The following is a 72089-nucleotide window of genomic DNA, read 5'->3' as shown; positions in this document are numbered from 1 at the left end:
TGAACCATGGTTCCACGATATCAAGGAGTATATCAGAATGAGGATATATCCCGCACAAGCCACAGGAGATCAAAAGAGGACCATTAGGCGATTGGCAAATGGATTCTTCTTAAGCGGAGGAGTTTTGTATAAAAGAACACCAGATCTTGGGTTATTGAGATGCATAGATTCCAGACAAGCTGCAGCTGCCATGTCTGAAGTACATTCAGGAGTTTGCGGACCCCACATGAGTGGATATGTGTTGGCAAAGAAAATCCTCCGAGCCGGTTACTATTGGCTTACCATGGAGCGAGATTGTATCAGTTTTGTGCGCAAGTGTCATCTATGCCAAATACACGGAGATTTGATTCATTCTCCACCATCCGAGTTGCACACAATGTCGGCACCATGGCCCTTCGTTGCCTGGGGCATGGATGTGATTGGACCAATTGAGCCGGCAGCATCCAATGGGCACAGGTTCATTCTGGTAGCTATCGATTATTTTACCAAATGGGTTGAGGCCAAGACATTCAAATCAGTGACCAAGAAAGCTGTGGTCGATTTTGTCCATTCAAATATCATATGTCGATTCAGAATCCCGAAGGTGATCATCACAGATAACGGTGCTAATCTTAGCAGCAACTTAATGAAGGAAGTATGTCAACAGTTTAAGATTACACATCGTAACTCTACCCCATATCGGCCCAAGGCGAATGGAGCAGTAGAAGCAGCCAACAAAAACATAAAGAAGATACTTCGGAAAATGATAGAAGGTTCAAAACAATGGCATGAAAAATTACCATTTGCATTATTGGGATACCGCACTACTGTTCGCACTTCAGTAGGAGCAACTCCTTATTTGTTGGTATATGGCACTGAAGCAGTAATTCCTGCAGAAGTTGAGATTCCTTCCCTTCGGATCATCGCCGAAGCAAAGATTGATGATGATGAATGGGTCAAAACCCGTCTGGAACAGTTAAACTTGATTGATGAAAAATGATTGACCATAGTATGCCATGGTCAATTATATCAAAGAAGAATAGAAAGAGCATACAACAAAAAGGTGCATCCTCGGAAGTTTGAAGTAGGTCAGCATGTGCTGAAACGTATTCTTCCACATCAGGTTGAAGCAAAAGGAAAATTTTCCCCGAATTGGCAAGGACCATTCATTGTGACCAGAGTATTATCAAATGGTGCACTATGCTTAACAGACATTGAAGGCAAATGCATAGATATGGCGATCAATTCTGACGCGGTAAAGAGATATTATGCATAACTTTTTGAGTGTTTGTATTTAGCATTATTTCAAAGATTGGAATGACAAAGGCAATTTATTCTGCTATCCAAACACTATACCATTTGCTTCCCCTTTGGGCCATACTGGTTTCTTTCCTACCCTCTCTTGGAATCAATAAAAAATCAAGTATGAAATAAGTAATAAAAAAAATCACTATTATTTAGTGAACTACGTTTGACCTGATTCCTCAAAGAAGGATACGTAGGCGCCTCACGGCTCGGTCATAAGGTGCACAATATACATGATGTGCACAAAAAGAAACATCAGGTGACCCCAATCAAGAAACTGGGGCAAGAATTGTATAAAAGAAAAAGATTCCAAGAGTTGTAATTCTAAAAACATACCAAAACTGTTTAGCTTTTAATACCTTTTCCATTTCTAACCCCATACCAGAAAGACCTTTCGACCAATCTTAGAAAAATATTGAGTCAAGCAAATGAAGATGGTTCATAACACTCTGATACAAACAAGAAAAGAAAGTGAAAATGAGAGAGTCTTATAGGTGAAAACCCACACGGGCACCATAAGGCGAAAAGGAAGTGAGAAATAAACAAATGAGGAAGGTTTATCGGTGAAAACTCTTTGATATATTGCAAGTCCAACAGGTCTGTGAAATGAAAAATGAAGTTGGATTACGGAAATTTTGGGGAAAACCAAAATGAGACAATTGAAAAGAAATTGATTAAAAGACTGGGTTGATTAATCCAAAATGCATACCCTGATCATTGGTGCCGGTAATCCCAATCAGATAAGTCCTTTATTCCTTTTCCAACAGTCATCCAAAACTTGGATATTTATTTTCATTCTAAAATTGTCGAAATCAGCGTATTTCGTCACTAATAATCTTACTTTTCTAAAAGCTTTGAGATAAGTTTATTTCCAAACAAATAAGAAGGAATGTCAAGGTATACTACCAAGATTCAAGGTTACAAAATACAACCACGAAAGGTGGGAGATAGAGGATATGGGTGTAAAAAAAAGGGTGAAATCAAAAGTGGATCAGCAAAGTCAGAAGGAACATATGATTACAGTTAAAAGGGTTTGAAGGAAAACATACAGAGGGGAATCCTATAGTCAAGGAACAATTACAAGGACAAAACAGTCTTTTCAACCATTCCAAGGCAATAAAGAGAGACGAAGAGAAGCCTCACCATCGGCAAGAATACCCCAGTTAACCACCCTGCTTTAAACTAACGAAGTTTTCTTTGATTTAAAACAGGGGCAAATACAACATTTGTGTCAGGAAATACCTGGTAAAGTAAAGAAGAAATCAGGCGTCCACCTGGAGAATGAGGATGAAAATCGAAGAAGTCAGGCGTCCACCTGGAGAATGGGGATGAGAATTAAAGAAATCAGGCGTCCACCTGGAGAATGAGGATGAAAATCAAAGAAGTCAGGTGTCCACCTGGAGAATGAGGATAAGAAAAGAAGAAGTCAGGCGTCCACCTGGATAATGAGGATGAGAATTAAAGAAGTCAGGCGTCCACCTGGAGAATGAGGACAAAGAATTAAAGAAGTCAGGCGTCCACCTGGAGAATGAGGATGAGAATTAAAGAAATCAGGCGTCCACCTGGAGAATGAGGATGAAGAATTGAAGAAGTCAGGCGTCCACCTGGAGAATGAGGATGAAGAAGTTAAAAAGAAGTCAGGCGTCCACCTGGAGAATGAGGATGACGAATTGAAGAAGTCAGGCATCCACATGGAGAATGAGGATGAAGAATTGAAGAAGTCAGGCGTCCACCTGGAGAATGAGGATGAGAAAAGAAGAAGTCAGGCGTCCACCTGAAGAATGAGGATGAGAAAAGAAGAAGTCAGGCGTCCACCTGAAGAATGAGGATGAAGAATTGAAGAAGTCAGGCGTCCACCTGGAGAATGAGGATGAAGAATTGAAGAAGTCAGGCGTCCACCTGGAGAATGAGGATGAAGAATTGAAGAAGTCAGGCGTCCACCTGGAGAATGAGGATGAAGAATTGAAGAAGTCAGGCGTCCACCTGGAGAATGAGGATGAGAATTAAAGAAGTCAGGCGTCCACCTGGAGAATGAGGATGAAGAAAAGAAGAAGTCAGGCATCCACCTGGAGAATGAGGATGAAGAAAAGAAGAAGTCAGGCGTCCACCTGGAGAATGAGGATGAGAAAAAGAAGTCAGGCGTCCACCTGGAGAATGAGGATGAAGAAAAAAAAGAAGCAGTCAAGGCACCCACCTGAAGAACGAGGGAATGCAATTGAAGTGATCAAAAGCCCGATCGTATGATAGAGGAGCATGTTTAGAATCAATAAAACAGAGGAGCCCAACAAAATCCCCAGCAAGAAACAACAAGAGTTCCAAAAGGAATACGGAATAAGCCAAATGCCCAAGAGTCACCAAGATATCAAGACAACAAGAAACGCAAGGGCATGATCTAGATAAGATTTTTATAATTCATGTACCATAGTCTAGTTTAGCTTTTTGTATTTCCTTTAAAGTAAGGTGTAATAAGGAGGTCAGCAAGCAGTAAAAACAGCACGAAGCAGCAGTAACATCACAGTCCCACGGTAGTCCCAGCTACCCAAAATTCCCGAACTACATTGACCTAATTCCTTTATAGCCAAGGATATGTAGGAAACCTTTGAAGCAGAGGTTCGGTCAAATCTTTCTAAAAATGCTTCCCACGGAGTATTCGAACGGGCAAAAATCGCTTGTATCCGCTCACTTTATCTTTGCACGAAAACTCTTCGAGTTTCCGCACAAAGAGGGGCAGCTGTGAGCACGTGATTTTTGCCTTACGAAAAACTACTCCAAAATAAATCAAAAAATAAAATAAATTTCTTTTACTGTGTAATTTTTGAATTTGCGTGGTGTTAAATACTTGTGTTATGTCCGTAAGTGTTTACATTGCCATAATAAAATGAAAAAATAAAATAAAATACATATTGCATGCATATATGATTTAATGATACATTTAAAAGATAATTTAAATAAAATCACAAAAATATGCAATAGTTCTATTTTAAATATTCCACTGTGTGATTGATGTTTTGTCTATGTATTAAATAATTGTTATAAAATAATTAATATATTTTGTGAATTTAAAATCGTTTTACAATTAAAATTAGAAATTTAAATTAGAAAAAATGAAAAAAATGTATATATATGCAAAATCGGACCTGGATTAAAATCCAGGCCCAAATGAATTAATTCCCCCCCCACAGCCCAATCCAGATGACCCTGTCCGGCCCAATTCAAAGCCAAAACCAAACGACGACGTTTGGTCACCTCCCATCAAGGGCCGTTGGATCAAATCCAACCAACGGTCAAGATCTCAACCCCTTTACCCGTAACCCGTAACCCGTTCCAGTGACCCGACTCAGCCGACCCTGGCATTAAACCAAACGACATCGTTTGGTTTAATGAATTGATCCTGGCCCTTCATTCTATCTAATCCAACGGACAATATCAATCCACCCCACCCCTATATAAGTCCCAGGCCCCTACCCCGGCCCCAAACTAAACACCCCCCCTCCTACACTGTTCATCATCGTCCCCCAAACCCCCACTCCTAACCCTAGCCGCCCTAGGATCCCACCGCCTGAAACCCGGCGGCATCAACGCCGCCGGTCACTACCTTAACAACCTAGAATCCCCTGAACATCCTCTATCCAGTTATGCTAGCCACTTGGCTCGAATCTGCTTGAAGGTTCTCGAATCTTCATTTGAAGATTCGAGCCGAGTTTAAATCTAAACCTAACAGCCCCAAATCGACACCATAGCTTCCCCTAGCCACCCTGAGTATGGATCTATTGTTTGTTTGGCTCGAATCAGTTCCGAGCTTCTCGAATCTTCTTTTGAAGATTCGGACCAAACAAGAACAAACTCAGATCCGTTTTAAGCTGACACCAAATGACCCCTAGGCTACCCTCACCCTTGTATCATATTTGGTTCTCCTCGAATCTGACCAGAAATGGTTAAATCCCAAATCGAACTTTCAAGAACCCTAAAAATACCAAACTTTTGGATTCTGTTCAGATTGAGTAAAGATTGAGGTTTAATCGACCTTAGTCGAAGTATTTTCAGTGGAAAATACTTCGACTAAGGTCTGTTTGATTTCAAACAAAATCCGAAGCCGAGTTGAGTTCGAGTCTGATTAAAATTCAGAGGTACTTTTCTATTTCTGTTTGTGTATTCTGTATGTATTTTCGTTTGTTTAATAACTTGTTAATTTTTCATATTTTGTTTTGATTAATTCTGTCATTTCTGTCTCCTACCTATCTACTTGATCCGAATGTGAATTGTTTCTGTTGGTTGTGACTAATTACAATGTGTGTAATCGACTCGATTAAGTTCGTCGGTTAGTTATATTACGAATTTTGATTTCTGAAAATGCTGACTGAAACAGTCTGCTTCTATTGTTTTAGACTGATTATGGACAAATGTCGTAAATAGTCAACTGATTAATACTCGTCAATTAAATCATGTTTGTTTGTGAATCAATGAATTCAAATGTATGCTGTATATGTTGTTTTCTGAACAGGGCATTGTCAGTATATTGACAATGCTCCTATGTATGTTTGATCTTAGTTCAATTTGAAGATCAGTTTGAATTATTATGCTGAACTCAGTGTAATATTGTTGTAATGTCAAGTTTGAATTCAAGTTTACAAATGTTGATTGGATATAATTGTGTTAGGGGGTTACATTCTTAGTCAGGATTCAGTACAAACTTTAGGATTGGTTTGTAGCTGTTGTAAATCAGATTAATAATCGGGCTTATACAGATTTTAAAATCTGTATTGTTAAGATGCTGAATTTAAGGCAGTAATACCAGTAGAAAACAATAAATCTGGACATTTCTGGGATAAAACAATGAGGATAATATGTTAATAGCAATGTGCTGAAAGTGAAAAGTTAGTGGCTATTATTTAAAGTGATAATGGGAAACAAAGAGTAATGGGGCTGCTGAAAAACAGGATAAAAAGCACTCAATAGGATTTAAAGTATTCAAAAGTAGTTTTAATAGAACTTTTCTGATTATTTAAAAAAAAGAGAAAGGGTCCAGGCAGCATTTAAGAGAGCTGGACAGACCTGTATAAGATAGAGGGGAATGAGGACTGAATTAAGGGGGTGATCAGTTAGACAGAGAAGAGAGTTTAGAGAGACTTCATAACAGATTTTGAAAGAGAATTTAAGAAAAATACACCTAGAGTGAGATAAAAGAGAAAAATCTAGCAGAAAAATCAGATTCTTCTTGGAATCTGAAGAGGAAGAGGAAAAAGAAAAACAGAAACAGATATAGAAACAGAAAAGAAAATCAGAAACATACTTTTCTTTGGATCTGTCCAGGTCTATTTGTTTGATATTACTTGGATTAAATCTGAAAGTTTTCCCAAAAATCCTGTTACTGTGCATCTGGGTTCCTCGGATCCTATTCTTGTTCAAACTTGCTGTGTTATCGGTACATTCTACTGATTTTGTTATTGCTGCTACTGCTGAAATTTACTCCTTCTACCTTCATTTTCAGGTACATGTTTTTTTAAATTTTATGTTGGAAAGAGATTCAACATGACTAATCAATGAAGTTCGAATTGTAATTCTGTTTTCCATTTGTCCACGATCATCAGTTTAAATTTCATTTTTTGTTTCATGTTAGTTAATTAGTAGTGAATTCAATTTGATAGCTATTAGTTAATTGTCTTACTTTGAAATTCGTATAAAGCTTTGTAATAATGTTAGCCCTTCATCTCATTAGTTTAGTCATGTTTGAACTGTCAAGGTAGGAAACATGACATAAAGATTGGGCATTAACTAGGCCTTGTGACGTTGTTAGTTGAATAAAGAATAGCGTGAAAATGTCAAAACCATATAGCTAGTTTATTCTGATAATCTGATTTAGTTGTGGAAGGAATGATATAAGTTGTACGTTCTTATGTGGCGTTATAACAGGTATCTATAGAACCATTAGTGGATGGTAAGTGGAGTTGTTATGGCTCATTATGATGTTAAAGTGTTATGAATGTTTTAGACACATAAACTATGTCACATGTAAGGCAATATTATTAATCGATTTATAATTTCCTTTCTTATCAATTTGATGCCTATTTACCATCTTAAATAAGTAATTAGGCCTATTAGATTAAAGCGAGTATATGAGAATGAAACGAGATGTACAAGCATAAATTGCCATGCTTTATATCAATGGTAATTAGAAATAGAATTCGCACTAAGTAAATAATGAAAATTCTTGGAAAATATTTCCTTCCTTTATGAATCATTCCTTTTCAGTTTCATATGCAATTTATTCTTTGGCATATATATATATGTCATATTTGTTAAAAAAATATAGTATTAATCATATTTTTATTCTGTTCTTTGAATTTGAATAGTTGGAATGAATATAATTTATACTCGGAAATTATAATCGACGGGCAACCTTTAATAGATTGCGAATTCTTTTCAAAGAATTTATAGACCTCTAAAATGGGAGTTTTTCATGATTTTCACATAAAAATATATATATGAATATATTAAACAATTTGTGGAAAGTCCCTAATACCATTACAAATATTTTGTGCAATTAGGGATGCGTTCGCGTACCCTGATTATATTTTAAAAGCAAATTCGGATTATGCGTACGCGCAATTTCGAGCGAATATTTAAGAAAAGGATTTTTCTAAAGGCGTTAAATTAATTTCATAAAAACCCGAGATGTGCTGTTCATTATTTAAGAAAAACAAAAATTCTTGATTCGACACAATTTCGAAAAAATGATTGTTTAACAAATATATTATCAAAAGTTATTGTGCACACGTGCGCGTGACACAACTCCGCATGTTTTAAAATATAATTTATAACACGAATATACGTACGCGTAATTCGATTCAAAGAAGGGTCCTTAATCACAATAAGTAAAAGCGGAAGAAAATCATGTAACAAAAAGTATTTAATAAAAATCAAGATAATTAAGCCAATAATAAAAACAGTTGAGCGACCGTGCTAGAACCACGGAATTCGGAAATGCCTAACACCTTCTTCCGGATTAACAGAATTCCTTACTCAGGATTTCTGGTTCGCAGAATAATAAACAGAGTCATATTCTCCTCGATTCAGGGATTAAAATTGGTGACTTGGGACGCCTTAAAATTCCCAGGTGGCGACTCTGAAACAAATAAACAAATTCCGTTTCGACTGTCCTTCAATTGGAGAAAACTCCCCACGCGCCCCGCGGGCGCGGAAAAAGGAGGTGTGACAGTGAGCACGTGATTTTTGCCCTACGAGAACTACTCCCAAAAATTCAAAATAAAATAGTTTTGTGTTGTTTGTGATTTATTTGTATTTTGTCTGTGCATGTTTATTTCTACTTTAATTAAGAAAAATACAAAAATATGTGTTGCATGTGCATTTAAGATTTAATTTTACAATTAGGAATTAATTAAACAATATTTGGATTTGCGAGAATGAAAATCACAAAAATATGTACTTGGCATTTTTTTTGGCGTTTAATGTTAAATTGTGTGATTTTATTTTAATTGTTATTTAATTGTGTGTGATGATTGTTATCAGGAATTATTTGGTATTTTTAATTTGGTTTATAGTTAAAGTTAGGATTTTAGTTTTGAAAAATAAATTAAAAAAAGGAAATAAAGGAAAAGAGGAAAAATGAAAAAAAAGGGAAAAGAAATCGACCAGGCCTAAAAACCAGCCCAATTCGACACCCTTGTACCCGGTCAAGTTGATCTGGCAAACGACCGCCCAAACGATGTCGTTTCTGTCACGCTCAGTCTGGACCGTTGATCTCAATCCATCAACAGCCAAGATCATCTCTCCCTTACCCGCCCCGATCCCGTTACTACTAAACGACCCTGTTTGGCTTAAGTGAATTAATCTGGACCGTTGGTTCCCATCATCCAATGGCCCAGATTAATCAACTAATTTTTGATATACTAAACACCCCCCACTCGTCTCTTCAGAGACCAAAACACACACCACCCCTACCACCTGCTCTGCCCACCGGAAATCGCCTCACGGCGGTTCCAGTGGTCCAAACAACCCCAAAATTACACCATAGCCTCCCCACGACGCCCTCTTTCCAAATCCTGAATCAGTTTTCTTCGAATCAGTACCATACGCTTCGAATCTTCAATCGATGATCAGTTCCAAAACCCTAGTTCGTCCGTTTGACCCCAAAGTTACACCACTGAACCACCTAGCTACCCTCGTCCCAAATCCCACCCCAGTTCTGTTTGAATCTTGTTAGAGCCTTTCGAATTTCAAATCGAAGGCAAGCCCTAAAAGAACCAAACTTCAGACTGTGTACGAAGTTAAAAATTTGAGGTTTTAACCGACTTTAGTCGAGTGTTCTCAGTCGAGAACACTCGATTAAGGTCCATTTTGGCTTCAAAATTTCAAGACGAAGTGTCGACTGAAACGGATTGAGTTTGGTCTGAAATTTTAAGGTATTTATTTTGTTTTCCTTTTTCTTTTGTTGTTGTTTTATTTTGACTGATTAATTCGTCATTTTTGTCAAGTAGTTCTTCCTCCTCTTTCGGACCTTTTTCTTGGTCCAGTTTTCTTCTGTTGATTAACATATGTTATAAATAGTTTCGTCGATTAATCCGTTCATGTTTGTAGTTTAGTAGTTCTCGTCAAGTTGTTTGGTGTCGATTGTTTTGTACTCAGCCTCAGGGCTCCATTTAGTATATCCTCAGTGTTCCTACATTTTGTGTTTAAGGTTAATTTAGAACTATAAGTGTTTGTTGTTATTATTGGTTCGAATTGCTTCATTTTGTGTGATGTTTTGTTCTTTTTTCTTTGTTGTTCATCATTTTTGCATATGAGTTCAGTTTGTTTGTCGATTCAATGCGTTTACAGTGATCATTCATTTTGCCTAAGTTTAATTTAGAATTGTGAATATAGTTAGTCATTCCCATGTATCTGTGTCAATCATTGGTCTTTATTTTTTATGCTATTTGATCTGATCTGAGTTCTAGCTTGAACTGCTGATTGAATTTGATGAGTTGAATTAGTTATAGATGTTGGGGTTGGTACCGATTGAAGGGGGAATTGGTATAGGATAGTAATTTCAGGGATATCAGGAGGGTAATGTGGGGGGTTTAAAAGTTTGGCAAATGGTCTTGCTAGTGGGCTGTCAGTAAAGTACTTAATTAACCATTAATCTAATGTGTTAGTGGGGAACAAAACATAATGGTATGTGGAGGCTTAAAAGGAATTGATTAAAATATAGCATGCCCATACCAATTGAATTAAATAATGACAAGGAACATATAATAGTGGGGAATGAACTTGCTGATTTTAGGGACTGAAATAGGCATTAATGATTAAAATAAAAGCACTAGGGTAATGGGGGTAAATAAAGAATTGAAAAGATAAGATGTTAGTGGATTGAGCACTAATGTTATGCCTATTAAAAGAACTATGAATCAGTCATTGAGGGAGGGGAGTGTTAGAGAAATAGAGAGAGTTCTTGGGAGTTTTACCAGTCCTGAAGAAATCGGTTGGTGAAAAAACATTTTAAGCCAGTTCTTCTTTAAGCAATCGGAGAAGTTTGAAAACACTTAAAATACTGGAGAGTCAGTCAGTTTCTGAGGGATCAGTTTGGAGAGTTTTAAGCTTGAAAAGAACAGAGAGAAATACTGAGAAGTCTCACTGTGTCATTGAAATTCTTTTCCTGCTTCAGTGATTTCATTTTCCTAATTCAAATACACTAGACTGATCTTGAGTGACTTTGAGTCCAGCTGAAGTGGTTTCTGATTGAACTTTAGCCTATTGAAAGTTTCAAGTGGTTCTGGTCGTCTCTTTGAGTTCATTTGGTTTGTTTGGGTACTACTGTGGGTCAATCTTTTGGTTTCTGTTTGGTTTTTGGGTCATTGAATCATTCCTGGGTTGAAGAATGGCTGTGTTGTGGCTTTGTGAAATTCCTATGCTGAGCTAACTGCTTCTACTTCCTGTTGATTTCTGATTTCCAGGTACACAATTTGAACTCACCTTGATGTAACTGTAGATTTGAATGAAATGAAACCATATTTCAAGATCCATGCTCGTTTGGAATGCATATGGCTGTATTTGATCATCTGTTGAGTAGTATACATATTTAATTCATCTAATTTGTATTGTATTAAGGACTGTATAATTAGAACCATTTCTGAATTGTTTAGACCAGCTGATTCATACTGGACCGTATTTGGACTGTGAGTATTTGGTTTTCTCAGACTTGTATGAATACTCTTAGCTAAGCATTCAGTTATACTTATATTTAGTAGAGCAAAGTCTTAACTAGCTAAGGAATTCCGGTGGTCATTTCAGGTTGCTTCATGAAGTTATTCTAGTAAGTAATATAGTTGCAATAAAGTCATTTTAAGAAGCTATTTCAGTAGTAGTTAAGTTTGATTAAAATACCAGCTGAGTGTGCTAGGGAACATAAAGGATGTAAATAGCCAAACTATGTAATCAGGGTGGTAGTTCGTATACTTGAGGTTACCTCATGAGCAGTATACTCAATCTAGTCTTTGCGTTTAATCTTGTCTGGGATACGAATTATTAAAAGTGGAAAACTAAAATTTCAGCAAGTGTTTAGTCTTGTTTAAATTGGAGTTGTGGTTCATTTTGTCGAAAAGGGGATGAGAGCTTATATTTAGGCGGTTTGGGCTTCAACGTGTGAACAAGGTGGCCTAGGTCCTGTTTCACATTACATTCGTTTGGACCTGGGCCCGGGCCTGTGAATGGCCTGCCCTTGTGCTTATTTGGGTCTTAATTGTTTTTAAAACGGGTTTCTTAAGTCATGTTAATTAATTAGACCCTTTTCTTTATTTCAGAGAGACAAGTAAAAAAAATAAAAAAAAAATCACTGTAGCTTTTAGGTTTGCCTTTTGAATGATAAAAATGAGATGAGCCTCGCTAAACAAACAGATAAATTACGGGGCCCTCATTAAATGTATATATAATAATACTTAGATTTCGGGACGGGCCGTTTAGCGAATCTCACGGTTTTTCCCTAAAATAATAACGCGTTAGTCTCTTTAGGCGCGTATTTTAATAATGTTACCTTCCTAAACTAGGGTGCACATTTATGTGACCTAAATCCGAATCTCAACGATGTTAAAATATGTCAAAAACCATGGGTGCATTTATGTGACGTGGTTCAAGATTTGTTTTAATGACGTTGCAATTTTCCTTAAAAAATAAATAAAAAGCGGTTGAAGTTAAAATTTGCACATAGATTCAACATGTATTAAAGCCGAATATGACAGTTGAGCGACCGTGCTAGAACCACGGAACTCGGGAATGCCTAACACCTTCTCCCGGGTTAACAGAATTCCTTATCCAGATTTCTGGTTCGCAGACTGTAATACAGAGTCAATTTTTTCCTCGATTCGGGATTCAACCGGTGACTTGGGACCCCATAAATCTCCCAAGTGGCGACTCTGAATTAAATAAATAAATCCCGTTTCGATTGTCCATTAATTGGAAAAACTCCCTCTACGCCTCTTTACGGAGACGCATGTAAAAAGGGAGGTATGACAAAGCTTACATGTTGTTCTACGTGTAGATTATTTAAATGCATAACAAGTTGTAACGATCCGGTCAGTTGTTTTAAGTATTTTAGCCCTGATCCCCTAATTTATACTTCCTCTATATTATATTGTGGTTACTTGATTTGCCGGAGTGTTTGGCTTTGATTCAGGTGAGTTTTGGAGTAAAATGAGACACATAGTCCCTAAGTTGGGAGGTTAAAGTCGTGGAAGTTGATCGTAGTTTGACTTGTGTGAATACGACTCCGGAATGGAATTTTGATGGTTCCAATACTCCGTATGGTGATTTTAGTTGTAGGAGCGCGTCCGGTTGTTTATTTGGAGGTTCGCAGGTCGTTTCGGTATGATTTTGGCGAAAGTTGGATATTGGAGGAATTTGGGAAGTTTGACCGGGAATGCACTTTTTTGATATCGGGACGGATCCCGATTCCGGATGTTGGAATACGTTCGTAATGTTAATTATGACTTGTGTGCCAAATTTAAGGTCAATCAGAGTTGTTTTGGTATGAATCGACGTTGGTTTCAAAATTCGAAAGTTCATAAGTTCTTAGGCTTGAATCGATGTGCGATTCATGATTCTAATATTGTTTGATGTGATTTGACGCTTCGAACGTGTTCATATGATGTTTTAGACTTGTTGATATGCTTGGTTGAGGTCCCGGGAGCCTTAAGTGTGATTCGGACAATGTTAGGCGCATTTCAAATCATTGAGGAATTACTGAAGTTCTGGTTCTCTTCAATTCTGGTTTCCTCTTACGCGATCACGAATAAGGAGCCACAATCGCGAAGCTTTGAGATTGGCAGGTGTGGATTTGTTCTATGCGATTGCGTGAAGGTATACGTGATCACGGAGCTTGAGAGATCAGTAAATCGCGAACGCATGGCCGTTGTCGCATTCGTAGTGAAGGAAGGGAGGATCTGGACAGGTGCATGCTTTGCTCTATGCGGTAGCGAAGGTGTGCACGCGATCACGTAGCTTTGGAAAAGTTATCACTGCATTTGCAAAAGAAATTTTGCTATCGCGATGTATAAATAACTGGGCATCAAAACTTAATAGCAAAGAGTTCCATCACACTGTAATATAAAAGTAAGAGACTACGAGCAATGGTTCCACATCATGATCATGCGTGGTGCAAAATAGAAAAGTGACTATCAAAGTTATCATTATTATTTATTATTAAGAAATTTTAATATAGAATAGGAAATGGATCACATGCACTTAATATTAGAAAACATATTCTTTGTCTTCACTTGCACACATACAGCAGAGTAGGAGGTATCAATCGCCAAATCATTACCAAGTTGACCTTCAAAGGAAACTGTATATGTTCAATGAACCCATAAATAAAGAAATAAAGGGGAAATATCAACTTTACTACATAAATAATTTGGACGAGCTAAGTTCGAAGAAAAAGATAGTTGCGTCTAGGGATGTCAAATTTGGCCGAACCCAACTGACCCGCTCAACCCGTTCAAGGTTGAGCTGGTTATTGACCCACCAATTTATTAAACTTAACTTATCTTGATCAAACTCATCTCAACCCATTTAAAGTTGAGATAATTTTTAGTCCAAATTGATCCATAAATAACTTTGCCAATTTTTCTTAGAAATAATTTTTTTGTTGATATGTTATATATTACCGTAACAAAAGAAAAAAGTCTTATTTAATAATTATACAATTCATAAGAAAATAACATATATTAAGTAAAGCTTGATAAGAGTTGGGCGGATTGGATATGATCCAAATTTTAGCCCATATTTGTCCAACTAACTTTTGAGCAGGTCATTTGACCCGTCCAATTATTAACTTAACTTATTTTGATCCGCCTAAAATCGATCCAACTCGTTCATTTGACATCCTTAATTGCTTCCATCAGTACATGTGGTCTTGAGTAAAAACATTAATTATATAACAGAAGAACTAATTTTGTAATAATGCCAAGGAGCAATGGCCGGTGCTTCAAAATCGAGAATGGTATCTAACTTGTACAATGGAGCATCACTACTAGTCTACTATGCATTTGGTCTTGGAACTTGTTTAACAATATGGAAAACATAATTAAATATTTGAATTCATTTTTTAAAAATATTTTCTGGTCCAAGTACTTTTATTGGTTTAGGAATTGTGGAAAAGGGAGCCCACGAGCTATTTATCGAAGAGGAATAAAATAAAATTAAAGGTTTGTTTCTTTATGCACTAAGTGAAGGTTAGCAACGGGAGTCTTGTGTGACAAGAAAGTGTCATCGTTACTAAAAGGTAAGTTTTACAGAGCAGTGGTTAAGCTTGCTATGTTGTATGGGACCGAGTGTTGGCCGGTTAAAAATTCACACATCCAAAAGATGAAAGTAGCAGAGATGAGGATGTTGAGGTGGATGTGCGGGTATACAAGGATGGACAGGATTAGGAATGAAGTTATTCGAGATAAGGTGGGCGTGACCCCCATGAAGGACAAGATGCGGGAAGCAAGACTCAGATGGTTCGGACAGATTCAGAGGAGGAGCACTGATGCGCCAGTGAGGAGATGTGAGCGACTGGCTGTGGTGGGCATGAGGAGAGGTAGAGGGAGACCTAAGAAGTATTGGGGGGAGGTGATTAGGCAGGACCTAGCACGACTTAGGATTTCTGAGGACATGGCCCTTGACAGGAAATTGTGGAGGTCGAGCATTAAGGTTGTAGGTTAGGGGGAAGTCTGTGAGTATTACTACAGCGCACCAGAGTAACACTAGCCATTTAGGAGTTAGTCTTAGGAGGCTACTGATCGGCTACGGATGTAGGGCTTGTGTCGGTTGGATATTAGTATACCTTACATCCTTTTCTCCACCCTTTTTCGTATTTTCTATATTTCTTATATTGTTGTTATTATGTTATTTTATATTATGTATTTTATGTTATTTATTATGACTCTATTGATAGTACTAATATATTGTCTCTTTGTTACTCTCTTGAGCCGAGGGTCTCCTAGAAACAGCCTCTCTGCCCTTCGGGATAGGGGTAAGGTCTGCGTACATACTACCCTCCCCAAACCCCACTGGTGAGATTATACTGGGATGTTGTTGTTGTTGTTGTTGTTCTTTATGCACTAACATTGAAGATCTAATTTACAAAATAAAGATTATTTTTGTCTCATACTAAGAAAGTAACGTAGCTCACGAGTACTGGTGATAATCACGAAGTGGATAAGTGAAACATATAGATGTTCATAACACGCAGCGGAAGATAATAATAATCTTAGTCAGGTCTTTTCGTATTTAAAATTTATTTACATGTCAAAGATCGAATTCAAGATGTTCCTGGAAAAGAGAGTCTCATTTCAAAAAAAAATTTCGATAGTATAAAGACTCTATGCGTATCCACACCGAGACCGATCCTTGCTATCAACACTTTGATAAATGAAACCCGCAAACAAAATTGAACGAAATATTGTGTTGAAATTTTTCTCAAAAATCTCAACTCAATATTAGAAGAACATGAAACACTTTTCTTGTAATTATATTTTCTCTCTTGATTTTGTATTGCACTCTTACTTTTACAAAGTGTTATTCTTTTCAAGAATTAATGTGACGAGGAAAAGTTTTTCCTTTCCAGGAATAATACTCTCTCACGTTTTCGGCAGCCTAACACCCTTTTTATATCATCAAATAGTAACGTTTTTCCTATTTTGTTAAAATAATGGTTAAGGCGTTGATTTTCCTTTTGGAGTACAAGTTTAATTTCTAAAATTAAACTTTATATAATTTTCCTTCTTTAAAACCGAATTCATTCCAAAAAGGAATTGCCGACACGTCCTGGACTAAAGTTAGTCCAATTCTAAATTGGATCTAATAAGTTAGTCATCATTAATATTTATGTAAAATATAACATTTATCAATTAATTGTGCTAAATATATATCACATATATATTTTCAAGAGATATAATTTAATTTTCTATTCCAAATAGAAAATTTTAATTTGTTTGCAATATTAATTATATCCTTTGTTCTAGCAAAGAATATAATAATATTTCATTTGGACTAAAAACTCAATTTGACTAATTAAATTCTTTAATTTAATTATCAAATAATAAAGTGTAACGACCCGACTGGTCGTTTTGAGCAATTGCGTCCAATTCGGTAGTTTGAGGTCTCGAGCAGCTTCACATTATGTATATTGACTTGTGTGCATGGTTGGATTCAGTTTCCGGATGAATCGCAGTTGAATTGGAAGAAAGAAACTAGTTTTGGAAGTTTAAACGGTGAAATTTTGACCGAAATTGGACTTTTGGGTAACCAGCCCCGGAATGGGTCGTGGATGATCTCAATAGCTTCGTATGGTGATTTTGGACTTAGACACGCGTCCGGATTCGGAGGTTCGTTGGGTAAATTGAGGCATTTCGGGGAAAGTTGAAAAAGTTAAAGTTTGGAAAATGGAGAAGTTTGACCCATAGTTGACTTTTGTGATATCGGGGTCGGAATGCGATTCCGAGAGTTGGAGCAGCTTCTTTATGTCATTTTGGATTTGTTTGCAAAATTTGGCGTTATTCCGAGTTGAATTGATAGGTTTCGGCGTGAGATTTGATATTTGAAGATTTGGAAATTCATAAGTTTGATTTTTGATTTGATTCGTTGTTTTGGTGTTGTTTTATGTGATTTGAAACCTCGAGCGAGTCCATGTTAGGTTATATGACTTGTTTGTGTGATTAGACAGGATCCCGGGAGCCTCGGGTGTGTTTCGGATGGGCTACAGGTCATTTTTCCCTATGTTTGAATTGCTGTTATGTTATTTGGTATTTCCTTCTATGCGATCGCATAGTACAATGTTAACCTGTCATATTTTCGTTTTATGCGATTGCATTGATTTGTCCGCGATAGCATAACACAAATTTGTACAACAACATTTTTCTTCTATGCAATTGCATTGGTTTGTCCGCGATAACATAGTGTCTACCAATTTTACTCTTCGCGATTACATCCTTCTTTACGCGATCGCATAGAACATTTTGGGCCAGTAGCTATTTTTCTTCTACGCGATCGCATCACTTTTCCCGCGATCGCGATGAACAAACACCTGGGCAGACAAAATATATTCCAAAATCGAGGGTTACACCATTTTCATCATATTTTAACTTCTAGAGCTCGGTTTTTGGCGATGTTTGGTGGGTTTTCCACGAAATTCGATTGGGTAAGTGTTCTTCAACTAGAATTAATATATTCCATGAATTTGCCTTTATTTTTATCATTTAAATTGTGTTTTGGGTTGGGGAAAGAGTTGGGTTTTGAAGAAATATTTCAAAATGAAAAATCATGATTTGAGGGACCAAATGATATCGGAATTGGATAAATTTTATATGGTTAAACTCATGTTAGAATGGGTGATCGAATTTTGTAAAATTTGATGGGTTTTGAGGTGCGGGCCCGAGGGTCAAATTTTGGGTCGATTTTTATATTTTTGTAAAGATTGAAACTTTATTATTCGGAATAGTTCCTTATTCGATTTATGTGTGTTTTGGAGTTGTTATAGTTGGATTTGAGCTGTCCAGAGGTCTTTTCGCGTGAGAAGTCCATTTTAGAGTACCGAGTTGTCATCTTTGTGGTAAGTATCTTGCCTAACCTTGTGGGGGGAGGGAGGGGGGGGCGACTTCCCCTTAGGAATTGAGTCTTTTATGCTAATTGTAGTCCAGGCATGCAAGGTGACGAGTGTGTGCTCGGACTTATTTGTGGAAAATTTGCCTCCAGAGTTCTTAGGTCCTTATGTGAAAAGTATCATGTTATGATTGGGTTTCCTAGCTGCTTAAATTGCCTCTATATTGCTCCATATGACGTTGTTAGCTTTCCTCTAATTCTTACGTGTTACATTGACCCTAAATTGCCTTAATTGAAGTGATTGCCTTCCTTATTGTTCTGATACTTCTTGGTTGTGAGTTTCTCTATGACTTCGTGCAAATAAGTTATATGTCCAATTGATGTGGTTGCCGGTGTAGTTATCACGTGCATATTATGTCTTGTTGTGTAGTTGAGGTTTCATTGTGAAGTTAATTGTTGGTACAAGTTTGGTTATAGCTGATTCCCTTGCCAGGACTTATTTAATTCTTACTATTGGTTCCCTTGCCGGGACGTGTTTATTCTTTTTGTTGACTCCCTTGCCTGGATATTGTTGTTTCCTTATTATTCCCTTGTCAGGATTCTTTCGTGAATGGTGTTGATTTGTATATTGGTATCGGGTTGCACGCCGCAAAAATATTATATGGATCGAGTTGCACGCCGCAACAATATTATATGGATCGGGTTGCACGCCACGACAATATTATATGGATCGGGTTGAACGCCGAAACAATATTATATGGATCGGGTTGCACGCCGCAACATCATTATATGATTTGGATCGGGTTGCACGCCGCAACAATATTATATGTTTTGGATCGGGTTGCACGTCGCAACAATAATATATGATTGAGATATGGTTGCACGCCGTAAAAAGAAAGAATAAAAATGAATATTGATTTTTATGGTGAGAACGAGAGTAAAAGCAAGAAGGGTGATGCCGTGCACTTTCTGCAGCTGTGTTTATTTGTTGTTATCAATTCAAATGTTTAAACTATTTAATTCCTTTATTGCTGTGATCCTTTGTGTTAGAACCCACAATATTTTTCAATAGCTCACCATATTATATATATATATATATATATATATATATATATATATATATATATATATATATATATATATATATATATATATTTTTATTTATACATTCCAATACTTCAAACTTCAATAATTGTTACATCTTTAATTCAATTAGTTTCTCAATTACATCTCCTTAAACAACCTGAGGTTGTATTTTTTCTTAAAAAGAAATTTCTACTAAGTTTTAAGTTATCAACGCCCCTGTTAAAGGTAATAATTCTTCCGATATTGTATTTTAAATTGAAAGGGGTACTTTCTTACTCGAATGATTTCTAAAAACAACTTCATCTTTTCTCACTGATTTTCCAAATTTATTTAGAAATTGTAATTTAATTTATATTATGTAAATAGGACTTCTTGAACATCTTAAGAGCATTTGTAAGGACATTTTGTATTGTATATCATATGGAATTTTTTGTTAAGAGTGAGACAGAAAATATGTGGGCACGAGGTGCCATATGTGCTGAAAGTTCGAAAGTTGAGATTATGATATGAGCAATCGAGGATTGAAATGATCGGGATGGTATATTAAACATGATGTGATTGATTGAGTTGACATTGTTTTCTTTAATTGGATACATTCTTACTTGTCTCCGTCTCTGTTATGTCGGTGTTGAATTGCTTGGGTTATCTGATTTACTTGGTTTTCGTTCGTTACTATCCGTGTTCTCCCTTATTGTTTATACTGTTTGTACTTGGATTTTCTCTCCGCAGTTGATATTTCTTTGTTATCTTTATCTTGATGTTTTATTATCATATCATGTTCATTTCATTTAACTAGTAGGTGTCCTGACTGTTCCTCGTCACTACCCCACCGAGGTTAGTCTTGATACTTATTGGGCACCGCGGTGGTGTGCTCATACTACACTTTTGTACATTTTTGTGTAAAGATCTAGGTGGATTGATAGTAGCTGTGCGGGTCGTCGCGGTGGAGACTCAAGGTGAACCTGCTACAGCGTTCGCAGGTCTCGGAGTGACATTCAGTTGTATTTATTTCCATTTGCTCCGTTGTTTCGGGGCAGTGATGTATTATTTTATGTTATTACTCTTAGATAGGCTTGTGACTTGTACCACCGGTTTTGGGAATTTTGATTTATTTAAAGTTAGTAAGCATCAATGTTATTTCAGTTCATGTTAGGCTTACCTAGTTTAGAGACTAGGTGCCATCACGACTCCTTCGGAGGGATTTTTGGGTCGTGACAAGTTGGTATCATAGCTCTAGGTTCATGGGTGCTACGAGTCACAAGCAGGTTTAGTAGAGTCTTGCGGATCGGTACGGAGACGTCTGTACTTATCTTCGAGAGGCTACAGAACTGTTTAGGAAATTCCTTTTTTTAATTCCTTATCGTGCGATATTGATTCAGCTCAAAGTATATAACTTATGTTCCTTTACATCCACTCATGTATAATATTACTCTCTCAGGGTTCGCCATACGCCAGTGGTTTGTGATGCTACAAACGGACTACGAAGGAGTCAGGGATGCTCAGACATTGTCTCAACATGTTGTTCAGACTAAAGACCCAGAGGTATTGAGAGACTATTCCGTTGTTTGTATGGAGGCGCAACAGTTTCCGACATCTGGTTGATGAGTGCGAGCTGGGAAGGTTTAATTGGTTGACTGGTTGATGAGTTCGCAATTTTTGGCAAGGCCACGAGGTGGGTGTTGATTGGGAGTAGTTGGCGGTATTAGAGTACCTTGTGATTTGTGTTGTGCGAGCTATAAAGAGTAGTTTTGTGGATTATCAGACGTTGTTTCCCTTGGCTTTGCGCCAAGTGGAGGAGTCCAATAGTGGTATTCAGATTGCAGAGTCAGACTTATATCAGTTTGTGCTGGAGACATGTATATATGTAATATTGGTGGATTTCTGGGTTTTGCATTTGACCAAGGATCGATATTTTGCATGAGATGATATTGGGGCTTGCAATATTTCTACGTCAATAATGGATCTACATTTCAGCATCAAGGGGAGTCAGAGGAAAAACTTCAGATTCATAGAAGGTCTATTCAGCGTAGGTGTCGTGGTCTATTCAGAGGAAATGCAGTGGTTTATGAGCTTCTGGCTACGTGGTTCGTTTTGGGATTATCTGTATTTGGGACTTTGATTGGGATTATTGCATATTGACTATCTGAAGAAATGAGTCAGTTCAGTAGTGTTGGGTCAGCATAGCAATGGAAGTAAATGGTCCTTTTGAATTGGAATTTTCTACTGGCATTGTGGCAGCACACTTGGATTGGATGGTTTGTGTGACTCGGTTGAGTTGGAGAGGTGCAATTCTGATGGCTTAGTTGCGTGCAGGCGGATCTCGATGGTTTGACTACGACTTGAGTTGGGTGTCTACTATGGGCATAAAGAATTGTGGTACATTGCGGTTTCTCCTGAATCGGTATCTGAAGCTAATAGAGTGTTGGCGTCGTTGGCTACCATATGTGAAAAGTGTGCATTTTTGGAAAGGACCTTGAGTTTTTGTTTGCAGTGCGTGGCTGGTAGCGTGGTGATTACTGGGTTCTAAGGCTTTCGAGGTTCATGTTTTGTTGCGCGGACGGAATCTTATATGGGTGCTTAGACAAGATGATGGAAGGTGAGTGATGTATCAGCCATTTGATCTGCATAGTTATGGAATTTTTAGTATTCCTGGGGTTTTGGGACTGGGTGTCCCCGTATGTGGGATATTTCTTGTTAGTTGTGATGACCCGACCGGTCGTCTTAAGAATTAACGCTCTGATCCCCTATTAACCATTTTCCCCAAGTTTATTTATGCTATTTTGATTTGCCGGGATGTTCGGTTTTGAGTTTCGGAGAGTTTTGGGACACTTAGTCCCTAAATGAGAGCTTAAGTGTTGGAGAGTTGGCCGTAGCCAGATCAGTGTAAAGACGGCCTCGGAATGGAAATCCGATGGTTCCGTTAGCTCCGTTGGGTGATTTCGGGCTTAGGGGCATGTTCGGATTGTGTTTTGGAGATCCGTAGCTAATTTAGGCTTGAAATGCCAAAAGATGAATTTTTGAAGTTTCCGGTCTGATAGTGAGATTTTGATCCGAGGGTCGAAATGAAATTCCGAAAGTTGGATTTGAAGTTTCCGGTCCGATAGTGAGATTTTGATCCGAGGGTCGGAATGGAATTCCGAAAGCTGAAGTAGCTCCGTAGTGTTGAATGTGACGTGTGTGCAAAATTTCGGGTCTTTTGAACGAGGTTTGATAGACTTTCTGATCGAAAGCATGTTTTAGAGTTTTTGGAATTCTTAGGCTTGAATCCGACAAAAAATAGGTGTTTTATGTTATTTTGAGCATTCCAAAGGTTGGAACAAGTTTGAATGATGTTTTAGGATTGGTTGGCAGGTTTGGTTGAGGTCTCGGGGGCCTCGGGTGTCTTCCGGATACTCAACGGACCATTTTTGGACTTGGAAAGATTGTAGATTTTCTATTGTTGTGTTGCAGAGAAAACCTTCATCGCGTTCGCGAGGGGGTCTCGCGTTTGCGTAGAGAAACTGGGTGAAGCAGCTGAAATGTGCTTCGCGTTTGCGATGATGTCCCGCGTTCGCGAAGGTAAGGACCCGTTGGTCTTCGCGTTCGCGACATGGTCCTCGTGTTTCCGTAGGGTTTGCCCGTGTAAGCTACGCGTTCGCGAGTGGACCTCGCTTTCGCGAAAGAGGAATTTGGCCTGCAGGACTTTTGTGCATCGCGTTCGTGATAGTAGCCTCGCATTCGCGAAGAAGAAATTACTTGGGCAGATATAAGATTTCAAAATCGATGGCTTAGCCATTTTTATCTAAACTTAAGCTTGGGAGCTCGGATTTGAGCAAGATTTTGAGGTATTTTCAAAGATATCGATTGGGTAACGATTCTAGACTCCTTTTTGCTTGTAACCAATTAATCTAAACATGAATTCATCCTTTAATTTCGAAATTTATATGAAAATTGGGAAAAAGTTCTTAGACCAAGAAATTGAGTTTTGATTGGGGATTTGACATCGGATTTGGATAATTTTGGTATAGTTAGACTCGTGAAAGTTTGTGGATTCTGAAACTATAAATTTTACCCGATTCCGAGATGTGGGCCTAAGGGGAATTTTGGTCATTTTACATAATTTCGTGTATTAGATTAGACTTTAATTGTAGAATCAGTTACTTGAAGTGTTATTTACATTATGAAATTGAATTGAATAGATTTGGGCCATTTGGAGTCGAGTACTCGTGGCAAGTGCGTGATTTTAGATTGAATTTTTAAGCCTGTTCGAGCTAAGTCGCTTGTCTAACCTTGTGTGTGGGACCTTCCCCTTAGGATTGGTATATTTGGTAATTTATATGCCTTGTACGTGAGGTTACGAGTGCGTACTTGTGCTAATTGTTGGAAATTCGGTTTTCATTAAGTAATCACTAGTATGTTTCCTTTTCTATTTTTATTACTTGCACTACTAAGTCTGTTGTTAGCTTAGGAAAGCATGTCTAAGTGACTTAATTGCTCTATTTGTTCAACCTGCCTTACCTGAATTCTGTGCAGCATGCTAGGCTAGAATCACTTGTTGCCTTAATATGAAATTTTGCCATTTTTGTATATTTTCCTGTTGCTGCTGTGTATTTATTTTGGGACTACGAATGTGGGATTCCGGTAGATCCCCTTTGTCTGTTTATTTGGGACTATGGATGTGGGATTCCGGTAGATTCCCCTTGTCAATTTATTTGGGACTACGGATGTGGGATTCCGGTAGATCCCCCTGCACGGTTATATGGAACTACAGGACTGCTCCCGGTAGATTCCCCCAGTGTTGGGTATTTACATTTGGGGACTACAGATGGGATTCCGGTAGATCTCTGATGCATTATGAGTTGGACTACTGGACGACACCCGGGAGATCTATTGGACATTTACATTTGGGGGCTACAGGACGGTATCCTGGTAGATCCCCGGTTGCTATCTCTATTTTGAGCTATGTTCCCTCGGCGACTTGTTGCCTCTATTCTAGTTGTTGTTGATCTTTTTATTCTATGTTATTTCTTACTGTTGCACTTAATTATACTGTCTTTATCTAAACTATTATATCTTGTATTTTATTTAACCTCAGTAGGGCCTTGACCTTCCTTGTCACTACCCGACTGAGGTTAGACTTGACACTTACTGAGTACCGCTGTGGTGTACTCATACCCTTTCTGCGCATGTTTTTCATGTGCAGATCCAAGTATTTTCACTTGATCTTATCATCTTGAGACGAGGAGCTTCTGTAGAGACTTCGAGATATATCTGCTGCGTCCGCAGACCGAGGAGTCCCTTTCTATCTTTCTGTAATAGTATAGCCCTTCAGTACTTCCCTTTTGTTAGACATTTCTGGAGTTAGAGCTTCTTATGTATCTCTTAGCTTGTGATTCTTGGGTTTCCGGGTTTTGGGATAGTGTACTTGGTTTCAGAGCGGCATTATAACTATTGTTTCCATTCAGTTATTTTGGTTTTGATATTTCTTCCGCAAGTTTCATTTATGTTCCGCATTTGTTAGGCTTACCTAGTCGTAGAGACTAGGTGCCGTCACGACAGTTCACGGAGGGCGAACTGGGGTCCTGACAAGTTGGTATCAGAGCTCTAGGTTCATAGGGGTCATGAATCACAAGCCGGGTTATTAGAGTCTTGCTGATCGGTACGGAGACGTTTGTACTTATCTACGAGAGGCTATGTAACCATTAGGAAAGTTCCACTTCATTTGATTTCCCTGTTGTGCGAGATTTTTAACATCACAATTCTAAATCTTTGTCTTCCATTCTCTCACATATGGTGAGGCCACGTGCTACCAGAGATGATCAGACACTTGCGCCCCTTACGAGAGCCGTCAAAGGTTGAGGCGGGTTAGAAGCCAAGGACGTGCACGCGGTGCAGCCAGATCACCCATGCGAGCTGCCACCGAGGAGCCACCAGCAGTTCCAGCCAGAGCCCAGGCACCGGAGGCGCTTACTACTACTACTACTACTCCAGCACTTCAGGAGACATTAGCATAGTTCCTAAGCATATTTTGTACGTTAGTTCAGGCGGGGTTGATTCAGGTTGTACCAACTACTTCACAGATCGGGGAAGGGACCCAAACTTCCGCCATCCCCACTCTAGAGTAGCGAGTTCTCATTGGTCAGGTTCCGGGCGTCATAGCGACACAGCCTGTGGTCCTAGTTCAATGGGTGGTGAGGACCTCTTGCCGAGTAGAAGATATGTGGGTCCAGGGGAGAGAGGATAGAGGAGGTCAGGAGAGAGAATATAGGGAAGTGAGGAGGCCTCGTGGACTGGAGAGTCCCACTGGTCCTTATTTTGGAGGAAGAGTATGGCATGGTAGAGGTTTTGTGGGTCAGCCAACTCAGTTTGCATCTCAGATTTCACACAGTGTTTCAGGTGTTCAGGGTTCTTGGAGTACCCGTACCGCATAGTTTCTACTGCCACGTCAGCTGCGAGGTTCCTTTGAGTGTGGTGAGATATGCCATGTGGTGAGGTATTGCCCTAGACTTGGGAGGAGTGCACCTCCACAGACTTCTCAGCCATAGCGTGCCCTGCAGAGTTCTCAAGTTATGGTTATAGCACCAGTTGCTACCCCTCCTGCTCAGCCAGCTAGAGGGGAAGGCCAGATACTATGCCCTCCTGCCCGTACCGAGGCTGTTGCCTCCAATTCTGTCATCACAAGTATTATATTGGTTTGTCACAGAGATGCATCGATTCTTTTTGATCCAGACTCTACTTACTCTTATGTGTCTTCTTATTTTACTCTGCATTTGGGTGTATCTCGAGATTATTTGAGTTCCCCTATTTATATTTCTACTCCTGTGGGAGATTCTCTTGTTTTGGACCGCATTTATCGGTCTTGTTTGGTTGCTCTTAGTGGTTTTGAGACCAGAGCTGATTTATTGTTGCTCAGCATGGTGGACTTTGACATGCCGCCTAATAGAGATATTAATTTTGGAGTTGATCTGTTGCCGGGCACTCAACCCATTTATATTCCCCCATATCGTATGGCTCCTCCTGAGTGGAAGGAGTTGAAGGATCAGTTATAGGAATTGCTTGACAAGGGTTTTATTCAGCCTAGTGTATCACCTTGGGGTGCTCTTGTCTTGTTTGTGAAGAAAAATGATGGTTCTATGCGTATGTGTATTGATTATCGCCAGTTGAACAAAGTGACAGTTAAGAACTGTTATCCTTTGCCTCGTATTGATTATTTGTTTGACTAGCTTCAGGGCGCACATGTGTTTTCTAAGATTGATTTGCGCTCAGGTTACAATCAGTTGAAGATTCAGGAGCCAGATATCCCGAAGACTGCTTTCAGGACTCGGTATGGTCATTGTGAATTCCTTGTTATGTCATTTGGGCTGACCAATGCCCCAATAGCCTTTATGCATTTGATGCACAATATGTTCCGGCCATATCTCGACTCATTCATCATTGTCTTTATTGGTGATATTCTGGTGTATTCCCGAAGTCGGAAAGATCATGAGCAACACATGAGGACTGTGCTTCAGACTTTGAGAGAGAAGAAGTTATATGCTAAATTCTCGAAGTGTGAGTTTTCGTGGGATTCAGTGGCATTCGTAGGCCATGTGGTATCGAGTGAGGGTATTCAGGTGGATCCGAAGAAGATAGAGGCTGTGCAGAGTTGGCCCAGACCATCCTCAGCTACAGAGATCTGTAGTTTCCTTGGTTTGGCGGGCTGCTACCGTTGTTTTATGGAGGGGTTTTCATCGATTGCAGCCCCTATAACTAGGTTGACCCAGAAGGGTGCTCTGTTTCAGTGGACGGAAGAGTGTGAGTTGAGCTTTCAGAAGCTCAAGACAGCTTTGACTACAGCCCCAGTTTTAATATTGCCTACAGGTTCGGGGCCTTATACGGTTTATTGTGATGCCTCAAGGATTGGCCTCGAAGCAGTGTTGATGCAGGACAGTAGGCTGATTGCCTACACATCTAGACAGTCGAAGATACATGAGAAGAATTACCCTGTTCACGACCTTGAGTTAGCTGCCATTGTTCACGCCCTGAAGATTTGGCGCCATTACTTATACGATGTGCCTTGTGAGATTTATACTGACCATCGGAGCTTGCAGCACATGTTCAAGCAAAAGGATCTAAATTTGCGCTAGAGGAAGTGGTTAGAGTTGATGAAGGACTATGATATCACTATTCTGTATCACCCGAGCAAGGCCAATGTGGTGGCCGATGCTTTGAGTTGTCGGGCAGAGAGTTTGGGAAGTTTGTCTTATTTACTAGCATCAGAGTGGCCTATGGCGATGGATGTTCAGACCTTAGCCAGCCAGTTTGTGAGATTGGATCTTTCGGAGCCCAGTCGGGTTCTAGCTTGCGTGGTTTCTCGATCTTCCTTATTTGATTGTATCAGGGAACGACAGTATGATGGCCCTTATTTGCTTGTCCTTAAGGACAAGGTTCAGCATTGTGATGCCAGAGATGTGACTGTTGGTGATGATGTGGTATTGAGGATGCAGGGTCGGATTTGTGTACCCAATATTGATGGGCTTCGGGAGTTGATTCTGGAGGAGGCCCATAGCTTGCAGTATTCCATTCATCCGGGTGCCGCGAAGATGTATCAGGATTTGAGGCAGCACTATTGGTGGAGGCGGATGAAGAAAGATATAATTGGATTTGTAGCTCGGTGCCTTAACTGTCAGCAGGTGAAGTATGAGTACCAGAGACCGGGTGGGTTGCTTCAGCAAATAGAGATTCCGGAGTGGGAGTGGGAGCGAATCACCATGGACTTTGTAGTTGGGCTCCCACAGACTTTGAGAAAGTTTAATGCTATTTGGGTGATTGTGGATTGGCTGACCAAGTCCGCTCATTTCATTCATATGTGTACTACTTATTCTTCGGAGTGGTTGGCGGAGATTTATATCCTGGAGATTGTTCGTCTGCATGGTATTCCAGTGTCCATCATTTTAGATAGAGGTACTCAGTTCACATCACGGTTCTGGAGGGCCATTCAGCATGAGTTGGGTACTCGGGTGGAGTTGAGTACATCATTTGACCCTTAGACTGACGGACAGTCCGAGCGCACTATTCAGATTCTTGAGGATATGCTCCGTACGTGTGTGATCGAGTTTGAAGGGTCTTGGGATTAGTTCTTGCCATTGGCAGAGTTTGCTTACAACAACAGCTATCAGTCTAGAATTCTGTCACGACACAAACCCCGCTCCGGTCGTGATGGCGCCTCTCGTGAAGACAAGGCCAGCCAACAAACCCATATCGCCTTTCAAAAATAGTTAAACATTAATAAATAGTTTAAATATGATTTAATGATATAATTAATGGAAGCACAACCCGACACAGCCCTAACCGGGGTGTCACAAGTCACGAGCATCTACTAGGGTATAAATACAACTGAAAGCCTGGAGTGTACAAATACAGACTAATGAAATGAAGAGAGAGAAAAGCAGTGCTGCGAACGCCGGCAGCTACTTTGCTAAACCCTGATGACTCTGCCTCCGATCAGCCAAAATATACCTGAATCTGCACACAAGGTTCAAGCAGTAATGTGAGTACTCCGACTCAGTGAGTAATAATAATAAATAAAGACTGAAGGCAAGAAATTACGCAAAAACACAAAGTATTCCATACTGAAGCAGAAAAATCACTTTAAACAGTAAAGAAGTGAGAAATCAAGTGAAAACCCCTTTTTTCCAACAAGTAAAGCAAGTAGTTTACAAGTGAGTAACAAAAATGATAGAAATGTAAACAGCCCCTCGGGCAAAACATGTACAACAAACTGCCCCTCGGGCATAATATCAATAGAACCAGCCCCTCGGGCTCAATATCAGAACAGTGTCAGCCCCTCGGGCTCAATATCAGAATAGTATCAGCCCCTCGGGCTACCTCACAATCACTCATATCAGCCCCTCGGGCATAGTATCACTCACTCAAAACAATGGGTACCTGCGCTCACTGTGGGTGTGCAGACTCCGGAGGGGCCCCTTACGACCCAAGCGCTATATCAAGCCGCCTCGTGGCATCATCACTCAGCATATCCTCATATCACTCAAGCCACCACGTGGCATATAAAGTATCTCAGGCCCTCAGCCTCATATCACTCGGCCTCACATCACTCAAGCCACCGCGTGGCATAAATAGTAACTCAGGCCCTCGGCCTCATATCACTCAACATATCCTCACATATGGCCCTCGGCCTCACTCTGTCCGAAAATCATCACAAGCCCCTTGGGCATTTGTAAAACAGTAGTTCTCATCCCAAAATATCATTTAGAAATATCATTTGAGTTTCAAATCTATATAAACGTGGCTGAGTTTGTAAAACAATAATCATCAACATGACTGAGTTTAAATATAAGTCAAAACAGTGAGGAAATAGTGATAAAAATCCCCGAAGGGTTCAAATAATTGGCACGAATCCCAAATATGACAATCAGCCCAAATCATGATGATAACAAATCAGTTTCAATCAAATATGCAGTAAAATTAACAATATGGGATGGACCAAGTCACAATCCCCAGTAGTAAAGGACCCCGCGCTCATCATCCAGCGCGTGTCTCACCTCAATATAGCACTACAATGTGCAATCCGGGGTTTCAAACCCTCAGGACATCATTTACAATCATTACTCACCTCGAACCGGCTAATTCTCTAGCTCACGATGCCTTTGCCCCTCGAATTGACCTCTGAATGCCTCGAATCTAGCCATAATGATTCGATTCAGTTAATAAAAATTATAGGAATTAATTTCATATGGAATTCTATATTTTCCATCAAAAATCCGAAATTACACTCAAAATTTGCCCGTGGGGACCACATCTCGAAACCCGGCAAAAGTTACAAAATATGAAACCCCATCCAACCACGAGTCCAGCCATATAAATTTTACCAAAATACGACAATAATTCGGTCTCCAAATCTAGAATTTTCGTTTTTGAAAGGTTTACAATTTTCTCCAATTACTTCCATTTGATTCACTAATTCATGATTAAAATAACCATAAAATCATTAAATATAATCACTTTTGGATATAGAACACTTACCCCAATCCATATGGTGAAAATCGCTTCAATCCGAGCTCTATAGCTCAAAAAATGAGAAAACTCTCGGACTGCCGAATTATACACAGTCCAGAAATTTTCGGGGGTACTGTTCATACGTTGTTACTGTTCATATGTTTTTACTATTCATGGGTACTGTACATGATACTGTTCATGGGGTACTGTTTACGGGGTACTGTTCACGGGGTACTGTACACGATACTGTTTCTACAATTTTTCCTAAGTCCGAAACACTCCCGAGCCTTCGGGGCTCCTAACCAAACACATACACTAACTCAACAACATCCTACGAACTTAACCGTGTGATCAAATCGCCAAAATAATGTCATATACCGTGAATTAAACTTTAAAATCCAAGAATTCTTTCAAATTTCATAAAATATCAAATTTTTCATTTTGAGTCCGAAACACGTCAAACGACGTCCGTTTTCAACCAAACTTTACAAAAAGTGCCTAACCTATATATAAGACCTGTACCGGGTGCCGGAACCAAAATACGGGCCCGATATCATCACTTTCTAATCAAATTTCATTTCCATTTTCCTTAAATATTTTCAGAAAATAATTTTACTCAAAAATTTATTTCTCGGGCCTGGGACCTCGAAATTCAATGATTCTTATTCCTATGAGTCACAAATAATGATATGAACATAATCCTTCAATCGAAACTCAATTCGGAGCTCGTTTGCTTAGTGCGATACCCATTTTACTCGTTAAACAATTAACATATGATTCGGGTGAAAAACCCAATCGCGACTTGATGAAATTAGACCAAAATTTTCATATCACTCCTATAATTCATTATCAAAATTTCGGAAGTCTCGAAATCTAATTTTGATCTCTAGAACTAAAAATGGACATTTTGATATTTACATGCTTATGCTCAAAACGGCAAAATCTTCCAAAAACTCTTCCAAAACTTATCCGAGCCTCATGGGACCCCGACCAAACATGCCAACATAATTCATAATATCATTAAAACTTGTTCCAATCATCAAAACACCTCAAACAACATCAAATTACCCAAAACTCATCGAATTCAAGCCTAAGTTTCCAAAAACTTCCGAAATACACTTCCGATCAAAAACCCGACCAAATGATGTTCGAATAACCTGAAATTTTGCACACACATCACAAATTACATAACAAAGCTACAAAAACTCTTGGAATTCCATTCTGACCCTCGTATCAAAATCTCACATATCAACCAGAATTCGCCAAAATACTAACTTTGCCAATTCGAGCCAAATCCTTCCACAGACTTCCAAAATGCATTCCGATCACGCTCCTAAGTCATAAATCACCTAACGGAGCTAACTAAGTCATAAAAATTCCGATCCGATATCATATACAAACAAGTCAACTCTTGGTCAAACCTTTCTGATACTGAGACTGTTCCTTCAAATTCATTTCGATTTTTTCTGAAACCAAAACCAACGTTCTACATCAGTCATAATGCGTTACACGGGGCAAGTCATTCCCGGTAACTGGCGATCAAAGTGTGAAAGTTCAAAACGACCGGTCGGGTTGTTACACATTCAGATGGCACCGTATGAGGCTTTATATGGTAGACAGTGTAGATCCCCGGTGGGTTGGTTTGAGCCGGGTGAGGCTAGATTATTAGGCACAGACTTAGTTCAGGGTGCTTTGGAGAAGGTTAAGGTGATTCAGGATAGACTCCGTACAGCCCAGTCCAGTCAGAAGAGTTACGCGGACCGAAAGGTTTGTGATATTTCCTATATGGTTGGAGAACGGGTGCTGCTTCGGGTTTCACCTATGAAGGGCGTTATGAGATTTGGGAAGAAAGGGAAGTTGAGTCCTAGGTTTATTGGCCCTTTTGAGATGTTGAGGCGTGTTGGGGAGGTTGATTATGAGTTTGCCTTACCTCTCAGCTTGGCAGGAGTTCATCCGCTATTTCATATTTCAATGCTCTGGAGGTATCATGGTGATCTGTCGCATGTGTTGGATTTCAGTTCAATCCAGTTGGACAAGGATCTATCTTATGTTGAGGAGCTAGTGGTAATATTGGACAGGCAGGTCAAAAAGCTGAGGTCAAAGAACATTGCATCAGTGAAGGTTCAGTGGCGGGGTTAGCCGGTCGAGGAGGAGACCTGGGAGTCCGAGCAGGATATGCGCAGCCGTTACCCTCATCTTTTCACTACTTTAGGTATGTCTCTATGCTCGTTCGAGGACGAACGAATGTTTAAGTGTAGGAGGATGTGATGACCCGACCGGTCGTCTTAAGAATTAACGCCCCGATCCCCTATTAACTACTTTCACTGAGTTTATTTCTGCTATTTTAATTTGTCGGGATGTTCAGTTTTGAGTTTTGGAGAGTTTTGGGACACTTAGTCCCTAAATGAGAGCTTAAGTGTTGGAGAGTTGACCATAACCGGAGCAGTGTGAAGACGGCTTTGGAATGGAAATCCGATGATTCCGTTAGCTCTATTGGGTGATTTTGGGCTTAGGGCGTGTTCAGATTGTGTTTTGGAGGTCCGTAGCTAATTTAGGCTTGAAATGCCGAAAGTTGAACTTTTGAAATTTCCGGTCCGATATTGAGATTTTGATCTGAGGGTCGGAATGGAATTCCGGAAGTTGGAGTAGCTCTGTACTACTGAATGTGACGTGTGTGCAAAATTTCAGGTCTTTTGGACGAGGTTTGATAGACTTTCTTATCGGAAGCGTGTTTTTAGAGTTTTTGGAATTCGTAGGCTTGAATCCGATGAAAAATAGGTGTTTTCATGTTGTTTTGAGTGTTTCGAAGGTCTGAACAAGTTTGAATGATGTTTTAGGATTGGTTGGCAGGTTTGGTTGAGGTCCCAGGGGCCTCGGGTGTGTTTCGGATGCTCAACGGACCATTTTTGGACTTGGAAAGATTGTAGATTTTCTGCTATTGTGTTGCAGAGAAATCCTTCATCGCGTTCGCGAGGAGGTCTCGCGTTCGTGTACAGTATCTGGGTGAAGTAGCTAAAATGTGCTTCGCGTTCGCGAAGGTAAGGACCCGTTGGTCTTCGCGTTCGCGACATGGTCCTCGCGTTCGCGTAGGGTCTGCCCGTGTAAGCTATGCGTTCGCGAGTGGACCTCACGTTCATGAAAGAGGAATTTGGCCAGCAGGACTTTTGTGCATCGCGTTCGCGATAGTAGCCTCGCGTTCGCGAAGAAGAAATTACCTGGGCAGATATAAGATTTCAAAATCGAGGGTTTAGCCATTTTTATCAAAACTTAAGCTTGGGAGCTCGGATTTGAGCGAAATTTTGAGGGATTTTCAGAGATATCGATTGGGTAACAATTCAGGACTCCTTTTTGCTTGTAACCCATTAATCTAAACATGAATTCATCCTTTAATTTCGAAATTTGTATGAAAATTGAGGAAAGGTTCTTAGACAAGGAAATTGATTTTTGATTGGGGATTTGACATCGGATTTGGATAATTTTGGTATGGTTAGACTCGTGAGAGTTTGAGGATTCTAAAACTATAAATTTTACCCGATTCCAAGATGTGGGCCCGAGGGGCATTTTGGTCATTTTACATAATTTCGTGTATTAGCTTAGACTTTAATTGTAGAATCAGTTACTTTAAGTGTTATTTACATTATGAAATTGAATTGAATAGATTTGGGCCATTTGGAGTCGAGTACTCGTGGCTAGTACGTGGTTTCAGATTGAATTTTTGAGTCGGTTCGAGGTAAGTGGCTTGTCTAACCTTGTGTGGGGGACCTTCCCCTTAGGATTGGTATATTTGGTATTTGAAATGCCTTGTACGTGAGGTGACGAGTGCGTACTTGTGCTAATTATTGGAAATCCGGTTTTCATTAAGTAATCACTAGTATGTTTCCTTTTCTGTTTTTATTACTTGCACTATTAAGCCCGTTGTTAGCTTAGGAAAGCATGTCTAAGTGACTTAATTGCTTTATTTGCTCAACCTGCCTTACCTGAATTCTGTGCAACATGCTAGGATAGAATCACTTGTTGCCTTAATATGAAATTTTGTCATTTTTTGTATATTTTCCTGTTGCTGTTGTGTATTCATTTTGGGACTACGGATGTGGGATTCCGGTAGATCCCCTTTGTCTGTTTATTTAGGACTACAGATGTGGGATTCCGGTAGATCCCCCTTGTCTGTTTATTTGGGACTACGGATGTGGGATTCCAGTAGATCCCCCTGCACAGTTATATGGAACTACGGGACTGCACCCGATAGATACCCCTAGTACTGGGTATTTACATTTGGGGACTATGAAACGGGATTCCGGTAGATCCCTGACGCATTATGAGTTGGACTACGGGACGTCACCCGGGAGGTCCACTAGATATTTACATTTGGGGGCTACTAGACATTTCAATGTGAGGTGTGTTGCCGGCATCCAGGGTGTTATTTGAACAACTATGGTGGTCAGAGGTTATTGCTTCGGGCATTGAGTTGTGTGGAGCAGCATTTGATTGTATTCGGGATTGGAATTTTTGGCTCGATTCAACTTGTTTGGGTGTGTTTAGTGTGATGATGTGGAATTCGAGTCCTATGATGAATTTCACATGTTGAGGTTTGGGTTATTTTCTAAGGTTATGGACAAAGGAGGAGATGGGACCTTCAGTTAAGTGGCATTGTCAGTTCTTCATAGTCATGTTCGAGGACGAACGTATGTTTAAGTGGAGGAGGATGTAACAACCTGACTGGTCATTTTGAGCAATTGAGCTCGATTCGGTAGTTTGAGGTCTCGAGCAGCTTCACATTATGTATAGAGACTTGTGTTCATGGTTAGATTCAGTTTCCAGATGAATCGGAGTTGAATTGGAAGAAAAAAACTAGTTTTGGAAGTTTAAACAGTAAGAATTTGACCGAAATTGGACTTTTGGGTAAACGGACCCAGAATGGGTCATGGATGATCTCAACAGCTTCGTATGGTGATTTTAGACTTAGGAGCGCGTCCGGATTCAGATTTGGAGGTCCATAGGGTAAATTGAGGCATTTCGGCGAAAGTTGGAAAAGTTGAAGTTTGAAAAATGGAGAAGTTTGACCCATAGTTGACTTTTGTTATATCTGGGTCGGAATGCGATTCCAAGAGTTGGAGAAGCTCCGTTATGTCATTTTGGACTTGTCTGCAAAATTTGGCATTATTCCGAGTTGAATTGATAGGTTTCGGCATGAGATTTGATATTTGAAGATTTGGAAATTCATAAGCTTGATTTTTGGTTTGATTCGTTGTTTTGGTGTTGTTTTATGTGATTTGAAACCTCGAGCGAGTCCATGTTAGGTTATATGACTTGTTTGTGTGATTAGACGGGGTCCCGAGAGCCTCAGATGTGTTTCGGATGGGCTACGGGTCATTTTTTCCTATGTTTGAACTGCTGTTATGTTATCTGGTATTTCCTTCTATGCGATCGCATATGCGTAGCCGCGATCGCGTAGTACAATGTTAACCTGCCATATTTTCCTTCTATGCGATTGCATTTATTTGTCCGCGATAGCATAGCACAAATTTGGAAAGCAACATTTTCCTTATATGCGGTTGCATTAATTTGTCCGCGATAGCATAGTGTCCACCAATTTTACTCTTCGCGATCGCGTCCTACCTTACGCGATCGCATAGAACATTTTTTGGTCAGTGAATATTTTCCTTCTATGCGATCGCATTAGTCCTTACACGATCGCATAGAACATTTTGGGCCAGTAGCTATTTTTCTTCTACGTGATCACATCACTTCTCCCGCGATCGCGATGAACAAACACCTGGGCAGAAAGAATATTTTCCAAAATCGAGGGTTACACCATTTTCATCATATTTTGACTTCTAGAGCTCGGTTCTTGGAAATATTTGGTGGGTTTTCCACAAAATTCGATTGGGTAAGTGTTCTTCAACTAGAATTAAATATATTCCATTAATTTGTCTTTATTTTTATCATTTAAATTGTGTTTTGGGTTGGGAAAGAGTTGGTTTTTGAAGAAATATTTTAAAATGAAAAATCATGATTTGAGGGACCAAATGATATCGGAATTGGATATATTTTGTATGGTTGAACTCATTTTGGAATGGGTGATCGTATTTTGTAAAATTTGACGGGTTCCGAGTTGCGGGCCCGAGGGTCGACTTTTGGGTCGATTTTTATATTTTTGTAAAGATTGAAACTTTATTATTCGGAATAGTTCCTTATTCGATTTATGTGTGTTTTGGAGTTGTTATAGTTGGATTTGAGCGGTCCAGAGGTCTTTTCGCATGAGAAGTTCATTTTAGAGTACCAAGTTGTCGTCTTTGAGGTAAGTATCTTGCCTAACCTTGTGTGGGGGACTTCCCCTTAGGAATTAAGTCTTTTATGCTAATTGTAGTCCAGACATGCGAGGTGACGAGTGTGTGCTCGGACTTATTTGTGGGAAATTTGCCACCAGAGTTCTTAGGTCCTTATGTGAAAAGTATCCTGTTATGATTGGGTTTCCTAGTTGCTTAAATTGCCTCTATATGCTCCATATGATATTGTTAGATTTTCTCTAATTCTTACGTATTACATTGACCCTAAATTGCCTTAATTGAAGTGATTGCCTTCCTTATTGTTCTGATACTTCTTGGTTGTGAGTTTCTCTATGACTTCGTGCAAATAGGTTATATGTCCAATTGTTGTGGTTGCCGGTGTAGTTATCACGTGCGTATTATGTCTTGTTGTGTAGTTGAGGTTTCATTGTGAAGTTAATTGTTGGTACAAGTTTGGTTATAGCTGATTCCCTTCCTGGGACATATTTAATTTTTACTGTTGGTTCCCTTGTCGGGACGTGTTTATTCTTGTTGTTGACTCCCTTGCCGGGATATTATTGTTTCCTTATTATTCCCTTACTGGGATTCTTTCGTGAATGGTGTTGATTTGTATATTGGGATCGGGTTGCACGCCGCAACAATATTATATAGATCGGGTTGCACGCCGCAACAGTATTATATGGATCGGGTTGCACGCCGCAACATCATTATTTGATTTGGATCGGGTTGCACGCCGTAACAATATTATATGTTTTGGATCGGGTTGCACGCCGCAACAGTAATATATGATTGGGATCGGGTTGCACGCCGCAACAAGAAAGAATAAAAGTGAATATTGATTCTTATGGTGAGAACAAGAGTAAAAGCACGAAGGGTGATGCCGTGCACTTTCTGCTGCTGTGTTTATTTGTTGTTATCAATTCAAATGTTTAAACTATTTAATTCCTTTATTGGTGTGATCCTTTGTGTTAGAACCCACAATGTTTTCAATACTTCACCCTATTGATATATATTTATTTATACGTTTTAATACTTCAAACTTCAATAATTGGTACATCCTTAATTCAGTTAGTTTCTCAATTATATCCCCTTAAACCGTCTGATGCTGTATTTTTTTCTTAAAAAAGAATTTCTACTAAGTTTTAAGTTATCAACGCCCCTGTTAAAGGTAATAATTCTTCTGATGTTGTATTTTAAATTCAAAGGGGAACTTTCTTACTCAAATGATTTCTAAAAACAACTTCATCTTTTCTCGCCAATTTTCCAAATTTATTTAGAAATTGTAATTTAATTTATATTATGTAAAATAGGACTTCTTGAACATCTTAAGAGCATTTTTAAGGACATTTTGTATTGTATATCATGTGAATTTTGTTGTTAAGAGTGAGACGGAAAATATGTGGGCACGAGGTGCCATATGTGCTGAAAGTTCGAAAGTTGAGATTATGATATGAGAAATTGAGGATTGAAAAAATCGGGATGGTATATTAAACATGATGTGATTGATTGAGTTGACATTATTTTCTTTAATTGGATACATTCTTACTTGTCTCCGTCTTTATTATGTCAGTGTTGAATTGCTTGGGTTATCTGATTTACTTGGTTTCCGTTCGTTACTATCTGTGTTCTCCCTTATTGTTTATACTGTTTGTACTTGGATTTTCTCTCTGCAGTTGATATTGCTTCGTTATCTTTATCTTGATGTTTTATTATCATATCCTGTTCATTTCATTTGACAAGTAGGTGTCCTGACTGTTCCTCGTCACTACTCCACCGAGGTTAGTCTTGATACTTATTAGGCACCGCGGTGGTGTGCTCATACTACACTTCTATACATTTTTGTGTAAAGATCTAGGTGGATTGATAGTAGTTGTGCGGGTCGTCGCGGTGGAGACTCAAGGTAAACCTGCTACAGCGTTCGTAGGTCTTGGAGTCACCTACAGTTGTATTTATTTCCATTTGCTCCTTTGTTTCGAGGCAGTGATGTATTATTTTGTGTAATTACTCTTAGATAGGCCTGTGACTTGTACCACCAGTTTTGAAAATTTTGATTTATTTAAAGTTAGTAAGCATCAATGTTATCTCAGTTCATGTTAGAATTACCTAGTTTTGAGACTAGGTGCCATCACGACTCCTTTAGAGGGATTTTTGGTTCCTTACATAAAGTAACTAATCCTTTAGCAAAGATCAGAACACTCGTTAGTGTGCGACCTCATAGGTTCAATACTAAGCCGGTAGTAAATTGATCATAATCGATATACTAATCAAGGGTGGTGTCTAGCAATACTCCTTAACAATCGGATAGCATGAAGTATACAATTTACTCTCAAGAACCCGTAGAGGAGTAATGTAGTATTTCCTTCTGTCCTTATAGCTCTGGATCGCCCTAGGATATGGTTTAACTGTCAAATCCTAATAGGCGACCAACTATGTGTTCATTTCAAATATAATCGACCATTGAATGACCTAAGAAACTCTTTTCTTCTATCATTCAATTGCCCTGGCCAATGTCTTAATTTGATCGTTTATAATTCATGACAATATGGAGTTTAAACTCATTACCAAGAGTTGACAGATTTCATCTTGATCAATCACTAATTCTACAAGTATTTAATCGTACCCAATATCCTTTCAACTATCGCCCTAGGTCCATATGTGTTTAGTATCAAAGCACAATAAATAACTTGTCAATTACTATGACGATCTCAGGTCAAAGAAAACTCTTACATCACATTCTTCAAGAGAATATCCTATTGACAGTTTATGGTAATTCTAACCATTAGGAATTATCCAATGAATCGGTTCAATGATCATATCTCTATATGCATCATCTATCTATGTGATTTAGTTAATGAGATCAACTAATCTTTATCCAATAAAGACGATCACATAAATATTGATCTAACCGGATTACTAATGTCCAAATTAATAATCCTATGATCAAGAACAAATTTGGATTAAATTATAAGAAACTTCACTCTCATTATCATGATCTCCATCACAATGTCAAGTCTCAAAATTTAATTAAGGACCTTATCAAGTTAATCAAATAATTAATAATAACTGTGATAAAAAATATCAGATGCCACATATGTTTATATCAAATAATGTTAACAAAAATTATGTTCAAATCATCAAATATGAGATTGGATCTAAGGCATATCTACTATATCCCTAGCAATAAGTTCATCATGTTACGGTTAGTATGCTTCTTTAAGAAAAGAAAAAATGATTTAAGTTATGTATTGTGTCAAACTGACGCAGAGCCAATATTCAAAGGTTGTGAGGTCTAATCTTATCACTAAATCATATTCTGTAGTTCGTTTTAGTTATTGGGTTCATAATTAATTTTTTTATATTCAATAAATTTTCTAATATAAATACATAATTTAAACAAAAACTACTAGGTTTGTCCTACCTGAAGCTACTACACTACCTCTGCGCCCTCAGTGAATGTATAGTTTTTTAAACGATCAACGAAGTTTAATAAATTATAACAGTTTTTACGTAATAATTAACACTCGTGATCACCTGTAAAAACTTTAGCATATAAGTTGCTTGATTGCGTAAATGTTTTTACACTACCATAAATGATGAAACTTAAACAAAATTATTTACATTAATGAAGAGTATATAAGCAAGACAATTTAGTTAAAACTTGGTCATGCATCGACAAGCAGTATTGAAGTGGTGGAGATCTGACTAATTTACAACCCAATTAAAATGGTTACTATATCCACAATGAAGCTCGAAATATCATGAACACTTTATAGCATATTCAAAGAACTTCTAAACTTGGAATTAAGCATAATGGAATATCACATAATTCATATTTCACATCTCAATAAATATTCTTGAGTATTCACACCACAGGTAATGAACCTCCAGCATCCACGAGTTGTTTCTCCAGCTACAAATTAGTCAATTAATTGCAAAATCAGTATTTTATTTGCAATTAATGAAGAATATATAGTTGAATGATAGAAAATGAAATCACCTTAAATAAAGTTTCAAGCTTGTTTTTGACAAGGGTGTACTCATTCTTTACTTGTTGCAAACATTTTAAGCACCTGTAGTTTATGATATTTGGCTTTATTCAATTGTCAAGAAAAAAAGAAAAAATAATGAAAGGAAATGTAGGAAAAATCAAGAAATTACACCAATAGCTTAATTACCCTTCAACAATCTGTTGCTCACAATAATTACGGAAGGCAATGCAAATTTTTTGAACCCTCAGTGCACCAATGCTGTAATTAAATTAAAAGAAGAGTTTAGCTTCCATGCACGCACGAACGAGATAAAATGTTATTAGTATTAAGTCACTTATTGATAGCTACAGGGTATTGTTAATAAAAAGTGAAATTAATAATCTGGAAAATAAGATAAGGTACAAATCTCGGTTACAAATCTTAATAAAGAGATGCACAAGTCATTTCTACAAATTGAGAATTGATATTAAAACTTTGAGAAATATTACCCAGTTTTGACTGTTGTCTGTCAAAATTTTCCAAAAAGAGAACAAAAATATGCATGCTATTTCTTTGACTTCAAAATGAAGTGAAATGGCCTTGACCATTCCAACTCCAAACATAACTTAGATAACTGAAAGAAAATAGGGCAAAATATAAAATTGAACTTTCGGCCAAAACTAATTATCTCCGTGGCCAAAATGTTTATAAAATATGTATATTATATGTATATAATAAATATATAATTTTTTTGGGGACAACAACAAAACAGTATAATTCCACAAAGTTGGGTTTAGAGTTACTCCCTCTATTCCATTTCATGTGAACCTATTTCCTTTTTGGTCCGTTCCAAAAAGAATGACCCCTATAATTTAGCTTAAGCTTACAATTCTATCCTTAATGAGAAACTTTTATAACCACACAAATACTCTGGGGCCCTTTTTGACTTGTTTAGGACTACAAATTCCAAAAGTCTATATTTTTTCTTAAACTTCGTGCCCAGTCAAACAGATTCACATAAATTGGAATGGAATATTATTTTGGGAGTGGCTACAAATATACATTTCTCAAGAAAATAAGCGCATAATTAATTCCAAATACTCCAAACTGGAAAAGAAAAGAAAAGAGATATTGGAGTTATTTACCTGGAGCTGCTACCCTTCAACTGATGAACATGAGCATCAACTTTCTTGAAGTCTACATTTGGCTGATTGCTGTTTAATTTACAAACCAAATTTGAAAAAATTGAAAATTATGCTATAGAAAATCGGCCCACCGAGCAGCATTAATATACTATGTTAATTACTCACAGAGCTTTTGTTAGTTCATTAAGAAGCCTATCAGAATCTTCAAAGAAAAGGGAAACAACTTCAACCACAAAGTCAGGGTTACTCTCATCTGCAAGTTGCTGCAGTTGTATGAACTGCTCATCCAAAAAATTCTTCACACCCAAACAAAAATAAATAAATAACCACCCATCATCAAAACCATATTAAGAGGGGGGGGGGGGGGGGGAGGTGATGTGTGTTCAATTAAGGGACCAATCTGATTCTTATAACAACAATAACATATAGGAGTACATGGTATTCCTATATTGGGGTCCGGTAAAACGTACACGGACCTTATTCCTACTTTGTAGAGGTAAAGAGGCTATTTATGAGAGACCATTGACCCAAGAAAAACAATCCACCAATATGATTCTTATCTTTTTAGAAGAAAAAAAAATATTTAGAGGTTTACCTCATTGTACAAGGAAGAAGTGTAGTCAGCTAGTTTTCTTTGCAACTGGTTTACACTCTCCATGATTTGCTATATCCACAATGACTTCACAAATTAACAGTCTGCTCTGCTGCTTTTAGTGACAAGTTTTTATTAGTAGAAAGTTCCTTTTTTTCAATACTATTTTTTCTTAGAAAAGCTCCAGTAGGGGAGGGGCACTCTATTCTATAGCGGGGAAGTCTTATGTTCAATGAATTTTTCACATTGATTCACTGTATTTATATACTCTCTCTCATACACACACTCTTTTATTCTTTTCTTTTTCCCCTCGCTTTCTGCAATTATGTATCTATTCCTTGTGCCTCCTTCATGTCCCTTGTTGCTTTTTTGCAGCTATATAGTTCTTAAAATAGTAAAGCTGTCACGAGATCCTAAATATTTTTTACCATCCCTTTTCTTTTTGGTTTATTTATTATTTATTCCATTTTCTACTTTCTTTTTCGTAATATTGTATGGGTCGAAATCTGACCACACGTGGATCAGTATTAGAAGGAATGGCGAGGAGTTGACTAAGCTGTGGTTGTATTCATAAGATATCATAACAACGAGTATCTCGGCCACTGCCGGGATCGAACTATCAGAAAGCTTGTACGGCAAAGCATATGTCATGACATTTAAGGGGAACGATCCAACATATAATCAACAGATTAAAATATTCTGGCTAAGAACCGTTGGATAAAAGGGAATACTTATTATATATATATTGGGAAGATAACAAGAAAAGGGGCTTCTCTCCTTTAGGAGAAAGAGGCAGAAGAACCGGAGAAGGCTACTGGAGAAAAACAAGAGAAGTTTCGGATCTAGGCAGCAAATCTTTGTAATCATCTTTCTTGAATCAATAAAGACAAATCTTGCAGCTGTTAATGGCATTCCTTCTTTTCCTTCTTTATTCTTATATTACGGAACAATACATCAAGAATGTAAGCATGTCATTTATGTTCGATATCTTTTATAAATCTTAAAAGTTCATAAGCTTAACTATATCTTATTCTCTTATTCAATGCGCTTTGATTTAGAGTTAATTATCATTGGTTAGGATTTATCCTCTATTTTATTATTAGTTAGTTTAACAAAAAGCTTAATACTTTTTGGGCAAATAATTTGGCGTCGTCTGTGGGGATTTCCTAGCCAAAATCTTAGTTCCCTCTAGATCTAAAGCCAGCCAGAGTTTCACTAGTTGTCGTAGCCTCACCCTCTCAGTATAAATACCAACTTGAGAAAGTTGTAGGCAAGCTTTTGAAATAACCAAACCAATCAGGGTCAGATCTCTACATAAAATCGAAATTGTCTGATATCTATACAAAACCCACGCCTCGCCTGTAGCGATAGGTTTGGCACGTCGTATGTATATTCAAAGTGGGATTATGGCCACTACGCACTTAGCACGTCTGCAATCCTATTTGCCGGATTAACGTTATATGCAGATCTATACTTCTACCTCCTAGGAAGGGACGATAGTCTACTGTATGATTCTTTGAAATAACTATCTTATCCTACTTTATTTTTGTACCTTTATGCACAGTGTAATTTATGTACAAAGTATAACACGTTTCCTTTTTCGTCTGCGCACATCAGACGGGATCGGACCGGGACTCGAGCTCGAGATCCCAACGGGCAGGGTAAGTTCAGCCCACAAGAAGCCTAGACGCGACTAATGGCGAAGCCAAATACGGGGCTACCAAATCTAAAATCGCCATTCGAGTAAAGGATGAAACGCGTCGCCCTACAACGCCCCTCCCCCCTCGCCGACTTACAAGATCAAGGTAACATGCAATTTTGTTTGGGTTTAACTTGTCATTTTTTCTTTTTGTTTGGATTGGAATAGGAACATGAGCACTCTCACAGGTGCGCGAACAAGGAACAAACGCCACCGAACGCACCAAGCAAAACCCTCCACACCATATCGTATTGCAAGTAGTAGACAAACGTCTCAAAACAAGTCGGTATTATTAAGAAAATCTCCATGAGCCGGGATTAAGTGGTGAGCCCATAGAACGTACAGTCTCTCCGATACAAGCAAAACTTGAACTCGAAAAACTTGCATGTATACTCGCCATGACAATCCTACGCCAATTCAGCCGACTAAATATTGCGAATCGCGTCCGAACTTCGTTGAGTTAGTCCTAGGGTGTCCAGTATCCCAAGCAATAAGTTTGTCGCCCGTCCCGTCAACGGCCTTTCCAGGCCGAGCAATGAAGGGACTAGATAAACTGGGACTCCACCGACACATACACACTGCAACAATGCATGACATTCTCCAATGAAAGCAAAATTAAACAAACCGAGATTCAACCCTACGCACAATACTCTCTAATAAAAGTAAAATGAAACAAACTAGGACTCACCCTAACGCACGCATAAACAACGCAACAATGAATTATGTTCTCCAATAAAAGTAATGCAACAGGCAAATCTCACCATCCCACCAAACCTGCACCATTGCCAAGTAAAAGGGAAGTTCGACTTCGCTCGAACTCACAACGGGTTATAATTCAATCTTGCTCGAATTAACACCCTTACGGCTATCGTCCATTGCCAAACGGGTTATAATTTGACCTTGCTCGAATTTACATCCTTACATCCATCGGCCATCGCCAAACGGGTTACAATTTGACCTTGCTCGAATTTACACCCTTACGGCCATCGGCCATCGCCAAACGGGTTGCAATTCGACCTCGCTCGAATTTACACCCTTATGGCCATCGACCATTGCCAAGTGAAAGGGAAGTTCGATTTCGTTCGAACTCACAATGGGTTACAATTCGACCTTACTGGAATTTACACCCTTACGGCTATCAGCCATCGCCAAACAGGTTACAATTCGACCTCACTCGAATTTACACCCTTATAGTCATCGACCATTGCCAAGTGAAAGGGAAGTTCGACTTCTCTCGAACTCACAATGGGTTACAATTCGACCTAGCTCGAATTAACAACCTTACGACTATCAGCCATCACCAAACGGGTTATAATTCAACCTCGCTCGAATTTACACCCTTATAGCCATTGGCCATCGTCAAGTGAAAGGGAAGTTTGACTTTGGTCGAACTCATAACGGGTTACAATTCTGACCTCGCTCGAATTAACACCATTACGACTATCGGCCATCGCCAAATGAAAGTCTAAATTCGACTTCGCTCGAATTTACACCCTTACGACCATCGCCAAACAGAAGTCTAAATTTGACCTCACTCGAATCTACACCCTTATGGCCATCGGTCATTGCCAAACGTAAGTCTAAATTCTACCTCGTGTGAATTTACACCCCTATGTCCCCCGACCATTGCCAGGCGAAAGCAAATTCGACCTCGCTCGAATATATAAGTCAAAACTGATTTCGCCCAAAATGGCAAATTAGAAGTCAACCTCGCTCGAATTACTTTACATTCGACCTTGCTCGAATTACTTCACATTCGACCTCGCCCGAATTACTTTACATTCGACCTCGCTCGAATTACTTCACATTTGACCTTACTCGAATTACTCTAAATTCGACCTCATTCGAATTCCCAATTAAAAATCAGGGACTCATTATGGGGAACTCCGAAGATCTTTTTTTAAAAAAAAGAGAGAAATAAAGTCAAAAGATATGTAACCCAAGGCAAAGCAACTATTTTATTCATAAGATGTACATGCACAACAGTTGCACCTTACAAAAAGCCAAAAGCGGACCCCCAAGAAAAAGATGAAAACAAGCAACGAAAGAACAAAAAAAAGCCAAGTACAAAAGTTGCAAGAAATTTTTTCACTCGACATCATCTCCACCACCATTCTCCCTAGCACCAGCGTCATTAGAAGGAAGTCCATCTTTAATCTCAATACCCTCACCGACCTCCGATGTTGCAGGGTCGTAATCGCAGGAAAGACGAGCCTCGCGAGCCTTCGCCTGAGCATCTTCAAAAGCGGCCTCAGGAACACTCCCCGCCTCCCACAAACCCTTGTATATATATCGTTGGGCCTTAGCATGGACCCATTGCTCATACAAATGGAGGTGGACAGTAGCAGAGGCAGATTATTGAGGGGGGGACTGAGCCAACAACTGCGTCTTCTCGGCCTCAAGAGCCACAACTCGATCTACTAGGCTCGAAGCATCCCTATCAGGTTCACCAATCCGCTCCTCAAGCCGTGCCTCCCTCAGTGTGGTCGTCGCCCTCTCAGATTCCTGCTCAGAACTGAGGATGCGGATAGTGTCTTCTAGCATCGCCACCCTCGCCAAAGCTGATAGTCGAGCCGATAGTCGAGTCCCCTAGGCTCTTTCCAACTCGACCTCCTTCTTTTCTAGCTCAGCCACCTTCTTCATCCATTTTATGCTCAGGTCGGTGACTCTAATGGCATTTTGTTCAAGCTCAGCTTGCAAAGACAACACCTTCGCCTGAAGGTCTTCACACTCCGCCGCAACCCCTTTGCCCACTTCGAGCTCCTCGTCTTTGGCATGGAGTAACTCCTCGAGCTCGCTGCATCTATAGATAGATCATATCAGTTCCTCATCCCTTTTCTCCAACTCCTCCCTAACAGACTGAGTATCACCGCACACTCTAAGCTGCGCGTGCATCTCACGGCACTTGTCGCGGTACTATCGATACTTCACGACCATTTTCAGAAAGACTTAGGCCCTTGTCTCAGCCCTACGAGAAATCCTGATCTCCAGCATGTAAGTCTAAGAGAAAAAATGGGGGGGGGACATAAAAAGAGGGGAGTAATCATCGAAGGCAAAATAGCATAAAACAAAGAAAATGAGGAAAAGAAACTCACCCTCAAGGCCATCCCGGCCATACCACGTGACAAAGCAGAATCGCTAATCTCCCGAAGAGACTCACTTTCGGCGGCAGAACACAGAAGGTCGAATTGAGGCACCAACTCCACCGTGTCCTCCAAAAGGTTAAAATCTGATGGAATCTCGAGCACATGAGAAGGACCTTCCACCCTTACATCGACCCTAGTAAAGCCTTCCTCGAACATCCTCTTATCTTCAGGATCGATGTTGGAATCCGATTCATAATCATATACCACCATGCCCTTCAGCCTCTCAGTAGCCGAAGAAGGGGCGCAGCCCAACCGAGATGATGATGGACTGCTCGGAACGATTGCAGCATCCCCCGAACTCTGTCCCCTGCCATGGTGGTCTCTCCGTAACCGAAATAGGCGTTGCCTCTACACCCCGGTCGGTGTCATCGCTAGCTTCAGATATCACCAAAGTAGGGTTGCCCCTCGAGGAAGTCTAAACCAAAGACTCTCCCTCTGACAACCTCCGCCTCTTTGACGGTGTCTCTTTGCCACTATTGTGATATGGTCTGTCCGTTGAACGAACTGCAAGAACCAGAGTGTCTGACCGGGGAGCAACCTCCAAACGAACAGGCCTAATCGCGGATGTGGTCTGCCGAGCAACCAAACTTGGGATGCTCTCACTCGCAGTTGCCCTTGGAACGGGTCGGGTAGAGGAAGTTGGTTGGCAGAAAGCAAGCGCAAGAGCACTCGTTTTTCTCACTCCTCTGCGACCTGCCAATGAGGAGATTCGATCAAACAAAGATAAGGTAAAAGAAACTACAAAGCAAAGAACAAAGAAATAGACCACGACAAGTCGACTCACGACAAGAGGACGCCTAAAATTCTTATGGAAAGGTGCCCATTTGCGAATCCCCATCGTATAGGGGAGAATCGGGCTCACCCAGTTACGAATATCAGCAACTAGCGGAGGACGTACTCTCTCGGCCAGAAAAACAAAAACAGACCCTCAACGAGGTCATTAAAGGGAGATGACCAACAACCATCTTAAGAAAAAATGCATGAAGTAAAAAAAAAGGAAGACCTTTGGTAAAATTCCACGTCTCAAGAAACCCCACCGGGTTCCACACAACGTGCTCTGTTCGGACGTAGAAGAAGCTCTCTCAAAAGTGGTGTTTTGACTTTTGATCCATCTTCACCACCAGACTCTTGGCTCCTCGGTGGCGCATATGAATCATCGTATCCCCAAGAAAATAGGGGCGAAGAGGTGAAGCATGTGTCGTAGAGAAATCCCTCGGTCAGCTAGCTCCGCGTACTTGATGAGCATAATGAAAAGCTTGTATGCGTACGGAGCGAGTTGAGCCGGGAACACCTCATAAAAACAACACAAATCCACCACCAAGGAAGGTAGGGGAAGCATGTACTCGATGACAAAGGGATACGCATAAAATGCGCAGTAGCCCGGACGGTGTATATGTACTATGTCCTGATCCGCCGGAACCAGTTCAATGTGATTAGGGATCCTTCATTTGGCTTTGAGCGCCGTGAGCGCCGCTGCATCTATCATAGAAAAAATGGGTTCCGGCTCATCTCTGATAGGGCTATTAATGTCAGTCCTCGCCCTCCCTGGGTGGGGAACCACCTCATCCACCATCGGAAAACCCTCGTCTTCTGCCATTTCCACCATTTCCACTCCCCCTTCATGCAGGGGTACGTCATCTTCCGGCACTGGAGCACCAATAGCTCTACCAGAGCGGGAAGAAGCACTAGCAATTTTCTCTTTGATAAAAAAATGAGGATGATAAGGGAAAAAGGTAGTAGTCACAACGAATCCTAACGGAAATAGAAATTTAAGAAATTGAAGGAGAAAAAAAAGAGTTGCAATGTTCTCTCTTCAGCGATTAAGAAGCGTAACATTCAAATGAGAGATTCTCCCCTATTTATAGGGATATAAATGCCCTAAGCAAGAAAACCAAGTGCCGCCAGTTAGAGAACGGAAAAGGCACAGGAATGACGCAATGCATGGAAAACATGCGCCATAATGACGCAATGTATGGAAACCATGCGCCATAATGCGCATGAGAAATATTAATGACATTTTGAATTGACGTGACGGTCTTACGCTGTTCTCAAAAAATCACGTCGCTACCTCACCATGAGGTGCTCATCTCTCACACAAAGCATTCAAATCTCTCCTTCTCGAATCAACAGAGTCCACCCATCGAGCTCGCCAAAAGGGGACCTCAATAGGCGGAGGGACTAACTATATGGGTCGAAATTTGACCACACGTGGATCAGCCTTAGAAGGAATGGCAAGGGGTCGACTAAGACGTGGTCGTATTCATAAGACATCATAACAACGAGTATTTTGGCCGCTGTCGGGATCGAACTATCAGAAAGCTTGTACGGCGAAGCGTATATCGTGACATTTAAGGGGAATGATCCAACGTACAATCAACAGATTAAGGTATTCTGGCTATGAACCATTGGATAAAAGGGAATATTTATTATATATATATATATATATATAAAGGGAAGATAACAAGAAAAGGGGCTTCTCTCCTTCAGGAGAAAGAGGCAGAAGAACCGGAGAAGGCTACAAGAAAAACAAGAGAAGTTTCGGATCTAGGAGGCAAATCTTTGTAATCATCTTTCTTGAATCAATAAAAACAAATCTCGCAGTTATTAATGGCATTCCTTCCTTTCCCTCTTTATTCTTATATTATGGAATAATACATCAAGAATGTAAGCATGTCATTTATGTTCGATATCTTTTATAAATTTTAAAAGTTCATAAGCTTAACTATATCTTATTCTCTTATTCAATGCGCTTTGATCTAGAGTTAATTATCCTTTCGCTAGGATTTATTCTCTATTTTCTTATTAATTAGTTTAACAAAAATCTTAATACTTTTTGGTCAAACAAATATTCCACTCTCTCACACAGAAGTTAAACTTGTCCTGATTAATATATGATGGTAATACACTACTAAATATCTGGTAATTAGCGACCACAAAAATCGATCAAAGTTGGTCAGTTTTGGCAAATTACCAACCAAAACGCATCCAAACATGCTTGGTCGCTATTTTGGTGGTCGTTTTAGTATACCGACCAAGGTTGCTCAGTCAATTAAATTCAAAAAAATATTGCAAAAAAAAAAACGACCAAAGTTGGTCGGTATTTTAATTATGTAATCAAAAGATTCACCATCTGGGAATCGAACTGGGGTGTGTACTGTGGCAACATACTATTCTACCACTAGACCATTTGTGCATTTTATTTTAAGATTGTCTTATTTTTTTATTTATACTCTTTAATTGTATTTTCGCACAAAAATAACCTATCACAACCCCGGTTCGCCCTTCGTGAACTATTATGACGGCACCTAGTCTCTACGACTAGGTAATCCTAATTTGCGGAAGAAAACTAAAATTTGCGGAAGTAAAATAATTTTTAACAGAAATAAAGTAGTAACAGTGTTTAAATGTGCCGCTCGGCTTATACCATGTTTAACACTCAATACCAATACATAAATCCAAGACCCGGAAACCCACGAATCACAAGCTAAGATCAATACTACATAGCTCTAACTCCGGAATGTCTAATAAAAATAGAAAAATACAGAAGGCCTATATAATAAAAGCATGAATAGAAAGGGACTTCACGGTCTGCGGACGCAACATGTGTACCTCGAAGTCTCTAGAGCAGTCGCCTCCTCAAGAATGATAGGCCTGAGTAGCGGTTCTTGGATCTGCACAGGAAAAATATGTACAGAAGAGGCATGAGTACACCACAACGGTACTTAGTAAGTGCCAAGCCTAACCTCGGTTGGGTAGTGACAAGGAAGGTCAGGGCTCTACTGAGATTAAATAAATATAAAGATGACAGGATAAGATAAGCAGTACAATTGGGAATCTACAGTAAGAATCTATACGGGAAAATAAGAGTACAATAACGGAAACAGAGATGAAAGCAAACCACAAGGAAGTACCACTCATAACAAGGATGATAACCGGGGATCTCTTGGTATCCCGAGGATCTCTTGGTATCCTCAATATATGCTAGGGATCTCTTGGTATCCCAAGGATATCTTGGTATCCTCAATATACGTGCCAGGGATCTCTTGTATCCCGCACCTCAATTCAGATCTTAAATACGTATAAGGGATCTTCCGGGATGCCGTCCCGTAGTCCCAAAGTAAAAAAACACATAGCAGCAACACAAGAATACCCAACTAAGCTAAATTTCGTACCAAGTAAGTAGTTAATTCTAGCCTAACATGCTTCACGTAATGAAATTAAAGCAGTTTAAGCAAATAGGCAATTAAGTCAACTAAACATGCTTTTCTAAACTAGCAACATGCTAAATTCGCAAGTAGAATAAAACAGGAAAAAGAACTCAATTGAAATACTTAAGGAAAAACCGGATTTTCAGCAATTATTTTAAGTACGCGCTCATCACCTCACGTACAAGGCATTTTAATTATCAAATATATCATATCCTAAGGGGAAGGTCCCCCACACAAGGTTAGACAAGTCACTTACCTCGAACCGGCTCAAAGTCAACCCGAAACCACGCTCTGGCCACGAGTCCTAGACTCCAAATGGCCCAAATCTATTCAATTCAATCACATAATATAAATTACACTTCAAGTAACTAATTCTACAATTGAAGTCTAAGCTAATACGCAAAATTAGGTAAAATGACCAAAACGCCCCTCGGGCCCACGTCTCGGAATCGGGTAAAATTTATAGTTTTAGAATCCTCAAACTCTCACGAGTCTAACTATACAAAAATTATCCAAATCCGATGTCAAATCCCCAATCAAAACTCAATTTCTTAGTCTAAGAACGTTTCCCCAATTTCCACCAAAATTTCAAAATTAAAGGATGGATTTAAGTGTAGATTCATGAAAATTAGTCTAAACCGAGTAGGAATCACTTACCCAAATTGCCCAGGAGAAAATCTCTTAAAAAATTGCAATCTCCCGAGCTCCCAAGTCCAAAATATGAATTATGGCTCAAACCCTCGATTTGAGTTTTAAAAATCTGCCCAGGTGTTTCCTTCTTCGCGAACGCGAGGACACGGTCGCGAACGCAATGCACTAAAGTTCCAGTGGCCAGTCTCCCACTTCGCGAACGCGATACCTGAGTCGCGAACGTGATGATCATTTCTCTCCTCCTATGCGAACGCGAGACTGCCTTCGCGAATGCGTAGGCACAAAGTCCCACAGCCTCGTGAACGCGTTAGCTCCTTCGCGAACGCGAAGAGTTAATTCCTTACCAGCCCCAGCTCCTCTTCGCGAATGCGAGACCCCACACACGAATGCGAAGAAGGAAACCAGAACTGGGCTGCTGCAATTTTCTCTAAGTTCTAAAATGACCTGTTGAGCATCCGAAACACACTCGAGGCCCCCGGGACCTCAACCAAACCTACCAACATATCCCCTAACTTCATTCAAACTTGCTCTAACCTTCGGAACGCTCAAAACAACATCAAAACACCTATTTTTCATCGGATTCAAGCCTAAGAATTCCAAAAAATCTAAAAATACGCTTTCGATAAAAAAGTCTATCAAACCGGAGCTACTCCAACTTCCAGAATTCCATTCCGACCCTCGGATCAAAATCTCACTATCAAACCGGAAACTTCAAAAATTCAACTTTCGGCATTTCAAGCCTAAATTAGCTTCGGACCTCCAAACACAATCCGAACACACTCCTAAAACCCAAAATCACCCAACGGAGCTAATGGAACCATCAGATTTCCATTCCGAGGCCGTCTTCACATTGTTCCGACTGCGGTCAACTCTCCAATGCTTAAGCTCTCATTTAGGGACTAAGCGTCTCAAAACTCTCCGAAACTCAAAACCGAACATCCCGACAAATCAAATTAGCAGAAATAAACTTGGGAAAAGCAGTTAATAGGGGATCGGGGCATAAATTCTTATGACGACCGGTCGGGTCGTCACATCCTCCTACACTTAAACACTCGTTCATCCTCGAATGAGCATAAAGACATACCTGAAGTAGTAAAAAGATGAGGGTAACGGCTGCGCATATCCTGCTCGTTGTCCCAGGTTACCTCCTCGACCGACTGGCCCCGCCATATAAACTTTACCGAAACAACGTTCTTTGACCTTAGCTTTCTAACCTGCCTGTCCAATATTGCCACTAGCTCCTCAACATAGGATAGATCCTTGTCCAACTGGATTGAACTGAAATCCAACACGTGCGATGGATCATCATGTTACCTTCGGAGCATCGAAACATGAAATACCGGATGAACTCCGGCCAAGCTGGGAGGTAAGGCAAGCTCATAAGCAACCTCCCCAACACGCCTCAATATCTCAAAAGGGCCAATAAACCTCGGACTCAACTTTCCCTTCTTCCCAAATCTCATAACGCCCTTCATAGGCGAAACCCGAAGTAGAACCCGCTCTCCAACCATATAGGAAACATCACGAACCTTCCAGTCCGCATAACTCTTCTGTCTGGACTGGGCTGTACGGAGTCTATCCTGAATCATCTTAACCCTAAATCATCTTAACCTTCTCTAAAGCATCCTGAACCAAGTCTGTTCCCAATAGTCTAGCCTCACCCGGCTCAAACCAACCCACTAGGGATGTACACCGTCTCCCATATAAAGCCTCATACGGTGCCATCTGAATGTTGGACTGATAGTTATTGTTATAAGCAAACTCCGCCAATGGCAAGAACTGATCCCAAGACCCTCCAAACTCAATCACACACGCACAGAGCATATCCTCAAGAATCTGAATAATGCACTCGGACTGTCCGTCCGTCTGAGGGTGAAATGCTATACTCAACTCTACCCGAGTACCCAACTCATGCTGAACGACCCTCCAGAACCATGATGTCAACTGAGTACCTCTATCTGAAATCATGGACACTAGAATACCATGCAGTCGAATAATTACTCAGATATAAATCTCCGCCAACCGCTCCGAAGAATAAGTAGTACATACAGGAATAAAGTGAGCGGACTTGGTCAGCCGATCCACAATCACCCAAATAGCATCGAACTTTCTCAAAGTCCATGGGAGCCCAACTACAAAGTCCATGGTGATCCGCTCCCATTTTCACTCCAGAATCTCTATCTGCTGAAGTAACCCACTCGGTCTCTAGTGCTCATACTTCACCTACTGACAGTTAAGGCACCGAGCTACGAATCCAACTATATCTTTCTTCATCCGCCTCCACCAATAGCGTTGTCTCAAATCCTGGTACATCTTTGCGGCACCTGGATGAATGGAATACTGTGAGCTATGGGCCTCCTCCAGAATCAACTCCTGAAGCCCATCAACATTGGGTACACAAATCCGACCCTGCATCCTCAATACCCCATCATCACCAATAGTCACATCTCTAGCATCACCGTGATGAACCATGTCCTTGAGGACAAACAAATAAGGATCATCATACTGCCGCTCCCTGATACGATCAAATAAGGAAGACCGAGAAACCACGCAAGCTAGAACCCGACTTGGCTCCGAAAGATCCAATCTCACAAACTGGCTGGCTAAGGCCTGAATATCCATCGCCATAGGCCTCTCCGATGCTGGTAAATAAGCCAAACTCCCCAAACTCTCTGCCCGGCGATTCAAAGCATCAGCCACCACATTGGCCTTGCCCGGGTAATACAAGATAGTGATGTCGTAGTCCTTCAGCAACTCTAACCACCTCCTCTAGCGCAAATTTAGATCCTTATGCTTGAACAGGTGCTGCAAGCTTTGATAGTCAGTATAAATCTCACAAGGCACACCGTATAAGTAATGGCGCCAAATCTTCAGGGTGTGAATAATGGCGGCTAACTCAAGGTCGTGAACATGGTAGTTCTTCTCATGAATCTTCAATTGTCTGGACGCGTAGGCAATCACCCTACTGTCCTACATCAACACTGCTCCGAGGCCAACCCTCGAGGCATCACAATTGACTGTATAAGACCCCAAGCCTATAGGCAATATCAAAATTAGGGCTGTGGTCAAAGCTGTCTTGAGCTTTTGAAAGCTCGCCTCACACTCATTTGTCCACTGGAACGGAGCACCCTTCTGGGTCAGTCTGGTCATAGGGGCTGCAATCGATGAAAACCCCTCAACAAAACGATGGTAGTAACCCGCCAAGCCAAGGAAACTACGAATATCTGTAGTTGAGGATGGTCTAGGCCAACTCTGCACGACCTCTATCTTCTTCGGATCCACCTGAATACCCTCATTCGATACCACGTGGCCTAGGAATGCCACTGAATCCAACCAAAACTCACATTTCGAGAACTTAGCATATAACTTCTTCTCTCTCAGAGTCTGAAGCACAGTCCTCAGTTGCTGCTCATGATCTTCCCGACTCCGGGAATACACCAAAATATCATCAATAAAAACAATGATGAACGAGTCAAGATACGGCCGGAATACACTGTGCATCAAATGCATAAAGGATGCTGGGGCATTGGTCAGCCCAAATGACATAACAAGAAACTCGTAATGACCATACCGAGTCTTGAAAGTAGTCTTCAGGATATCTGGATCCCGAATCTTCAACTGATGGTAACCTGAGCGCAAATAAATCTTAGAAAATACCCGTGCGCCCTAAACTGGTCAAACAGATCATTAATACGAGGCAAAGGATAACGGATCTTCACTGTAACCTTGTTCAACTAGCGATAATCAATGCACATACGCATGGAACCATCCTTTTCTTCACAAACAAGACAGGAACACCCCAAGGTGATACACTGGGCCGAATAAAACCCTTATCAAGCAATTCTTGTAATTGATCCTTCAACTCCTTCAACTCAGGAGGAGCCATACGATGCAGAGGAACAAAAATGGGCTGAGTGACCAACAATAGATCAATGCCAAAATCAATATCTATATCGGGTGGCATGCCCGGAAGATCAGCTAGAAACACATCGGGAAAATCCCGTACTATTGGGACTGAATCAACTGAAGGGGTATCAATACTGACATCTCTCACATAAGCTAAATACATGTCACACCCCTTCTCAACCATACGCTGAGCTTTAAGAAAAGAAATAACTCTACTGGGAGTGTGATCTAAAGTACTCCTCCACTCAACACGTGGTACACCTGGCATAGCCAGCGTCACGGGTTTGGCGTGACAATCAAGAATAGCATAATGGGACGACAACCAGTCCATGCCTAAGATAATATCAAAATCTACCATACTAAGCAACAATAAATTGGCTCTGGTCTCAAAACCACGAAGAGCAACCAAACACGACAGATAGACGCGGTCCACAACAAGAGAATCTCCCACAGGAGTAGAAACATAAACAGGGGAACTCAAAGAATCCCGAGATACACCCAAATGCGGAGCAAAATAAGAAGACACATATGAGTAAGTAGAGCCTGAATCGAATAGAACCGATGCATCTCTGTGGAAAACCAATATAATATCTGTGATGACAGAATCGGAGGCAACAATTTCGGTATGGGCAGGAAGGGCATAGTATCTAGCCTAGCCTCCCCCTCTAGGGCGACCTCTACCTCCCCGACCTCCACCTTTAGCTGGCTGAGCAAGTGGGGTAGCGACTAGAGCTATAATCATAGCCTAGGAACTCTGCGGGGTACGTTGTGGCTGAGAAGTCTGTGGAGGTGCACTCCTCCCAAGTCTAGGGTAATCCCTCACCATGTGGCGTGTGTCACCACACTCAAAACAAGCTCTAGGAGGACGTGGTGGCTGTGACTGGCTCGAACCAGGTCTGCTGGACTGACCTCTGAAAGCACCCTGCGTAGGAGGCGCGCTAGAAACCGAAGGTGCATAATAAGGCTCCTAAGGCCTAGGAGGAGCTGGAGCACTACTGACTGCTGGAAGAGTTGAATGAATAGGATGACTCATATAACCCCTACCATGACGACCTGCAGCTGGGGTATGGGCACCTAGTGGCCTGACTCTCGAGACCTCTTGGCCTCCCTCTCCTCTCTCTCCCTAGCATGCATACCCTCAATCCTCCTAGCAATGCTCACCACCTACTGATAAGAAATATCCATCTCCAACTCATAAGCCATGCTAGACCTGATGCTGGGAATAAGGCCCTCAATAAACTGACGAACTCTCTCGCGAACAATAGAAACCAAGGCTGGTGCATGCCTAGCCAGACTAGTGTAACAGTCAACATACTCTGATATAGTCATAGCACCCTGGCGCAAATGCTCAAACTCTGTGCGCCATGCGTCCCTGAGGAACATACTCTCTCAGGAACAGATCTGAAAATTGAGTCCAAGTCAGTGAAGCAGCATCATCCGAACTATCTAACTCATATGTGCGCCACCACTCATAGGCGGCTCCTCGAAGCTGGAAAGTAGTGAAGCAAACCCTGCTCGAACCTGATATACCCATGGTACGGAGAATGCGGTAACTTTCATCTAGAAATCCCAGAGCATCCTCCTATGCTAGACCACTGAATACAGGAGGCTTGTACTTCTTGAATCTCTCAAGCCTTAGTTGCTCCTCCTCGGAAGCCGCTGCCCTGTCCTCGAGCTGATCTGGCACTGCATGAGGTACAGGAATAATCTCAAGGACCTGCTCAACATGCACTCGCTTCTTAGGAGTGCGGGCGGCGGGAGTCTGTGCTCCTCCCCCGACTTAAGATGTAGCTGCAGTAAGGAGAAGTAACCCTACCTGAGCCAGAGTGGTGTACATGCTCATGAACTGTGCCAAAGTCTCCTGAAGAGCTGGAGTAGTAGTAGCAGTAGGCGTGTCAGATGCCTGGACTCTGGCTGAAACTGCTGGTAGTACCTCAGCGGCAGCTTGTGCAGGTGCTCTGGCTACACCACGTGCGCGTCCTCGTCCTCTACCCCGGCCCCGGCCTCTGACGGCTGCAGTAGAGGGTGAGGGTACCTGATCATCTCGGGTAGCTCGTGTCCTCACCATCTGTGAGAGAATAGAAGATAGAAGTTTAGAATTGTGATGTCAAAATATCGCACGACAAGGAAATCAAATGAAGTGGAATTTTCCTAACAATTACATAGCCTCTCATAGATAAGTACAGACATCTCCTTACCGATCAACGAGACTCTAATAAACCGGCTTGTGATCCATGACTCCTATGAACCTAGAGCTCTGATACCAACTTGTCACAACCCTGGTTCGCCCTCCATGAACCATCGTGACGACACCTAGTCTCTACGACTATGTAACTAAAATTTGCGGAAGAAAACTAAAATTTGCGGAGGTAAAACAATTTTTAACAGAAATAAAGTAGTAACAGTGTTTAAATGTGCCGCTCGGCTTATACCATGTTTAACTCTATATACCAATACATAGACCCGAAAACCCACGAATCACAAGCTAAGATCAATACTACATAGCTCTAACTCCGGAATGTCTAATAAGAACAAAAAAATACAGAAGGGCTAAATACTAAAAGTAGGAATAGAAAGGGACTTCTCGGTCTAAGGACGCAACAGATGTACCTCGAAGTCTCTAGAGCAGTCACCTCCTCAAGGATGATAGGCTTGAGCAGCGGTACCTGGATCTGCACATGAAAAACATGTGCAAAAGAGGCATGAGTATACCACATCGGTACTCAGTAAGTGCCAAGCCTAATCTCGGTTGGGTAGTGACGAGGAAGGTCAGGGCCCTATTGAGATTAAATAAATAGAAAGATGTCATGATAAAATAAGCAGTACAATTGAGAATCTACAGTAAGAATCTATACGGGATAATAAGAGTACAATAACGGAAACAGAGATGAAAGCAAACCACAAGGAAGTACCACTCATAACAAGGATGATAACCGGGGATCTCTTGGTATTCTGAGGATCTCTTGGTATCCTCAATATATGCTAGGAATCTCTTGGTATCCCGAGGATCTCTTGGTATCCTCAATATATGCTAGGGATCTCTTGGTATCCCGAGGATCTCTTGGTATCCTCAATATATGCTAGGGATCTCTTGGTATCCCGAGGATCTCTTGGTATCCTCAATATATGCTAGGGATTTCTCGGTATCCCGAGGATCTCTTGGTATCCTCAATATACGTGCTAGGGATCTCTTGGTATCCTGCACCTCAGTTCAAATCATAAATACACACAGGGGATCTCCCGGGATGCCGTCCCGTAGTCCCAAAGTAAAAAAACACACAGCAACAACACAAGAATACCTAATTGATCTAAATTTCGTACCAAGTAAACAATTAATTCTAGCCTAACATGCTTCACATAATGCAATTAAGGCAGTTTAAGCAAATAGTCAATTAAGTCAACTAAACATGCTTTTCTAAACTAGCAACAAACTAATCGCAAGTAGAATAAAACAGGAAAAAGAACTCAATAGAAATACTTAAGGAAAAATCGGATTTTCAACAATTAGCTCAACTACGTGCTCGTCACCTCACGCACAAGGCATTTCAATTATCAAATATATCATATCCTAAGGGGAATGTCCTCCACACAAGGTTAGATAAGCCACTTACCTCGAACCAGCTCAAAGTCAACCCGAAACCACGCTCTTGCCACGAGTACTAGACTCCAAATGGCCCAAATCTATTCAATTCAATCGTATAATGTAAATAACACTTCAAGTAACTGATTCTACAATTAAATTCTAAGCTAATACGCAAAATTAGGTAAAATGACCAAAATACCCCTCGGGCCCACGTCTCGAAATCGGGTAAAATTTATAGTTTTAGAATTCTCAAACTCTCACGAGTCTAACCATACGAAAATTATCCAAATCCGATATCAAATCCCCAATCAAAACTTAATTTCTTGGCCTACGAACTTTTCCCCAACTTCCACCAAAATTACAAAATTAAAGGATGGATTTAAGTGTAGATTCATGGAAATTAGTCTAAACCGAGTAGGAATCACTTACCCAAATCGCCCAAGTGAAAATCTCTTCAAAAATCGCAATCTCCCGAGCTCCCAAGTCCAAAATATGAATTATGGTTCAAACCCTCGATTTTGGGTTTTAAAAATCTGCCCAGGTGTTTCCTTCTTTGCGAACGTGAGGACACAGTCGCGAACGCGATGCACTAAAGTTCTACTGACCAGTCTCCCTCTTCGCGAACACGATGCCTGAGTTGTGAACGCGATGATCATTTCTCTCCTCCTACGCGAACACAAGACTACCTTCGCGAACGCATAGGCACAAAATCCCACAGCCTCGCGAACGCGTTAGCTCCTTCCCGAACGCAAAGCGTTAATTCCTCACCAGCCCTAGCTCCTTTTCGCGAATGCGAGACCCCACTCGCGAACGCGAAGAAGGAAACCAGAACTGGGCTGCTGCAATTTTCTGCAATTTTCTCTAAGTTCCAAAATGATCCGTTGAGCATTCGAAACACACTCGAGGCCCCTCGGGACCTCAACCAAACCTACTAACATATCCCCTAACTTCATTCAAACTTGCTCCAACCTTCGGAACGCTCAAAACAACATCAAAACACCTATTTTTCATTGGATTCAGGCCTAAGAATTTCAAAAACTCCAAAAATACGCTTTCGATCAAAAAGTCTATCAAACCTCGTCCGAATGACCTGAAATTTTGCACACACGTCACATTAAACACTACGGAGCTACTCCAACTTCCAGAATTCCATTCCGACCCTCGAATCAAAATCTCACTATCGAATCGGAAACTTCAAAAATTCAACTTTCGGCATTTCAAGCTTAAATTAGCTGCAGACCTCCAAACACAATCCGAACACACTCCTAAGCCCAAAATCACCCAACGGAGCTAACGGAACCATCAGATTTCTATTCCGAGGCCCTTCACACTGTTCCGACTATGGTCAACTCTCCAACACTTAAGCTCTCATTTAGGGACTAAGTGTCCCAAAACTTTCCGAAACTCAAAACCGAACATCTCGGCAAATCAAATTAGCAGAAATAAACTTGGGAAAAGCAGTTAATAGGGGATCGGGGCGTAAATTCTTAAGACGACCGGCCGGGTAGTCATATAACCGACCAAAGATGATCGGTTTTTTAAAATGACCGGCCGAATTTACTGACCAAAGTTGGTCGATTTTTTTAATATTAATTTTTATTTATTTTAATTGCAAAAATCGACTAAAGTTAGTTGGTTTCTTGAAAAATAAATTTAGCGGGAATCAAAAATAGTTTCCCGCATTTTTGCGCCGAAAAAAATCGACCAAAGTTAGTCGGTTTCGATAAAAAAAATTTAAAATTAAAATATTTTAAAAAACCGACCAACTTTGATCGGTTTTTGGCCGGTTTTTTGACCGATCAAAGTTGATCGGTTTTTGCCGATGTTCTAGTAGTGATATAATACGTGTACTGTATCTCTAGATACTTGTATGCTTGAGATAAAGTATAATGAACAGTATGCTTTCGTTTGCTATATTTAAAACTGTGGTAGGTGTGTTAATTGTCGGGCTTGCAGGATTTCGACATACATTTATTTCAGCTTGAAATATTATTTGAAACCATTTTTTATTTTACAATTTGGTTCATTAGATGCTTCTTATACTAAATTTGGTCATCGTTCTAGCTGTACACTTACTCTGTAACTCTGTTTATGATTATATGTTTGTTTAGTAAGTATTGGTTATATAAGATTATCATAACAATTTGTAAAACACAAACATATAATGGTAATACCGTGGCCAACTTTCCTAATATTCTTTGTATTGTTTCAAAAAAAATTACTAATATCCATAAATCAATTGTTGAAATTATTTTTAAAAAATACGCGTATATTACATGAAATATTAAGTAGGTGTTTAGACATAAAAATTACAATTTTTGAAAAACGTAATATTTAGAATTAAATTGAAAAATAATATTTAAAATTTAAAATTATGTTTGGACATGCATTTCACTTGAAAAAATATTGTATTTTTGTGAGCTGGGAAACAAAATTTTCTGAAATTTTGAAAAAGTGTCAAAAAAACTTTTTGATTTTTGAAAAAATAGTTTTTAATTTTTTTTTCTTTCAAAAACTTATAAAATTTCATAGAAAAAACACGTTTTGAAAACAAGAAAAAAATATCTATGGACAAACAAGTCCTAAAAGTCTAACAGTAAAAGAATCCAATCTTGCAGCAAAAATCCAATTTTTGATCCGTTTCTCTTCTTAAGATGGAAAGGTGCCCATGGGTTGGCATGGGCACGTCAGTATGTGCTGAACTTTAAAAACGATTGGGGCAGAGGGGGTGAAGGTGACCAGCCTAATTTTTGTGCCATGTTACATCAATATCTCCAAGATTTAGTTGGTAGATTCTGTCTGCATATTCAAATTGAAATATTAGCAAATATTCTAAGAAAGTGTAAGTGTTACATAATTACATTATCTTTTCAACAGAAAATGGTGATGCTACTCAACTTTCTTAGCCATCCAGTATCTAAAGTTTACGGGCCGAACTAATCCGAACTTGCGCTCGGTAGACCCGTGTAGTGGTAAAGAGTTCAAAGAAAATTCTTTATTCTCAGGCTCGAATAAAGAAATTTTGATTAAGAATATAAGGGTCGTAATCATTCTTTCATATCGTTCGGTAGTGATAATTCAAACTTACCCAGGCGTGAAATAGCGTACTGTCCACTACAACTCTGTCCTATTGACACGTGAAAGTAAAAGCAAAATCAATCGTTTATTTAGGGATGGTTCGGTTTGGATCGGTTTTTTCCTAAAAAAAATCAAACCAAGTAAGTCGGTTTTTTAAACATTAGAACCAAACCAAACCAATTAAGTCGATTTTTCTTGATTCGTTTTTTTGGTTTTTCCGGTTATTTGTCGGTTTTTTCTTAAATATAAGACATACACTACCAAACACATATTTCGGCGACCACATTTTCAATGTAACAGTATCAAATCAATTGTCCTTTGAGAAATCTATTATTTACCAAAATATATTGATGATAATTGAATCAAATAGTGATGAATAATTTAAGGATTCAATTAAAAATATGTTATTTTTAACACGAAATGGATTCTTACACTGAACAAAAGAAAACTACCAATCAAACTAGAATGTAAAGATAAAGAACTATATTAAAAGTGCAAACTATTAACATTTACTATAAATTTTTTGAAACTTTGTATAACAATATACATATATATAGGTGTAATAATAAATTTGGAATAACTACTCCAATAGTCGGTTTGGTTCGATTTTTTTCTGATTAAAACCAAACCCAAACCAAATTTGATCGGTTTTTAAAATTCAAAACCAAAACCAAATCAAACCAAAAAGTATCGATTTTTTTGTGCGATTTGATTTGGTTTTCGGTTTGGTTCGGTTTTTCGGGGTTTTATGAACACCCCTAAATTCTTATCTTGCGATCAACTTGTTTTATTATAAAAAGTTAAAAAAGTTCTTATCCAAATGTAATGAAATATCCCTTACATACTCTTCCTTTTTTTTTTTTTATAATAATTTTATTGATCTAATCCACGCATCTTTTTTGAATATTTATCTTTCGCATTTCAACAATTATATAAGCTTTAAGGGAATCTCTTTCTGGTCTGTTTGTTTTGTTGTGTTACATTGTTGGTATTTGGTTGGTTAGTACATTGGTGATTAACTGACTGGTTTATATTATTTTCGAATTTCTCATTAAAAATAAAAGAATATTTATCGCGACATCACATTCCTTGTTGGTGTAGAATTTATCACTATGAATGTTCTTGAAGAATTTCAGTGCTTCAACATATAAAATACGTTCCTCAACTATATAACCCAAAATTGTTCTTCATACTTTTCAAATGGAGAAGTGACATGGCATTAATTTTCTTCAAACAATTCGATTCTTTTTTGGCTTTTATGCTATTGTGATGTTGATATTTTATACACAAATACATTTGTGAAGAATACAAAATGTTTGTCATAAATGTTGATTTTTTCAGCTGATGGAAGGGGACAAGGGACAGGTGTCATGCACACAATAACACACCTGTTTGGGACATTATATTCTTTTTCTACACATTGGTATAAATAAAAAGTTTGAAAAAGATATGCCGAGAAATTGATTATGTCCTTTCCTATATGAGTCCAAAATGTGCCCATGCTACTAAGTGATGAATAATTGAACTTTACCAAACCACTATAATTGGGAGCACTTGTGTCCAGACCATATTACATTGAGACAAATTTCAATTCACATTCCCCAAGTAGGGCCTGTTTTTACCTTTGACAAGACTAGAATTTTTTCTGCAAATTTCTTTTTCGTTTTACCGATTATTTTTACTTGATTTTTTAAATTTTAATGAGCTAACAAGGTTTTGATTAATTACTACCCTCTATACCAATTAAATCTGACGCACTAAACAATTTTAACTTTGCTACGGCGTTTTCAAACATTTACAATTAGTAACTTTTTGTTTTGTATTACTAGTATTATCACCCGTGCGAATGCGCGGACACTAACCATGTAATATATTTGAGTTATTTGAATTATATGTAAATAATCTTAACACTTAAACTCTCTCTATTAAATATAGATAGTCATCGGATATTAATTAAGAAACACTATATGAAAAAGATTAACCATTTCTCAAATTTCCTAGATATAATTTTATTTTTATTTTTTGATACTATTCTCGCCAGTATCATTGGATCCTAAAATTAGTCGGAAAGCAAAATAATAACTCATATTTATGAAAAAACTGTCACGACCCCAAATACCCGGTCGTGATGACGTCTATCACATTACTAGGCAAGCCAACCCAAACCATTAACCACAACAAGTTCCTTTTATAAAACCATTTTCTAACACAGGTTTAGATATTAAATTTTCATAATAAGTGTTTAAAACACAATTACATACGCGAAAATGTCAAATAAACATGAAAACTACATAGTCCCAAATATCTAGTGTCACGAGTCTAGAGCCTCTACTACATAACTGACTGTCTGATACAACATACGTCTAAAAAATGCGGAAAAGAACAAGATAAGAAGGAGAAAACAGGGTTGCGGACGCCATGCAGCTACCTTGAAATCTCCGGCAACCTCTGGATCAGCTGAGGACCCTCACTCTGCCACTCGGGCACCTGGATCTGCACACAAGGTGCAGGGTGTAACGTGAGCACGCCAACTCAGTAAGTATCTAAAGTAAATAAGGTCTGAAAGCAGTGACGAGCAGTTAAAAATCATATAACTGAATAAACAACAGGAAAGTAAGTCCATTTCACAATTTAAAACCAGTTTCATCGTAAAATTATCAACTTCAGTTTAAACACTTGAAATCATATACTTGACAATTTTTCAAGAGAGGCTTATTTTAAAAGAAGAGCGAAATCATTGAAAACATCATAACTGGGCCCCTCGGGCAAGGTATCACTCAGAACATGGCCTCTCGGGCAACCTCTCAGTCACTTGTGACTCACTCTCGTCACTCAGTACTCACTCTCAGCACTCAGGCTCATTAATATCTCATAATAATAGAAATCATAGCAACTGATGCGGCGTGCAGCCCGATCCGTAATTTATAGTCAACTACGCTCATTAGGGGTGTACAGACTCCGGAGGGGCTCCTGCAGGCTAAGGTCATATTGCTGCGGCGCGCAACCCGATCCAATATATATATATATATATATGCAGCGTGCAGCCCGATCCAATATATATATCGCTGCGGCGTGCATCCCGATCCAAAATATATATCGTTGCGGCGTGCAGTCCGATCTATAATATATACATATAATACCCTCAGTATTAGGTTCTCAACCTCTCTCAATCATTAACCTCACACCCTCTCGGGTACAACAATAGAAATTAGGGAACTCAGCCCAAACAGTCCTCACAATTAGAAGTGGAGTGATAAAACCAGTTTTAAACATTTAAACAGGTAAAACATGATGGAGGATATGCTTTCAACAAGTAGAGTGAGGAAAAACAGTAAAAATGCCCCTAAGGGTCTCAACAGGTCGGCACAAGGCCCCAAACATGGCATACAATCCATAATATAGTATAAATAGCTAAAGTACGGATATCATAAGGTTTCATATCAAATACGCGGCTTAATAGTCGCTACGGAATGGACCAAGTCACTATCCCTACCTGTGCACGCCCACACGCTTGTGCGTCACCATATTTATCAAAACAAGTCAAATACCGGAGTTTGTAACCTCAGTTCCAGATTTACAATGGTTACTTACCTCAAACATGTGAAAATACTACTTCGCGACGCCTTTGCTCCTCGAATTGGCCTCCACTCGCGTCGAATCTATCCAAAATCAGAATTACAGTGTCAAAATATGCTAAGGGAACGAAGCCCAAGCGAAAACAATCAAATAATACCAAAAATCCCGAAATTACCAAAACCCGACCCCGGGCCCACATCTCGGAATTCGATAATTTTTACATCAATAGATTCTTCATCTCCTCATGAGTGCATACATATCAAAAGTTCTGAAATCCGACCTTAAATGGTCATTCAAATCCTCAAGCAAAAGTCTAAGTTTCAAAGCCCTAGTTTCTCCAATTTTCACCCTTAATTTCCATAATTTCTAGCTCTAATCCGTGAAATAATGGCATAGGATCGAGTTTTAAGTCCAAATTCCTTACCTCAATGAAGTTCCCTTGGAATCCCTCTTACAAATCGTCCAAAAAGCTCCAAGGCCGAGATAAAAATGGTGAAATTAGCTAAAATTCGCGAAGGCCACAATTTATACATTCTGCCCAAGCATTTTCGCATCTGCGGCCCTATTCACCACTTCTATGGTACCACATATGCGGCCAACTAACCGCTTCTATGGTTCTTCACTTAACGGCCAAAACCGCTCCTGCGATCAACATTCTGCACCTGCGCCTTCGCAGGTGCGGTCCATCAACTGCATCTGCGGTCCCTGCCTTCCCAGGCATTTCCGCTTCTACAACCTCCCTTATCACACCTGCGGTCCCCAAATCCATAAGTGCGGAAATACTAGAAGCAGCAAATTCAGCAGTTGCAGCAAAGTTTCAAACTCCTCGTCAACCATACGAAATCACCCCAAGACCTCAACCAAAGGCACCAACATATCCCAAAATCTTATTCAAACGTGTACCAATCTTCCAAACACCTCAAACAACATCAAATCAATCAAAACACATCGGATTCAAGCCTAAGTTTCCAAAATCTTCCGAATTCCGCTTCTGATCAAAACCCCAACCAAACCATGTTCGAATGACCTGAAATTTTGCACACACGTCCCAAATGACACAATGGAACTACTTCAACTCTCGAAATTCCATTCCGACCCCTATATCAAAATATCGCCTACCAACTGGAAATCGCCAAAATATCAACTTCGCCAATTCAAGCCTAAATCTACTTTGAACCTCCAAAACTCATTCCGATCGCGCTCCTAAGTCCCAATTCACCTCCCGAAGTTATCCGAACCATCAGAACTCACATCCGAGCCCTCTAACACATAAGTCAATATTCGGTTGACTTTTCCAACTTAATCTTCCTCAAAAGAGACTAAGTGTCTCAAACATTACCAAAATCATTCTGCATTCGATCCGACCAACCCGAGACCACATAACACAGATAAACAAAGCATAAAGAAGAAAAAATGGGGAAAACAGAGTGGTAACTCATGAGACGGCTGGCCGGGTCGTCACATCCTTTCCAACTTAAACAAACGTTCGTCCTCGAACGAGTCAAGAAACATACTTGAAGCCTCAAACAGGTGAGGATATCTGCTTTGCATCTCCCGCTCGGTCTCCTAGGTAGACTCCTCCACGGGCCAACCTCCCCACTACACTTTCACTGAAGCTATACCATTTGACCTCAACTTTCAAACCTAACAACCCAAAATAGCTACTGGCTCCGCATCATAAGTCAAATCATCATCCAACTGAACTGTGATGAAATCCAAAACATGAGACGGATTCCCAATATACTTCTGGAGCATAGAAACATGAAATACCGGATGCACACTCGATAAGCTGGGTGGTAGAGCAAGCTCATAAGCCACCTCCCCAATCCTCTGAAGCACCTCAAAAGGCCCAATGAACCGAGGACTCAATTTCCCTTTCTTCCCAAATCTCATAACACCCTTCATAAGTGAAACCTTCAATAGAACCTTCTCGCCAACCATGTAGGACACATCCCGAACCTTCCTATCAGCATAACTCTTCTGCCTCGACTGCGTTGTACGAAGCCTCTCCTGAATTACCTTCACCTTTTCTAAAGCATCCTGCACCAAGTCTGTCCCCAATAACCTAGCCTCATCCCGCTCGAACCAACCAACTGGAGATCTACACTGCCTCCCATACAAAGCCTCATATGGAGCCATCTGAATACTCGATTGGTAGCTGTTGTTATTAGCAAACTCTGCAAGCGGTAGAAACTGATCCCATGACCCTCAGAAATCAATGACACAAGCATGCAACATGTCATCCAATATCTGAATAGTGCGCTCGGACTGTCCATCCATCTAAAGGTGAAAAGTTGTGCTCAACTCAACCTAAGTACCCAACTCTTGCTGCACAGACCTCCAAAATTGCGAAGTAAACTAAGTGCCCCTATCTGATATGATGGAAAATGGCACACCATGTAAACGAACAATCTCCCGGATATAGATCTCTACCAACCGCTCTGAAGAATAGGTAGTACACATCGCAATGGAGTGCGCGGACTTGGTCAGCCGATCCACAATCACCCAAATAGCATCAAACTTTCTCAAAGTCCATGGAAGTCCAACAACAAAGTCCATAGTAATCCTCTCCCACTTCCACTCGGGAATATCCATCTGCTAAAGCAATCCACCTAGTCTCTAATGCTCATATTTCACCTGCTGATAATTGAGACACTGAGATACAAATCCCACAATGTCTTTCTTCATTCTTCTCCACCAATAATGCTGTCTCAGATCCTGATACATCTTTGCAGCACCCGGATGAATGGAATACCGCGAGCTATGGGCCTCCTCTAGAATCAACTCCCGAAGCCCATCCACATTGGGCACAAATATTTGGCCCTGCGTCCTCAACACCCCATCATCACCAATGATCACATCTTTGGCATCACCATGCTGAACTTTGTCCTTCAGGACAAGAAAATGTGAATCATCGTACTGGCGCTCTCTGATGTGATCATATAAGGAAGACCGAGAAACCACACAAGCTAATACCTCGCTGGGCTCCAAAACATCTAATCTCACAAACCGATTGGCTAAGGCCTGAACATCAACTGCAAGAGGTCTCTCTCCAACCGGAATATATGCCAAACTCCCCATACTCACCGCCTTTCAGCTCAAAGCATCGGCCACCACATTGGCCTTCCCGGATGGTACAATATAGTGATATCATAATCCTTAAGCAACTCCAACCTGAATACCCTCGCTGGACACCACGTTCCCAAGAAAGCCACTAAATTGAGCCAAAACTCACAGTTGGAAAATTTTGCATAAAGCTTCTCCTCCCTCAATCTCTGCAACACAACTCTCAAATGCTCCGCGTGCTCCCCATGACTACGCGAATACACTAGAATATCATCAATGAAGACTATGACAAATGAATCAAGATAAGGTCGGAACACGTTGTTCATCAAATGCATGAAAGCTGCTGGGGCATTAGTCAACCCATAAGACATCACCAAGAACTCATAATGACCATATTGGGTCCTGAAAGCTGTCTTAAGAATATCCGAGTCCCTGATCTTCAACTAGTGATAACCCGAACGAAGATCAATCTTGGAGAACACTCTCGCTCCCTGAAGCTGGTCGAATAAATCATCAATGCGAGGCAAAGGATACTTGTTCTTAATTGTTACTTTGTTCAATTTCCTATAATCAATGCACATCCTCATAGTGCCATCCTTCTTCTTTACAAATAGAACCGACGCACCCCAAGGTGACACACTAGGCTGAATGAACCCCTTATCGAGTAGTTCCTGAAGTTGATCCTTTAATTCCTTCAACTCCGCTGGTGCCATACGATACGACAGAATAGAAATGGGCTGTGTGCCAAGCACCAGGTCAATACTAAAATCAATATCCCTGTCCGGTGGCATGCCCGACAGGTCTGCAGGGACACATCGGGAAAATCCCTCACAACTGGAACAGAATCAATACTAGGAGTCTCAGCTTCGACATCCCTCACAAAGTCTAGATACGAAAGACCTCCCTTCCCTACCATACGCTGGGCCTTCAAGAATGAGATCACTCTATTGGGACCATAATCAGTCAAATCTCACCACTCAATCCGTGGCATACCCGGTATAGCCAATGTGACTGTCTTGGCATGACAGTCTAGAATAGCACGACACGGAGATAACTAGTCCATGCCCAAAATGATATTGAAATCCACCATACACAATAATAAAAGATCAACTCGGGTCTTCAGACCCCCAATAGTCACCACACATGACCCATACACATGGTCTATAACAACAATATCGTCCACTGGAGTAGATACATGAACAAGTGAAACAAGAGACTCACGGGGCGTATCCAGATAACTGGCAAAGTATAATGACACATAAGAAAAGGTGGAGCTAGGATCAAATAATACAGAGGCATCTATGTGGCAGACTGAAACAATACCTAAAATTACGGCATCTGAAGCAGCAACATCTGGTCTATCCGAAGGAGCATAGAAACAGACCTGACCACTACTTGATCGACCTCCCTCTCTAGGGCGACCCCTGGCTAATTGACCTCCACCCCTAGCTGGCTGGGCAGGTGGTGAAGTAACTAGAGCAGAAGTCGAGGGCTAACCCCTCTGCTGAGACTAACCATCATGAAGATGAGGACACTGCCTCCTCATATGCCCAAACTCTCCACACTCATAACAACTCCCCGGTGCTGGAGATGGGGACTGAAGGAAACCCCTGACATCGAAATGACCAGTAGAAGGGCTTGGCATGGAAGAACCTTGAACTAATTGAGCACATGATGAACTCTGGGCTTGAAGGGCACTAAGTGATGAGTGAACCTGATGAGAATTGTGAGAACCATGACCCGATGATACCCCACGATAACCTGGGCAAGCTGAATGAGCCTATCTGAATGAGGGGCCTTTGCCCTGCTAGAACTGACCCCTCGAAGGAGCACCACTAAAGCTACCAGATCCCCGAGGCCTCTTAGCCTCCCTCTCCTCTCGCTCCTGGCGATGAACCGACTCAATCTTATGGGCGATGTCAACAACCTCCTCGAAAGTAGCACCTATCACCCTCTCCATAGTAATGAGAATCCAAAGCTGATATGTGAGACCATCAACAAACCTCTTAATCCTCTCTCGATCTGTGGGAACCAACCAAACCGCATGACGGGCTAACTTGGAGAATCACATCTCATACTACGTCACAGTCATCTCTTGCTGATGCAACTGCTCAAACTGCCTACGCAGCTCCTCTCGGCAAGACTGTGGCATATACTTCTCCAGAAAGAGAATAGAGAACTGCTGCCAAGTAAGGGGCGCTGCACTAATAGGCCTACGCCTCTCATACGCCTCCCACCAAGTGAAGGCAGCCCCAGAAAACTGAATGGCGGTAAAAGCTACACCATTGGTCTCTAGAATCCCCGTTGTACGAAGCATCCTCTAACACTTATCTAAGAAACCCTGGGCATTCTCGCCCTCTGCACCGCTAAAAGTCGGATACTTGAGTCTACCAAACCTCTCTAGTCGACGTTGCTCGTCGTCCGGCATAACTGGTACCACAAACTCCTGAGCTGGTGCAACCAGCTGGGCTAGAGGTACCCCCGGTGTTTGGAGTCCCTGCATAACCTGCTTAGGTGTGCGAGCAACGTGAGTCTGGGTGCCTCTCCCAACCTGGGAAGTAGCTACGAGCATAGTAACTGAAACCGCCTGAGCCAAACTGGTACACACTGATAAGATCTGAGCTAAAGCCTCCTGAAGGCCTAGAATCACAATGGGCATAACTGGTGCCTGAGCTGGTGCTGCTATAGCATCCATAACTGGGACCTGATCCTGAACTAGGGTAGCTGGTGGATCTGCAGGTGTTGCCCTAGCTGCTCTGCCCCT

General features: G+C 40.1%; 1 protein-coding gene across 1 annotated transcript; it reads right to left on the bottom strand.

Annotated features, from left to right (window-relative positions):
* Nucleotides 1-40389: 40389 nt before the first annotated feature.
* On the bottom strand, nucleotides 40390-42776 carry LOC107823053 (histidine-containing phosphotransfer protein 1). Its single transcript, XM_016649642.2, has 6 exons — nucleotides 42416-42776; nucleotides 41986-42116; nucleotides 41821-41889; nucleotides 40883-40954; nucleotides 40705-40777; nucleotides 40390-40617 (listed from the first exon to the last, which is right to left on the bottom strand). The coding sequence occupies exons 1-6, from the start codon at nucleotides 42476-42478 to the stop codon at nucleotides 40570-40572; spliced, it is 456 nt and encodes a 151-aa protein (XP_016505128.1). The 5' UTR covers nucleotides 42479-42776; the 3' UTR covers nucleotides 40390-40569.
* Between the last annotated feature and the right edge of the window lie 29313 nt (nucleotides 42777-72089).

Source organism: Nicotiana tabacum, chromosome 7, assembly GCF_000715075.1.
Source record: "Nicotiana tabacum cultivar K326 chromosome 7, ASM71507v2, whole genome shotgun sequence".
NCBI classification, from domain to species: Eukaryota; Viridiplantae; Streptophyta; class Magnoliopsida; order Solanales; family Solanaceae; genus Nicotiana; species Nicotiana tabacum.
The sequence above is the reverse complement of the archived record's forward strand: the minus strand, read 5'-3'. Positions and strand labels throughout refer to the sequence as shown.

Coding starts and splice junctions, on each gene's coding strand:
- LOC107823053 (XM_016649642.2), bottom strand. CDS start 42,478: ATGGAGAGTGTAAACCAGTTGCAAAGAAAACTAGCTGACTACACTTCT. Junction 42,117..42,415: donor CTTCTTCCTTGTACAATGAG/GTAAACCTCTAA, acceptor TTGGGTGTGAAG/AATTTTTTGGATGAGCAGTT. Junction 40,955..41,820: donor TTGAAGGGTAGCAGCTCCAG/GTAAATAACTCC, acceptor ATTTAATTACAG/CATTGGTGCACTGAGGGTTC.